The sequence below is a fragment of the Cupressus sempervirens genome, chromosome 3, assembly GCF_028749045.1.
Source record: "Cupressus sempervirens isolate cs-2001-9-10 chromosome 3, ASM2874904v1, whole genome shotgun sequence".
Lineage (NCBI taxonomy): Eukaryota > Viridiplantae > Streptophyta > Pinopsida > Cupressales > Cupressaceae > Cupressus > Cupressus sempervirens.
The window spans coordinates 719,239,768-719,311,856 of NC_143120.1; positions in this window are offsets into that span (position 1 = coordinate 719,239,768).

Genomic DNA, 72,089 nt, shown 5'->3' on the forward strand with positions numbered 1-72,089 from the left:
CTTTCTTAAATAGGCACTTCTAACCCAAGACATTACAAACACAACCAATGTGGGATAAAAGGTAAATACAACTACCTTTAAATAAATATTAAATTCCAACCCCAAATACAACTAAGCACCCAACAAATATTAAATACATGATTGAAGGAACTTTCCACAAACTTCTAAAATGCCACCTACACACCTCGATTAATGGAATGACAACTATTTTTATTATTTTTCTTTTTACGCCACCTATGCACCTTGAAAATAGAAATTCCTCTTTTCTCCATTTTTCCTATTTTTCTATTTTTAAATTATTTTTCCTTCTATTTTCGTCACTTTCTCTCTCCTCCACAAATTTTTTATTTTTAAATAATTTAATTTTCCCATGCAAGATGCTCCTGCATTAGACTCCCTTGGTAGATAGAAAAGTGTGTCCCACACTTTGATGCCAAAAGAAAGATATACATCCATCTTTATCTTCACTAAAGGCTTCCACATTTTTTTTTCCTGATGCATGATGCTCTTGCATTCGACTCCCATGGTAGGAAAAATTTTGTGAATATGGATTCACAAAATGAAGTAGCCACTGTTGACGGATTTTTTTCCTCTTCCTCCAACACATAGCTGGAACAAGTGCCCGATGCTGATATATTTCCTTCTTTCTTCTTTTCCAACACCTGGTTGGAACAAGTGTTTGTTGCTGAAAATTTTCCTTTGCAATGAACTCTATCCAAGTATAAATCTCATCCTCATCAAATCTTGTTGAATTAATCACACCTATAATAAATCCAGCAACACCATACCAATATTCCTTTGCATACCATACATCACGAACAAGATCCTCATGCAAACCATCATTAATATCTTTTAAACTCATATCAAAGACAACATCCCATGATTCATAAGAATTTACCTGTTTGACATCTTCATCTTCACTTGCCTCTTTTATGTTGTCAACAATGCACGTAACTACTCCACTTGCTTGATCTCCAACTAAGGTACTATACTCTTCCTCCATTGTTTTAGTCTTCCAATCACCTTCATCTACTTTTGGCATACAAATCTGGTTATCTTCATACTCTTCCTCTTCTCTTTCATCTTCTTCAACTTCTGGTTTGCGAATAATTTTTTCTTCATCCGCTTGCTCTTCCACTGGATCATCTTCCTTTTCCACATCCAAGGAATTATCAACATCTCTTTTTTGGTGACATGCTCTTCATTTCTGCAACTCAGTTTCTAATTCATTCACTTGCTTCTACAAATCAACTAGCAATGATTGTTGATTTCTTGCTCTAAATTTCTCAAGTCGAGGAATACTCAGAATCCATCGAATCACAAAAGTCATCTTCTTCTTTCTCTTCTCCATAACCAAGTCCTCAGAAGACAAATCTCATCCAAAACAAGAACCTCGTGCAAACTACCTCATGGTCAGCGCTCTGTCTACACAATCAAGAACTTCTTCACAAACTTCATCCAACTCAAGGTCCTGGTGCAAACTGCCTCACTTTCAGCAATTTGCTTGTACACTCAAGAACAACCTGCATCAGTTATAGTAACAAATAATTGCAATCAAGTTATGTGGATGAAGAAAATATTGAAGTATATCAAGATTGAGTTTGAAGAACCTATTATCATATACTATGATAACACAAGTATAGTGAGTATGTCTAAGAATATTGTATTAAATTCTAAGACTAAGCATATATCTATTAAGTATCATGTGTTGAGAGAGAAAGTAGCAGAAAAAGAGATCAAACTAGAGTATATAAGTACTAAAGATCAAATTGTAAACATCTTTACAAAGCCCTTACCTAAAGATACATTTGAATACCTAAGAGGTATGTTTGGGGTTATTTCCATGCCTACATTAGAGTAGAAGATGTAGCAAGTGCATCAGTCTAGTGGTGTATAGAGAAATATTGTTAGATTGGATTGAATGTTGATGCTTATTGTATGGGGGAGTATCTATGATGAGATGAGTCTTTGAGGATTCTTGGTATTTGGTCTTGAATAGTGTCTTTTGACACTTGAGCTATTTGAAGACTTGAAACAGTAATTTGAGATAGTGAGGCCTTTGACATTGATGTCAATGCAGGAGAATATGCATGAAAAACATCTCCTAAGCATGAATGGGAGAGATATACACATGAATGGGGGAGAGATACCTTAGTAGGGTGTAATATCCCTGATTAGGTCATTAGATTATAAATCTTGATTCCACATGCATTGTCTATATTTTCTTTTGCACGTCTCTATCATTCACTAATTTGATTCTTGATTCATCCTTTAAGTTCTTCTAAACCAAATTCTTAGATATTAGTCAATTCTATAATATCAAACCCAATTCCTTTATTTTCCATTACCTAATTCATATCCTTTTCCATCTATCCACCTTTTCCAAAATTTGAAAGATGCCTTCTCAACATTATTTTATTCTATATATATATACTCTACATTTTAAAAGTCACATCTTTTCATAAATAAATACTATATTATATTAATAATTTGATTATATCAATTAAATATTAAATTACTAACATAATAAATTATATTATTAATATAAATTATATTCTTAATAATATATTATTATTTATACTAATAATATTGCATAATATATTACTTTATATACTAATATTTAATTCTCATATTTCTTATAAATTATGCAATAAATTTTTTAACATTGTTAATAGTTTATTATTATATTATATTTATTTATTATTTATATTATTTTATTATTAACTTTATATTTTTATAATTATTTTATTCATCATGAAATTATAATATGTTTATATATAATCATTTACTCTAATAATTTAATATATTTATTTATTTAAAATAACTCACCTATATAATTGGGGACATGACAGTCCACCCTTCCTCAAATTGCTTGTCCTTAAGCAATGACCATTTACACTAAACCTTTCTTGTGAATTCCATGTACAAGTTATATACTAGGATGAAAGAATACATAAGGTATGTATGTAGTTAATATCGTAATGCATGAAGTAAATATATGAGCACTTGCAGACATGAAGTATACATGAAGAAGACACATTAATGCATGAAGACACAAAGCATACATAATGAAGACACACAATACACATGTTATGTAATTACTTGATTGTGAACCTACAACCACAAAGTCATTAATACACATTCATATGTCTATACCAAGGAATACAAGTTAGTGCATATAAGTATAATTTTAGAGAAGCTACTAGTTTTAATTAGAAAAAATAGCTCCATTGTAATGTTCTTACTTGTAAGGGCTTATAATATTTTTTTTTTTCCAAGGAATCAATTATTGCATTATTTAATCAAAATAATTCTTCATATATGTCTATACTCATATCCTATCAATTATATTGTATGTATATGATAGGTCAACTAGAGATTGGACAAGTAAATCACATTAAAGGCTTAACAAGACCTCGGTCCTCACCTTTCAAATGGATACCTTCCATCCCTCACCATGTCTAGATGCTATACCATACCACAGTCCTCAAAACATCATGGTGAGGTCCTATAGCTTGATAAACCTAAACCCAAGAGTTGGTATATATACCCCTCTTGCCTTAGGACTTAGCCCTACCCTCTTACCCATCTAGTCTCTTACTATTTAATATAATCTTGGAATCATCTTAGAATCATTAATTCTTAATGATTGCCTTACCAGAATACTCGAATATTGTACTAGGGTCCCATATCTCGATAAACCTAAACTCAAAAGTGGAATACATCCCTCTCTTGCCTTAGGGATCAGCCCTACCCTCTTGCCTACCTAGTCCTTTCCTCATTAACATGCATTTCTAATTTATCTTGAATCATTTTAAATAAAATATTTGATAATTAATGATTAAAGAAATAATTTCATTCTCTTTGCCTATCAATAACATTTATATTTCCCTTTTGTATTATTTTTCCCACTAATTAATTAATTCTATGGAATGATACATTTTCTTACCTTGACCCATAGGCGGTGACTTTATTCTCCTTATTAAGTTGAGAATGATTGTCTTTCATTATTTACCCTTTGTCCTTGCTTTAATAATGCCTATGTTGTACTACATAAGATTGAAGATATATGTCCTTTGCCATATGATTCTTCCTTTTTCATTCAATACTCCATTTGCTAGTGTGTCCCATATTTCCATTATTTGATACCTTATTTCTAGTGTCTTTCCATATATTCTCATAACTGTGTATCATGAGTAATATCCTTTAGTACACTCCATGTTACTATTCTCCTTCTTTGGCATTAGATAGAAATATGAGTGCAACCAATCCATGCATTGTTTCTGAATTTGTTGGGTCTAGATCTAAAGAACTGTAACAAATGTATACTAACTTCATGCTAGTATTATTTTATTTTTACAAGGTAGCCTCTCCCATCTCCATAGACCCCATTGTGGTAATGTTTATAACACCAAAGACTTAAACTCCTTCTGTTGAACATAGATGATTATGTGATAATCATTTTGGGAATCAATATCACTGTTGATATATTTATTTTAGAACCTTTTGGTATAATATCCTCTTATTGGTTGCAATTAAATATTTTTTGTTGACTTTCTTTTAATTTCCCTTATTTCAATGTGGACTTCATTTGTGTCACCTCACCCATGATTCAACAATGTATTTTCTCCTCTTTTATCTGATTGCACACTTTCTTGGTAATAATAAAAGTTAGGACTAAAAGTGGTTTGATGGACTATGTATTTCATTGCTCCAATATGGTAATTTGCAATGATGGAATTTTCTTCTTTAATTTTCTTTTCAAACCTTTTTATTATTCCTTCCATTTGCTTTGTCATCCAAATGTATAATTTGCTGCTCCCAAGGTAAGGAAAAAGTATGTTGGCTAGAACTGTGCGAGAAGAGAGCACACAAACTGTAAAGGCCCTATCCTAAGTCAAACTTTCATTGATAAAAGTTTATGGCTCAACATCTCTGAACTACTTAGCAGATTCTCCATCCTACAATGGTCTTTCCCTTTATCATTATCCAAGAAAAACTTGATCAATTATGAAAATGATCAAGTCATTGAGTTTCAATTTATAATATTGATTGATGACATGATGCAATACGTCTCAAGAAATTGCTTCAGTAAAAATTATAAAGTCCCTTTTTGATTTGAAATTGCCATGTTCTTAATAAGATTCTTTAAAGACTCTTGTGTTGTGTAATATTTTTTATTTATGTACCTCTGCCTTGACTAGGGAGTTGTATATGATAGTAACCTTTGATATCCTTAAATGAAAGAAAAATACTATTTCTTTTCTTAATTTATGTTCTACTCACGGTTATTGCAATCTTCTTTTGTTGATTTGATATAAGCATAATGACTATGTGCACCATATATTATATCATTTTTCCCACTATCATACTCGGCATCTTCAGAATGATGCCCCCCTCTTCAATATTCAACAATTTCCATTTATGATATTTGATCCTTTTCCAATAGTTATATAGTTTTCCTTTGCATCCATGTGATTCTCCTAAAATATGTACCATGTAAAATATACTTCTTCCTATGAATACTCTCTAGTTTGTATCAATCACATAATAACCATACTATGATCTAGTCTACACTCAATAATAACTCCTCAACAAATCAATCAGACTTGTAGATTTGTATGTTAGCAATAACTATGTTGTCTAACTATGAAATATCGATTAAATTGTCTATCAAATCCATGTTAATACAATACTTGTGCCTGATACAATCTTTATAAGGAATGAATCTTCATATCTAAGGGAGTCTTAGGAAATTATTTCATCCTTGTATGATATCTTTTTGTACACATGGACTAGTCAAATATTGTTGATTCTTTTGTATAGACCTAGCACTAACCTATTCCATAGAATCAATGATTACTCTCCTACCAATTGCGATGGAATTCCTTCACCACACTTTTTGGTTTCCATTATGCCAAGTGGCTTCATGAATGGTTATCTCTTCTTTCTTGTAACCAATATTAATTCCAAATATAATAGACACTATTCCAACTAGGGTAAAAAATTTATATTTTTGTCCTCTCCAGAAGTCTCCATCTATTGTCGTCCATTAGGCCAGTCTTGAGAGATAGACAAAAGGATTAGTTTTGACATGCCCCATGTTTTTCCCAATTCAATAAGTTTTTCCTTCTGCCTTCCTTCAATGTGGATTCACAATTTATTGTGATCCTTTGTGTTCTCGTGGTATAATTGAATGTGGCATGATATGAGATTAACAAAATGTGTAAATAATTACTAAATGCAAACTCTCACAAGCTAGAATTTGTCTATCTAATAGGACTTTAGTAGAGGAATATATATTTCTTCTTGTATGTTAATTGTCTATCTATATGGAAGCCCCATAATTATGCCATGTTGCTGTGAATGGTGTCCACAATGCTACTTTCTATGTCCTCTGATGACTGGGTCAAGTTTAGTTTATTAGATGCTGCATATTATTGACCTCAATAATTTGGAATTGCAATGGAATTTTCTTAACAACAATGACACTACTATTTCTTCCTCTAGGGTTCCATGGTTCACAATAAGGTCAAACTTCACATATGTCATAACTTGAAAATGCCACGAAAAATATCATTATGGAGTTTGACTTCATAAATTTTGATACTTTAATGTCTTTTGTTTTATAGGATGGCAAGATCATGCTCTGATACTAGTGTAATGTCCCCGATTAGGTCATTAGATTATAAATCCCAATTCTACATGTATTGTCTATATTTTCTTCTGCACTTCTCCATCAGTCATTGATTTGATTCTCGATTCATCCTTTAAATTCTTCTAAACCCAATTCTTAGATATTACTCAACTATATAATGTCAAACCTAATTACTTTATTTTCCATTACCTAATTCATATCCTTTTCCATCTATCCATATTTTCCAAAATCTGAATGATGCCCTCTCAATGTTATTTTATTCTATATATATACTCTACATTTTAAAAGTCATATCTTTTCATAAATAAATACTATATTATATTAATAATTTGATTATATTAATTATATATATTAAATTACTAACATAATAAATTATATTTCTTATTAATATATTATTATTTGTACTAATAATATTGCATAATATATTACTTTATATACTAATATTTAATTCTCATATTTATTATATATTATGCAATAATTTTTTTAACATTGTTAATAGTTTATTATTATATTGTATTTATTTATTATTTATATTATTTATTATTAACTTTATATTTTTATAATTATTTTATTCATCATGGAATTATAATATATTTATATATAGTCATTTCCTCTAATATTTTAATATATATTTATTTAAAATAATTCAACTATATAATTGGGGACATGACATAGGGAGATTTAGAAAGATTCATGTAAGGAAAGCATGAATATCTCTAGGAGATATGCACCTGATGTATTGTGAGTTGTTTAGTGTGAACAACTATTGTAGATCCTAAAGAAGAAGAAGAAGAAGAAGAATAGAGAGAGGTGTTCCAAAGGTTTTCAGATTTAATTGATGAAGAGGATCTAATAATATGAAAGCAGTAGAAACATAGTATTATTTGGTATTCTTGGAACTTAGATGTTTTTCATCTATGTTGTTGTTGGCCAAAAGTACCCTCCTGCCAAGGATTGAATTCAAAATATTGAAACCCACTCGACAACCACAATATTCAATTTCATATTATATTTCAAGTCATGGAGCCATGATAGAATTGTATGGTCCTGATCTTATGATAGCTCATGTATCGAAAGATCATCAGGTGAATCAAGCAGTGATAAGATGGTATGGGGCTCCTATTGGTCAAGTTGTCATGACACCACAGATAGTCGAGGGAATACAAGCCAAAGAAAGATCTTGCTTGATGTTATGATAGTAAATGATCATGAGATCATAGGTGCCACAAGGATGTCTTCCAAGGACATGAAGTAGAGGATTGGCATAGCATCAAGTTGTCATGATATCAGAGACCTCATACGATATTAGGGTTGACTTCCCAGGTTGCTGATGCTATGAAGGGGAAGGTTGGTCATATGATAGTAAAGTTGTAAAGTTGCAAGCACAATCAAGGATGCCTCCCAAGGTCATCAAAAAAATAGTTAAACCATGATCATAAGATCGCAAGGGTTATTACCATGACTATTGATATCACAATGGACTACAATCGTAAGATCATAAAGGTCAAATCAACTATGTCTGTAACATCGCAAGAGGAGGATAATGGTACCACAACCTCACACCAGAGGGTTGTCATGTCATCATTCTATCATGAGATCATAGATCTTGTTGCTATTGAAAAAGAATGAAGGATGGGCTTGATGCTATGAGGTATAGGCAATCGTAAGATTGTAGAAGATAGGGTTATGAACAAAAGGTGACATGAAGGGTTTTGACCATAGTTAACACTCATAAGATTGTGAGTTCCAATGTTGACCAAATAAATATAAAGAGTTTCACCTACCAAGATGAAAAAGGAGGAGTTCCTGACCAATCAAGTACCTGGAAAGGTACAGGGTGTCAGTTGAAGACAATTGACCTATGCTTTTCTATCTGATTTAGAAAATTGATGATAGAGGAAGAAGCACTTTGATGATAGATTTCATCTTTTTGATCTCCTACAACCACTTTCATCATTCCCCAGGCCTAATAAATGAAAAAGAACACTCCATCACTATCTACTAATCCATCTACTCAGTTAGACAATTAATGGTCATCATTTCTGTCCTCTCAAAGCTTATTTGGTGGATAAGTGATCTTCTTGTGTTTGGATTTGCATTGTGATAAGATATTTTCCAATTTTTGTAGTAATTATTCTCTATAAATTTGAATGTAGTTGTTGAGTTTATCTTAGGGTGGAAGGTATCTAAGTTATTCTTACATTATAAAAGCATATTTTGTAATCTTTCTTAGGGTGGGATCTTCTCTATTTCTCTAGTATTGCCCTAGCATACTACTATAAATTCCCTCTTTGCCTCTGAGTTATATGACATCCTATCTTATCTCCTTTAGCCACCGATGTACTATGCAAGCTTTGTCTACCTCTCTTTGATGTACTATGGATGTCTATAACCTACATTTCTATATCTCTTTTGACCTACAAATGATAAGAAGTGAAGATCTTCTTCCTCATGTCACTCATTTGGTTGTCCAATCTATATGTGGCTAATAGATTAAAGCAAGTTTGAATCCATATATCTTTGGATTGTCATGATAATTTTACTATGCATATATGGGAAGAGATTGGTCTAAACACCCTATTTTGGTGCATTACCTCCTTAGAATAGATTAGGTAGTTTGTTTCTATGCATTCCTCCTCCCTTTTTCTCTCCAAGTGTAGTCTAGGTGCATCCTGATAGAAAGGAAGTCATCCTTCTCTTGAGACTTAACCTCATAGTTCAAGTCCCACAACTTGGAGGTTGTTTCCATGTTTTACAAGGTTGTCCTTAGGTAAAAACTTTGGATAAGGGTGCAAGCTTTTGTGACAATAATTTACATCAATGCCATAGGGGGATAATGTTAGCATGAATGTTGATGATACTACTTTGGGGGAGTATCCTAAGCATTGGAGAATAATTTTTTTGATGAATAAACCGTTTCCATTAATTATACTTTAAAGATAATTATTCACAAAAAGGGTCTAGGGGATACAAGATCACCCCACGAGTTCAAATGACACAAGGTTAGATTAACAACTATTCAAAAAAAAACATATAAAAATAGTAAGCAGAAAGCCCTCAGGTTGCAAGAGTAGTGTCAGCCAAAGTAGGGTCTTTATCATTAGAACCAAGGTATTTTTAGTGGCTATTATTTGTAAATTGACTAATTTTAGAAAAAAAATTGATAGTAATTTGGCTAATAATTTAAGATTTGATGCAACCTAAATTGCCACAATTTTATTAAATTTAGTTCTAAATATTTAAGATCACTCAATAATTTATTTTATTAAAAATTTAAACTAAAAGATTTGCCACAATTTTCGATACATGATTAAATTTGATACACCTAAATATTATATATTATCAAAGAAATTAAAATTAATTCACTAATAATTATCATCATTATAAGTTACTCTAGGGATATATTACCAATATTTAGTGCTCAGTATTGATTTAAAATATAATGTAATTATCATCATAATTTCCATGAGATAAAACATGTTCAATTTTGATTTTTAATATTCTATGACAATTAGTGAACTTCCTATTATTATTATTGAGATTCTCCAATATTTTCTACTCAAAAATTATGATTCCAAAATAATCGCCAATGTAAATAATATTTAAAATTAAAATATTTAGAGATTCACCGATAAAAATAATTTATTTTGTTTAAATAATGAAACATTCACCAATATTTTATATCTTTTTTTGGAGGGGGGCTTCTTAAATTTTACCCTAATTAGAACTCTAGAAATCCTTGGGGTTAGTGGTTGGCTTAGGGGGAGCTGAACCATTATCTATAGTAGCATCAACATCATTATCTACCTCTGGCTAGGGCGGTGAAATGGCTAATTCCAATTGAGGGAAAGCCCACTTGGGGTCATATTCAATAGTCTTCCAAACCACATCAGGGGCAATAGAAGGAGCCACCAAATACTAGCATGAGTGCAACCTCTATGGAGGCAAGGTTGAGCGAAAATGACCACCAAAACCACCACTGGGAGAGTGGTGATGAGGCTATGACTAGGGAGTGTGTGAGTAGTGTGTAGATCTAATTCAGCCTCCTCAAAAACCATGAGAAGGATTGGTCATTAGATAAAGCATCCGAAGGCACGTGAGTAACCGTACAAGGTGTATTTCATCAATGGGTTAATAACTCTCACTAGTGAGCCACCTCCAATGTGACTTTGTTAGTTTGTACTTGAATCTCCATCATGACATTATTATAGATATGTGTTTTAGAGTACATAGCAATTTGTATATCAAGAAGGTTATGAGAAAATAGAATAGCATTTTAGTCCTTCCAAATAGTAAAAAATATCCATTCCGAAAGCATACCAAATTTGGGCATATCTAAAAGGAAGTCTAGTTGGATCTCCTAGCAGAACCATATGCCAAGTGAAATCCTCTAGATGAAATGGCTTAAAAAAGTCATGAATTTAGAGCCAATAGTTTTGGGCTCACCTGCATAAAAAAAAGATGTGCATGAAACATTTGGTTTGCCCACAAAAAGGACATCTAGGATCCAAGACTCCCAAATGCTGGAGCTAAGGGCCTAAGGAAAAACCTAGAAGAGGAGGCACCAGGAAAAGTGAGTAATTTTTTGCTCTATGTATGCTATATAGTAGTGAATCTAAGACTCCAAGTCTTTTAAGAAAATGCAAATGCTAATGTTAATTGAGAGTATCAAACATTAGAAGATGGGGAACCGGCCACTGATACCCTAACTTGGGCTTGTAACTAGTCATAGGAGTGATGGGATACCATTTATAATCTTTCCACCATGGGTAAGATGAGTAAATACCAAGATTGTGTAACAAATTGGAAGGCACTGCAGAAAATAGAAGATCAATTATTTGTCGATCTACACAGATAAGCTTGAATTGCACCTATAGGTCCTCTGATGAGTGAAGGTTTATAATAACCCTAGAGAATAATTCATTGGGGATTTTGATACCCATTTGAAATAAGTGCAGAGCACTGGCTCAAATCCTTGCTAAAGGAACACCTTGAGAAAAACCAAGGGAGACCACCAAAGGTTTTGATGGTTCATTGAGAGCCCATCTCTGAACTCATTATCGACCTAGCAAAGCCATGCTTTAAGAGCTTTTTAGGCTTTCCAAATGCTCTTAACAACAAAAGTGCCCTGAATTTGAATAGGTTTAGGAGTCACAAGAAGGGTCTAAAAGTCAATTCCCTTTTAGGCAAGCCAGTTAATCAAAAAGCTTGAAGAAATATAGTGTTGTAACAAAATTTTCTAGGCCTCATCTCCAGTGAGGGCCCTAATGACACACTTAGCACAAAGGGAAATCCCTTGTTTGTGAGTGCAGAGTAGCCCAAGCCCACCAGAGTCTTTGGGAAAGAAACAATAAACCCAAACCACTCTATGAAAGCTATGATGCACAACATTAGAGGTCTAGAGGAAGTCTCAGAGGAGAACCTCAAGCTTGAGGTATGAAGCTTTGGAAGGGGCCCAATAGGAAGAGTAGTAAACATGCATAGCAGCAAGCACTAGAGAATAGATTTGAAACTTTCCAACAAGGGAAAGGGGCTTAGTGATATAGTATTCCAGTTTCTTCTCAATCTATGCGAGGAAAACATTCCAAAACTCCATGGGGGAAGCTTGAAAAGAAAAGAGAATGCCAAAAATTTAAAAACTTCACCATGATGGACCCATTTCCACCCATACCATTGTAACCACTGAGGTCTTGGCAAGAAAGATTGCCTATAACAAAGGGTTTTGTGCCGTTGAATAGTAGACTCAGATGCAAGGCAAATAATATCCAAGCATTAAAAGGTATTGACAATATTGTCTTCATCTTCCACCAAAGTAATGAAGGAATTATCTGCAAAATGACCATTAACAAGTTGCACAAATGACTCAGGAAGAGAAATTCTATGCACTAGACCCTGAGAGGTGGCATTTGCAAGAAGATAGCCAAATCCTTTAGCCACCAGCACATAAATTGAAGGTGCTAGAGGAAAACCTTGATGAATAGATTTGAAGAGCCCAAAAGCTTTATATTGCCTCCTATTGATGGTGATGCAAGAAGAGGCATCACCAAAAAGCATTTGTACAAACTACAAAACTAGACCAAACCTCAGAACTTGAAGCATAGTCAGCATGAAAGGCCACTCAATTCTATCATAAGAATTCACAAAATCAATCTTGAGAAATAAATCCTACTACTTGGATTGTTAGGCCCATACCATACCTTCTTAAACAACAATAATGTAATAAAAAATATATTGGGACTTGATGAAACTGATTTGTTTATGTTGAATAATCAAAGAGAGTAAATGATGAATTTTAAGAGAGAGGGCTTTCACAATGATCTTGTAGGAGCCATTCAATATACTGATGGGCCTCCAGTTGTAGATTTCATCAATGTCTCTCGCTTTAGGTATGCATTTAATATTACCCTTTTTGATAATGCTGCCTAGGGAATTAGAATTGTAAGCTTCATGATACACCTGAAGCAAATTAGGGCCAATATCATCCTAGAGGATTTTGTAGAATTCATATCAAAAACCATCACATCCAGGGGCCTTTTCATTAGCCATGGAAATGATAGGCTCCTTTAGGTTGGAAAGTGTTATCTTTCTCTCGCAAAAGGCATACTACTTAGGAGAAAGCCTATTGGGAGTGATAACAAGGCAAGCTTGTAAAGCTTTGTCACAAGTAGTAGAGGGCCCCTAACTCATAAAAACCTATTCATAGTGGTGATCAAATCCCTAGAGGATGTTTGAAAGGTTAGTAAGAACCTATTGGTCTTCTCTAATGTGTTTGATACCAACTACAAAGTGATGAGCCCTCAGAACATTAAAAAACTCTTTGGAATCTTGATCATTGACCTCTAACCAATGGAGTTAGGCCTTGATTTAAGCTCCTCTAGTAGCATAACTTTCTACAACCTGCTTCTAGTGAAAAATATTAGCAAGCCATACCTAGAGATCTATATCAAACCAATTCATGGCAAGAGCTTCTGACACTGTATCTAGATTTTTAGTTGCCACTTCATAAGATTTTCTGTGGTACTTAGCCCAATTTCTATTATAAATGTGAAGAAATATCATAGTATAGAGGATGACATAATTCCTCCATTGAATCCACCCAATCTAAGTGTGGGGTTGAGGCTCAAGATTCCAAACATGAAGAATGTGGGCAATAGTTGATGGATGAGATAGTAGAGAAGTATTGAGATAAAACTAGGTGTTACAAGGGCAAGACTAAGCTATTTTCCAAGTGATAGAAAAGATAATGGGGGAGTGATTTGAAAATATCACATCTAGCAAAGATGTAATAGGTAGGGCATTCTTATGAGAAAAGGAAAAAAGGATTGCATAGAAATCATAGCCCTGTCAAGTCTCTTTAAAATTCTGTCGGACCTAGCTTGAAAATTGGATCAACCATGCCAAACCCCATCAGGGTAGTAGTGACTAACATTTGGATCAAAATGACCTAGCTTGTTCTACATGTAGAACTAGGAATCTCTTTTTCCATTTTCCAATCGAAAAAGAAAAAGTCCTTCCTTATCAGTGACCGTCTCAACCATGTTGAAGTCCCCAAATAAAACCTAGGTCATAGGTGGAAAATGAGTGAATGCTAAACAACATCATTTGGGGCATAAATGTTAACAATACCAAAAGAATTATTTTGAAAAGACAACAAAATCCAAACCACCCTGTGCAAAGGGTTAGACCCATTTGAAATAATAGAAGAAAATAAACAATGGGAGAGAAGAGTAACAACTCCACCTTGGTCAGCTTCATGCTAGGAAGAAAATATGATGATGTCCAACCAAATAACCCTACAAGATGAGGTGAGAAGAAACCCAACAATTTTAACTTCTTGATGACAAAGCACATCAAGATTACAAAGCTAACACTTGGTGTCATGAATAAAATATTTCCTAGGGAGGTCTGTCAGCCCCCACACATTCCATTAGATGCAATTCATGGTAGATTAGCTTGCATGTCATCCTTGTCTCCAAGAGAGGAGAAGTTGTTGTGCAAAAATGTGGGAGCATGAAATGAGGAGTCATCAAGGGAGATGGCCCTCTAAATCTTCTCCCCATTGTCAAGATACTCATTGTAGTCATCTAGGCTATGAGATCGACATAGGGTTTAATGTGTAATCATTGACACCACTTGTTGTTCGTGAATCCATAAAGGATGAGGATCAAGAGTGTAGACACCCAATTTCCCATGCACTCTAGAGTTTGAAATAGGAGGCAGAGGAAGAAAAGGGACTAAAGGCTCTAGTTGAACTAGGCTTGAGCTAGGTCTACTATTATCCACTTGCAAAGAGCTCACCTTAGCTGCATCCAAAAACTTTCCTTTCTTTACCACCATAGTCCATTCATATTTTTTAGTGGTCATAGTTGGCTTAGATTCTAAAATGGGTGGATGATTACAATCCAACAAAGGAAAATCCCCAATCTTGTGATTGGTGGAATGGAAATAATAATAGGTATTCAAATGGTTTAGGTAAAGAACCTTCTGAGTGAAGGTGGTACTACCCATCTAGATATCCACAGAGTTTTTGAGGTCCCTAGATAGGTCAACCTCAACATAAGCCCTACATTGGGATCAAGCATTGAAAAACCTTTCTAGTTTAAGGAAAACAACCTTGCTGATGATTTGTACAATGGATGACAAAAAATACCAGCATGGGATAGGTAGACTAGGGAACTCCACCCAAACAAGTACCTTAATCATGCTATCATTAGAAAGAGTAAAATCATGCGACCAATGTTGAAAAACCAAGAGGGAGGACCTAATAGTCTATGGACCTTGAACAAACACATGTTCAACTTGGCCTAGGGTGTTAAAGAAAAAAATGAAAAAGCCTTTGGTAAGGGTTTGAATGCCTCAGGGTGAACACCCTAAGGTGTCCAAACCTTGAAAAACCAATCTCATAGCATACTTTTAGAAGGAGTACGACCCATAAAATGCCCAATGAGGTTTTTCTATTCTAATCAAGTGCATGCACTATCAAACTCCTTGAAATTCAAAACAATATCAGGAGAGGAATTACCTCATGGAACATCTTGGGGACAAACTTGCATGGTCATTTTTTTGGTGGTGCCATTCTCTCCAACAATAAAAACTCTAGCACTAGTATCAACCATTGAGCCAAAGAAGGTCAAGGCTATTATATCACTAGTACATTAGAGGTCAAATTTCAATCTAAATTTTCAACCAACTCCTCAAGAGAGTTGTTGAATACCTTTTTAAAGTGTTTATGCCTAAGTTGGTCAAAATTTTGACCAACTCTAATTATACATAATAAAAAATTTAACTTTGTGAACATTCATTTAGGTATTTCATGACATTTGTTTATTGCTCATCATCTTCTCATTACAAAGAGTTTTGATAAGAGTTTTAACTAGTCTAGAAATGATGAATGCAATGTCTTTATAATGAATATAGATATGATTAGTCTATATCGATAACTTTTGTACAAATAATATTTGACCAGTTTATAGGTGCCAAGGTGCTAGATGATGCAGACTATGAATTGTTCAACTATTTTACCATCTTTTCTACTATCATATTGTTCTAGTTTCTTGTTATGGAGTCAATTTTTTCTTGCAATTAGCTAAATTGGGAAACATATTATTTTATGTATTTCTTGGTATGGAGTTTTCTCTCTTTATTTTTTGTTGATAAAAGATTTTGGTATTATATAAATATGTTTCTCCTATTGAGATCTAATTGAAAAGATAATTTTTGAGAGAGATTATTGAAAGAGGGAGATTGTTGAAGAAGATTATGTGTTTCAATCATTATTTTGTCACTAATGGAAAACCTACTATTTACTGGTAAGACAACTGCTTATAAGATTCAAGTACAATCACTTAGTTGATTGATGAAGAGGATTTGATCAAAAGATGTAACAATAGAACCTAGAGGAAAGGTTAAGTTATGATTATGTAATGAAGTACAAGGATCAGTTAAGACAATGATAACATGATGTATTGATAATCTACTTAAGGTTACAAAGGATGGTTACACTTAGATAATTTAGAAGAACAAGCTACACAAACTTTGTCTACCAAGTTTGACCGAGTGGATAGTAGGTGCCAAGAAAAGTCAGTACAAGCCAAGTAAAAAATTAGTTGGAGCTGAGTAAAAGTTCATTCTATTGTATGTCAAATAGTACAGTTGATGCCAAGTAAATTTTAGTTGATGCCAAGCACCAATAAACTTTAGTTCATGCTGAGTAATTTCACTGTGGATACTGAGCAATGTAGTATGTGCTGAGCATTAGAAGGTTGATAATGCTGAGCTATTGCATAATTTAAAAGATCAAAGATTTGATGAATCTAAGACAACAAGTTTTTTTCTTAGATTTTGTGAACCAGGTGGAAGATAAGGTTGATGAGTTAGTGGCACACAATTTGAGGTAAACCATTTTTAGGTGAATTCAAAGTGGATTCTAGGAGAAGTTTCTAGAAGAGATATGAGATATGGGGTAGATACATTGTATCCTACCTAATCCATCTTAACCCTAAATTAGATAATGGAGAATGAGTAGAAAAATATCTTAATTTCCTATTTATAGGAATGGCTAGTCATGAAACAAAGTGGTCATTAGCGAGAACCTAAGGGAGATAGGGAGTCAAGGGTTTTGCTTCATCAAGTGACCTAAGAGAAGAGTTTGCAATGGCATGTTAAGAAAGAAGGATTAAGGAGATGAATGCTTGAAGGGTGAACGAGCTATTAGAGCTGCAGAGTATGAAGGCTAGGAAAAATTAAGGACTAAATAGAGGTCTATAATCTACAAGTGAAGTTATACATTGTATCAGACCAAAGCCTTACTGTTACTCTTTAACAATTATATCAGTTTAGGGTAAATCCTTTTGATTGAGGTTGAGCTAATAGTCATTTGTAAATCCTCTAACTAGGTTTCATTCCAAGTGAATGGTCTAAAGTCCTCTATCAAGGCTCACTCCTTACAAGGTGATTGAAATCCTTTAATTAGGTCACATTTAATAGTGTGTATTATAACCTTTAATAGGGTTGGCCTTTCATAGGGCATCACTTTAGAGGAGTGAAAAGAATAGCCTATTACTGGTGTTTTTTCCAAATTGGGTTTCCACATATATCCTTATGTTAAGTGTGTTGATGAATCTATTATGTTTCATGTTTTACATTTCTACAAGTTGATTTTAGAGGAAGCTACAAGTTTTAGTGATTATAGATGCATGCATGAGTATAAATGTTTTACGGGTTCACTAAGTTGTGAAAAGTTTTATTTATACATCTGGACCTTGGATAAGTGATTCATCCCTAGCCCTCTTAGTTATTCTAAAGTATTCCAACAATTTATATTAGAACTATCTGCTTAAGAGAACTAGTTTGAAAGTACTAGAAGCACAAAGATCAAGATGTCAAAAAGAGAAGTACCGAAGCTCAATAGAGATGACTTTTTTGCATGGAAAAGTTTGATGAAGCTATACAATGGAGGACTTGGAGATCATGCACAATCTACAATTTTTGTGGAGCATGTTGATCTTGCTGGTGCCTCAACTATTGAAGTTATGAGGAAGAAGAAAGAACACAACCAAACAATGTTGGAGATTGCCTCTACCCTAAGTTATGTTGAATTTGTTGATATCAATGGTCTTGATAGTGCAAAGAAAATGTGGGATTCCCTAGCTACCATCTATGGAGGAGACATCAATGTTCTTAGAGCCAAAGCTAAAAGCTTCAGAGATAAGTTTGATGAAATGAGAATCGAAGAAGGTGAGAATATTGCTCAATATGTTGAAAGGATAAAAGAAGTAGTTAATGTAATGCGAGCAATAAATGGAAAACTAGATGATGATACTATTCTAAGAAAAGTTTTGAGAATATTGTTACATATATATGCTATTAGAGTATCTACAATTCAAGAACTAAGATGTATTCTAGGGAATAAATTATCACTTGAAGGTCTGATGGGTAGACTCACTACTTTTAAGCTATTTAACTTTGATAATTACAAAGCTAAAAAGATTGAATATGCTTTCAAAGCTAAAGTGTCATTAAAGAAACCTGATGAGAAGAAGAAGAAGAAGAAGAAGTATGTTCCTAGTGATAGTGATACAAATGAGGAGGATGTTGAACAACTTGAAGCACTACTGGCAAGAAGATTCCATAAAGGTAAAGGCAAGTTCAAAGGAAAGTTACCCATAATTTGTTTCAATTGCAATGAGGTTGGTCATATTACTGCTAGATGTCTAGAGAAGAAGAACTACAAAGGGGGTGACAAGTACAAAAGTAGAAGAGATGAAGAAAAAAAGATTACAAAGACAAAGGCAAGAAGTGTTGCTATATTTCTAAAGAGGATAATTTTGATGAACATGATGATGAGGTGGTATATGTTGAAATGAAAGACAAACCTGATGAAGACTAGACAAATTCACTTGTGACTTATGTAAATAAGAATGATAGATGGATCATTGACAGTGGATGTTCACATCACATGAATAGAGACAAAACTAAGTTCATTACCATGAATTGTTATAATGGAAATAGTGTAATATTTGGTAATTGATGCACAATGTTTGATAAAAGGAAAAGGTTATATCAAACTCTCAAATAAAATTTTATGTGACAATGCTTACTATGTTGAAGAACTTAACTATAATTTATTGAGTGTGTCACAACTAAACAATTTGGGATGTAAGGTCAAGTTTGAAAACAAGATTTCTAAGACATATGACATAAATGAGAAACAAATTGGAAAGGGTGATAAAACTAGAAGTAATATATTCTATTTTGATATAGAGGATGCTACTTGTCTTGTAAAATGTGATGATGTATGGCTATGGCACAAGAGATTATGTCATGTTTGATAAATTAGTTAGTATCAGTAACATGAAGAAAATTAGAGGTTTTCCTAAGTTGAACAAGCTTGATAATGTAATGTACAAACAATGTTAGTTAGGCAAAATGACAAAGTCAAGTTTTAAAAGTAAACTTATACCTCTAAAGGAATACTAGATATTGTTCATACTACCTTGTGTGGACCAGTTGATGTGTAAAGCTACAAGGGAGATAAATACATAATGCTATTTGTTGATGACTATTTAGGATGATGACAGTTATGTATTTGAAACAAAAATCTGATGCTTTTCAAATTTTTAAGTGGTACGTAGCAAGAGTTGAAAAGGAAACATGTAAAAGTCTGAAGTTTTTGAGATTTGACAAAGGAGGAGAATTCACATCAAATCAATTTGAGATGTTCTATAATGATAGAGGAATCAAAAGATAGACATCTACCCCTAAAACCCCTCCACAAAATGGAATACCTAAAAGGAGGAATAAATCTATAATGGATGGTGCTAGAACACTCATGATGGAGAAGAATGTTCCTTTGAAATACTAGAGAGAAGCTATAACTAAAACTATCTATACCTTGAACCATGTGCAAATCAAGAAAGGTACACATTTAACACCTTTTGAACTATGGTATGGTTACTTACCCAATGTAAAATACTATAAGGTATTTGGAAGTAAGTGTTACATTCTTATAGATGTTAAGAATGGTAAACTTGATGCAAAAAGTGAAGAAGGTATATTCGTAGGATACTCCACAAGAAGTAAAGCTTATAAGTGTTTGAATACTAACACTAAAAAAACTCTGGAAAGTGCAAATGTAAACTTTGATGAATATATAGAAGTGTATGAGGCTGAACCTATGAAAGAACTAGAAGAATACAAATCAGTTGTAAACTTTTATGAAGGTATGCCTACTGAAGAAGATGTTGCGAATCAAGTTACAAATCAATAGCAAGTTATAGTGACTACAAAGTCACACCCTATGAGTGCCAAGTTGCATTAAGGAATTGAGCTACATTCAGATATCAAGTTACAGAATGAAGTGGATGCACATTTTGAGTCTTAGTTTAGTATACATGAAAGAGATGTTGAGATACTTGACAAAAATATACATAGTGATTCTGAAGCTTTAAGATAGAATGAAGAAACTAGAGCTAAACCATGATTATCTAAGTATGTCAAAAGACATCATCCTGCTACTCAATCATTGGAGATAAAGATGCTAGACCAATGACAAGAAACATATTGAGAAGTGAAACATGTTTGTTGAGCATAAATGAACCCAAATCAATAAAAGATGCATTGGAAGATTCTAATAGGTACAAAGCCATAGAGGAAGAGATTGAAAAAATAGAGAAGACAAAAACATGGAGTCTAGTTCCTAGACTAGAAGACAAAAATGCGATTGGTGCCAAGTGGTTATTTATAAATAAGCTAGATGAAAATGGTGAAGTCACAAGGAACAAAGCAAGTGGTGCAGGAGCACCTAGTCATAAAGATATTGAAGATAATACCAAGAAATATTTTAATTATTTAATGTAATTACATATATTTTTATGTGATATTTCATGTGATGGAATCAATTTTAATCCCTAAAGACAATAAATGTAAAGTTGTTAAGAAAGTGCAAAATTATAAGTTGTAATATTGCAAAAAGTGCAAACTATTGCAAAAAATGCATCATGATTAAAAGAATGTAATAGATTGGTTTAATAATTTTTTGGAAAGTTTTAAAACACCAATTAGCCTATAAAAATTATGTATGTTCAAACCAAATGAGAGGGGAAGGAAAAAACTCACATTTGAAACAAATTTGGAGTGATTCTAACTTGTTGTTTTGAATTTATTTAGTATTTGTGTTGGTTATAGGTATTTTAAAGACATTTATGGTATTAAAACCATGTAAAATATGTATATTTGGATGTTAGGATGAATTTAATTCCTTTTGGTTTTGGTTTGGAGTGATTATGTGAAGAAATGAATAAGTTATGAACATTTTGGTAAAAATTCTTGTTTGCAGATTTCAAATTCCTTGATAGAAGTCAAGTTCCAACACTTGGTACTAACACATATGGAAGATTTACAAGATCTAAATGGATTCATTGGAAATATATATGAATCTATTTTTATCTTAATTTAAAAAAAAAAAATTTGTTCATTGAGATTTTTTGAAGTTATACATTTGTTAGTGAAAACTAGTTTCTAAAAATCTTCAATGGAGTTGTAGGCATAGATTTGTATGCATGTAATGATTTATGCATTGTAAGATTCAATGAATTAAATTTATAGAAAATACATTTAGTAATACATATTATGAAATTGTTTAAGGATCAATCAGTTTTTTATTGTGAAAGATATGGGATGCCCTAGGAAGAGTTACAAGTTTTGTTACTAGTTTATGATAGTAACAATGGTTCTCGATACACAAACCATAACTTGTAACATATTTGTTGGATTGGAATGATATTTGTATATGTTTTAATGTTCATAGTTTTTACAAATTCCTCCAAATGGTTTTGAAATAAATTTTTAGAAATAAAAGTTATGAATAATATATTCTTGAGTAGAAATCAGACAATGTGAATGGTGAAGTATTTGTAAACTAGTGTTGGAAAGAGTTTTGTTTTGCCTCATGAGATGTCTAAGAATGGAATTTATACCATGTATTTTGATGGGATCAGAAATATCCCATTCATTGGTTTATTTTCTAGGATTTTTTGCATCAAGTGGTATAATAGCTAGAAGCCCTTGAGAGTGTGAGGATTCACACCAGGACATAACCCTATGTTGGGTTTACTTGAGATTCTTTTTATGACGTTTTCATTGCACATTGGTGTCAGTTTGCTCAACTGCATTGGGTGGATGATAATTTCTACCAAGATGGTCATGAGAAATGATCTAGGGCTAGTGATTGGTCTTGTGTGTTATCAACAGTCTTGGGGAGAGAGGCATGATGGAACTCTTAGGTGAGGGACAAATGAGGCATGGATGATTGGATTGTGCAATAACTAAAGCACCATTGAAGATGACGAACATAAACTACATGAATAGGAGTCATGATTTAATGAGATATAGAAAGTGTAGAAGGAATAAATACATTGATGAAGACAAAGAGGAAACAATTTTTTTTACAAATTCTCAGTAGAGCATTTCCATGGGACATAGAATTTTTTTCAAGCTTGGGAGTATGGCACAGGAGCACCTAGTCATAAAGCTATTGGAGATGATCCCATAAAAATTTTAAATTATCTAATGTAATTACATATGTTTTTATGTGATATTTCATGTAATAGAATCAATTCTAATGCATAAAGGCAATAAATGCAAAGTTGCCAAGAAAGTGCAAAATTATAAGTTGTAATATTGCAAAAAGCACAAACTTTTGCAAAAAAATGCATCATGATTAAAAGAGTGTTATGGGTTGATTTAAAAGTTGGTTGAGAAGTTTTAAAGCACTAATGAGCCTATAAAACCTTATGTATGGTCAAACAAAGTGAGAAGGGAAGGAAAAAATTCACATTTGAAACAAATTTGGAGTGATTCTAAGTTGTTATTTTGACTCCTTTTTCAGTTTTTATGTTGGTTCTAGGTCTTCTATGGACATGTACCATATGGAAACCATATAAAATCTATATATTTTGAGATTAGGATGAATACTATTTTTTTAATTTTAGTTTGGAGTATTTATGTGAAGAAATGAATAAGTTATGAGCATTTTGGTAAAAGTGTGTGTTTGCAAATTTTGGATTCCCTGACAGAAGTCAAGTTTCAACATTTGGTACTAACACATGTGAAAGATTTATTAACTCTAAATATATTCATTGGAAATACATATGAATATAGTTTTATTTACATTTGGTTTGAGTTTTTTCATTGAGATTTGTGGAAGTTATACATTTCTTAGTGAAAACTCATTTTAAAAAATCTTCAATAGAGTTGTAGGCATAGATTTGCATTCATCTAATGATTTATGCATTTTAAGATTCAATGAATTAAATTTTTAGAAAATGGATTTAGTAACCCTTATTATGAAATTGGTTAGGGATCAATTAGTTTTTTATTGTGAAAGATATGGGATGCCCTAGACAGGGTTACAAGTTTTGTTATTGGTTTATGACAGTAACAATGGGTCTCGGCACAAAGACCATAACTTGTAACATTTTTGCCAGGTTGGAATGAGATTTAGCTATGTTTTAATGTGCCTAGTTTTTCCAGAATTTTCCAAATGGTTTTGAAAGAAATGTTTACAAATAAAAGTTATGAATAATATATTCTTGAATAGAAATTAGACAATGTGAATGATGAAGTATTTGTAAACTAGTGTTGGAAAGAGTTTTGCTTTTCCTAATGAGATGTCTAATAATGGAATTTATTTCATATATTTTGATGGGATCAACATGTATCCCATTTATTCATTTCTTTGTAGACTTCTCTGCATCAATAAGATTAGTTTGCAAGGGATATGCACAAGAAGAAGGAATTGACTATGGAGATACATTTTCTCCTGTTGTTAGATTGCAAGGAGTAAGAACTTTACTTGCTTATTCTGCATACAAAGGTTTCAAACTTTATCAAATGGATGTTAAATATCTATTTTTGAATGACATATTAGAGGAAGAAGTTTACATAGAAAATCCAAAAAGGTTTTGTTGATGTTAACACTAAGAACATGGTATGTAACCAAAAAAAAGCTCTATATGGTTTGAAACAAGCACCAAGAGCATGGTATGAGAGACTTTATAACTATCTTGTGAGGATTGGATTTGAAAGGAATGATGATAAAAAAAATCTATATATGAAGATAGATAAAGGAAAAGGTATATTGTTATCTAAAATATTTGTTGATGATATCATATTTGGAGGTCAAGATGCTTTATATAAGAATTTTACAAATTAGATGAAGCAAGAATTTGAAATGTCTATGTTTGGAGAGATCAAATTTTTTGTGGATTTACAAGTATATCAGATGAAATATGGTATATACATCACTTAGTCAAAGTATGTCAAGGAAATATTGAAAGCTTTTGGATTAGAGGATTCCAAACTAGTAAGTAAACCTATGGTGATAGGACGTAAGTTGTCAAAGAATGATGATTCTGCTGAAGTGAATCAAACATTCTACAGGTATATGATTGGAAAATTGTAATATGTAGTACATAGCAAACCTAATATTGCATTATCTATAGGGATAGTTTCAAGATTCTCTACTAATCCTAGGGATAATCATTTAATGGCTATGAAGAGAATAATGAGATATCTAAAAGGAATAGAAGAGTTTGGTCTACACACAAGAAGAATAAAAAAATTTAATTGAGAGCTTATAATAATGCTGATTAGGCTGGAAACATTGATGACAAAAAGAGCACTAGTGGAGGAGCATTTTTCTTAGGAAAGAGATTAGTTACATGGACTAGTAAGAAATAAAATTGTACTTCACAATCTACTGATGAAGTTGAATATGTTGCTACTACTATAAATTGCACAAACATTGTATGGATCATGGATTAAAAAACTACTCAAAGGAATGAAAGAAGAAATCATAGAACCATTGATACTTTATTGTGATAATATAAGTGCTATCAATATATCAAAGAATCCAGTGATGCACACAAAGACTAAGCACATTGCAATCAAGTATCATTACTTGAGAGAGTTAGTTCAAGATAAAGAGGTAAAGATGGAATATGTTAACACAAAGGATAAAATTATTGATACTTTTACAAAAGCAATACCTAAGGATGCAAATGAGTATCTAAGAGGTAAAATATGGGTGATAACCCTATCAAAGGCTATCTAAATAACAAGAGTAGTGCCTTGCATAAAAAAATTGATGTTTATATGTTACACATTGATGCATAGGATCTTACTTTAGGAGCTGCCTAAAGTAATCATAGAGCTAAAACTTTAAATCAGTCACAAGCAAGATGTAATGCCCCACCAAGGGATCCAAAGAATTAACCTAGAATTTCACTAAGTTTGGTAGCATTTTTTTTTTTTTTAAAAACATGAAAGTAAATACCACATATAACTTATGCACCATAATGGAAGAAATAGAAATGTCCATCTGAAAGTAAACATAACATACCTAACATATTACATTCCTTAAGGATCCCTTAACATTGAATTACATCTAAAATAACTAACATATATGAATCCATCTAGTACAACATCCACATGAAATAATAATGTTAAGTTCAATGTTTATACATTACATTTCCAAATGCCCAATCATCCATTGTACATGTCACAGGGTATGAAAATCTTAAAAGAATATACATATGTAGAATAAGGTACATCATCCTTTTCAAGTCCATGATACATCAAAGTAAAGATATACACATGATACACATGATACATCATCATAGAAGACATATACATCCATCATAAAGATCAAACATAATAAACTAAGTGGACGGTTCCTTCCAACCGTTAATAGCATCATTAGACCATTGTGGATCCTAGCCATCCCTCTGTGTGTAACATTCCAAATCACCGAAGAGATCATCGATATTAACATAGTAGGAATGTCACTCCTAACATATACTATATCATATGCAGAAAGTAATCTAACATGCAAATATAAGCATAAGATAACATCATCTAACATATGCTAATCATCAATGAAAGGATACATATCCACCAACATGAAGGATGCATCAGTCATGATGTCTCAATGAATCTCAAATGATAAGAGTGGAAAATACACTATCACCTGACCGCGTGGTACCTAGGTAGTCCACTCCCACCGTGCTGAGGAGATAATCTCAACTCCCAAACAGGCTATTCAAAACACATAGCATAAATCTCCACAAGTGTAGGAATCCTAAAAGTATACTAACTCAAAGGTTCCAATCACAAAATTGATATCTAATCCCCAGAGGCACACAATGACATGTAGGAACCTACTATGCAAGTGGGAAAGTATCATCGCATTTATCACGTACAAGTTACTCTGGCAGTTAGCTAAACTCCACGGGTCCATACTAATCTCATGCGGCCACTAGTATCCTCTCACACTGACAAGGCATACTATGGAATGCAAGGTCGCAACCATGCGTTCTCACTACTCCCATCCTAGCCTGTACAAGCACTCAAGGCATGGGCGGGAACCAAAACTCTTATCTTTTTAGGTTCATTTAGTTAGTATTAGGTGTGAATGTTATCACTTATTAATCTAACTTACAATGAGTTACCCTGGCAGCCTCTTAGGGCCCCAACCCCCATTGTAAGCCACTTCCTAACACTACATGCAGATATCCTACCCTAAGCTCATGGAATCATAAATCTCAAAATCACAAAAGATAATCCATAATAAAATCATCAAATATGCATAAAAGCATCAAATCTCCATGAGCAAGCATCCATAGAAAATCATGATCACAACAGTTCTCTATTGGCAACTGAAGTTTCACTAATAATCAAAAGTATCCAATGGTTCTCAATAACCAAAATATATCTCAATCATACTGATCGAAGAGTCCAAAATGGTTGAGTCAAAATATGTCACAACATGACATCATCTAGAATAAATCCACATTTCAGTCCCATCATGGTGACTAGAAAATAACCAAGGATAACTGATCGAAGACCAAAAATGGTTAAGTCAAGTGTCTCATACATAAGAATCTCAACTATAACAATCAGTAATTACAACCAATACATAGAGCATTCCATCACATAACCATGGTTGGGTTTATAAAGATCGAGATTAAAACATCATCATGACATCACAATCACATAACCCCCAAGCCTCTGGTAGACGTCCTATAACTGGTCAACACTAGTCAACCCAAAACTCAAAACAATAGCATAAAGAATACACAATGCAAACACATGTTTTGGTTTTGCTAAATTTACAAACTTGAATTAAATATAGAGGTCTCAATTTATGTTTCCAAGTTTGGAGAATGAATGGAGGAACATTTTGAACATTTTTCCTAACACATATATTATTTTGGATGAATACAAATTTTCCTTAAAATCCATCTTTCAATTATAATCTTTGTTTGAAAATGTCCCCCACCAAACTATCAATATACTTTATTTAATAATTTAAAACAATTAAATTATGAACCTTTAATATAAATCATTTATCAAATAATAATAATTTAAATCTATTAATAACATATTTACATAATACATATATACATATATATATATATATATTTATATCTATATATATATATATACATACATATATAAATATATAAATAATTATTATTACGTTTTATTAAATCAAATTAATAATTTGGACTGATACCATATATCACATATGGAAATTTAATAATAATGAAAAGTCGAATCCATACGAAACGACTGTCATACCACACATATACAAAAGTGTGTACCCCCGGCGGTACGCAGGGCCCTGCGGTCGCAGGGCCTACGACGTCATCGGGTACTATGTACCCCTGCCATCGCAGTGCCTATGGCAACCGGTACACTGTGACTGTAGTGGGCATGGGGCCGCGGGTCTCATCCCCCCCCATTAATGCAAATCACTTTTTTTAAAATCGTATAAGCGATTTTCCATTCGAGTATGCGATTTCGATTTTAATAAAGTTTAACATTTTTCCAAAAACATTTTTGATTACTGGTATAATGTTCAGTTTTTAATTAAATAAATATATATTATATATACATATGTATGTATATATATATGAAGGTATATGTATATATATATGTGTGTATATATATATATATACATGCAGAGTTTAAAAGATCACAGCATATAAACATGTATATATACATACACACACACACACACACACACACATACGTGTGTGTGTGTGTGTGTGCATATTCAAAAATATAAACATGTATATACATAGTTTATTTAAAAATTCTAATTTTTTTTTTTATAGAATTTTCCTATAAACTTTTAATCTCAAATTTATCCAAATACTAATATAATGGATTTTGCTACAATTTAAACCCTAGCCTTGTGAACTTTTCAGATTTATGCATATAAGATTCTCAAATAATTGTAACTACCCAAATTGAGAATGCATACAATTAAAATAGGAAAAATTCTCAGAAGACATATGGAAGACACGAAGAAGACAGAGAATGCAAGATGCGGAAATAGCATAAGTAAAATCACAAGAATCTACTCGGATTCTGATGCTAATTCACTCTTCCTCAGAAAACTCGCAGAGCAAGCTCCCTTCTTATGAGTTCTCAAATCCTCCAATGCTCCAATTGCTCTCCAAATGCTGTCCCTAAGCTTCTAGGAATGCCTGAATATAAAGAGCTCTCAGGAAACATCTAGAATACTTCGAGAAACAGCTAGAAGGTGTCACCAACTAAGCATGTGTCTTTTCCAACCTTCTAGATGACTCATAGGGTTGTAGACACCATGTGCTTAATTGATGCACTAACCCTCGTGTTGTTGACATATGAGAAATGAAAAGGGTGCATTAACTCACATGCAAGCTTATAACTCCAATTTAATTTTATATAACTTTCATTTTAATTCTTATAACTTTTATTATTATTATTTATTTATTACTTTTATTATTATTTTATATTTATTATTAATTTTAATTTCTAATTTTCTTCTATTTAATTCTTTTTCCTCAATTAATTCTTATTTAATTAATTATAATCAAAATATCAAATAACATGATATTTTATATTAATTTTCTCAAGTAATTAATTAATTAATTAAATCTATTTATTAAGACTTTATTAATAGAAAATTCACCATAGACCTCCAAGATAAAATATGAAAACCCATCATAGAGCAATTCACACAAAATCAGTCTAAAGGGTTAAAAGTCACGAATTATATCATCCGACACATTCGATGGGTATATGTCTTTGGTATTGTTGTCAAAGAGTTAGATATTCTACTAATCAAGATAGTATGCATAATCAAAGAGCGATAGATTTACTAATCAAAGGGAAGATAGATCAAGCCAATATAAATGGTAAGGGAGAGATATCAAGAGATTGTTGCCAAAGAGAGAGAGAAAAGAATATAATCAAGAGGGAGAAATCCTAATCTACCTAGTCAGAGGGAGATATAGTAAGATGGAGTTATAAGAAAGAGTTTTGTAACCTAATCAAAAGATGGAAGTTGTTGATAGAGGGGGGTATTTTCATACAAGTTTTCATTTACTATTTTAACCTAGTTAGTTAGTTTGAATATAGATGTTTACCATTTGGTTGATTATTTTGGTTTTCCATTAATGTTAAAGAGGGAGATTGTTGAGATCTGATTGAAAAGATCATTGTTGAGAGAAATTATTGAAAGAGGGAGATTGTTGACAAAGACTATGTGTTTGAATTATTGTTTTATCACTAATGTCAAACCTACTATTTTTTGGTAAGACAACTACTTATAAGATTCAAATACTATCAGTTAGTTGGTTGATGAAGAGGATTTGATCAAAAGATGTAACAATAGCACTTAGAGGAAAGGTTGAGTTATGATTATGTAATGAAGTAAAAGGATCAATTATGACAATGATAACATGATGTATTGATAATCTACTTAAGGTTACAAAGTCTAGTTACACTTAGAAAATTTAGAAGAACAAGTTACAAAAAGTTTGTCTATCAAGCTTGACTAAGTGGATAGCAGGTGTCGAGCAAAGTGAGTACAAGCTGAGCAAAAAATTAGTTGGAGTCAAGTAAAAGTTAATTCTAGTGTATTTTGAGTAGAAAATTTTGGCGCTCAAAATTGCATTCCAATTTTGAGCATCCTTTTGAAATTTTAAGAAGATCAAGCCCCATAATGCTTGTGTAATCAACTGTAACTTTAAAGCCCTTAAGGTGTTCAGTATTTCTAACACTTTTCATTTAGTTTGCCTAAACATTCCTTGATAATAATTTGTCATTCTGAGTTTTCTGACAAATTCTTATTTTGAACCAATCCTAAATCTACTTTCTACGCCAACTAATATGCAAAATCCAGTCAAGAACCTATTACTTTGTGCAAATTTGCTATGTCTTTTGAAATCCTTTAGCCCTTTCTCTTTTTCTTGCTCAGGGTATACCTTTTAAACCTTAGGAAAATGTGAAATAATGTTTTGATTAAATCTATTTTAAGTTTAAGGTAATCATTATTTACGTGGATTTAAATCTAAAAAAGTTGCATTTCAAACTTACCATGCAAGTCTCTGCAATCGTTGATCTTGTTCAGATTGATGGACCATGCATTCCCACATTTTTGAGATGCAAGGCTATTACAAAATGTAGGAAAGCACAAAGAGGACACGTAGCACAGCCTAATTTTGTGGGTCCAAGATATTTCAAAAGGTTGACTCACCATTGATCTTGGATAGATTAACAGATGCTGCTTTCCCACAAGATGAAGATGAGCATGGTTTAAACAAAGCAGATGAGCACATAAGTGACATCTCTCCCTAGTGAAGATATAGAGAGGTTTTTGTATGAGTGAAGAGGACAAGTTATGAACATCGTCGATCTATGAGAGATCGACGGATGAGGCATACTTGCATTTTCAAGATGTGAGGCAGATAAATATTATGGGAATGCCGCTTTGCGACATGTGGCAATGGTGACACCATGGGCCCGCCTTTTGTAGAAAGGTAATTACGGTGTGTCCTCCCTGGAAAATTGTCAGATGACATGGAACAAAGAGAAAGCATTTCATTTATCTATTCAGATTGAATGAATGCATAGTCATCACAAGTTTCTGATCACTGTTGATTAAAGCAAGATCAACGGTGCTCGCATTCCCGCATTATCAAAATGTGCGATCTTTAAATAATGCAGGCAAGTGGGAACGGTGGGACCAAGTGTGGAGGTAACAATGTCATGGGTGCTGAATTTTTGAATGCCGCGGTCAATTTTGTCAGATCATGTGCAATAAAAGGTTGTGGACACATATCGCGATTGACCAAATCATGCCATTTTCATATGCCATGTGTTTTGTGATAAAGGAACAGTGCAATGGTTATTGAGCAGTTTTTCATCAACCGTTGATCTTCTTTAGATCGACAGAGGGTTCTGGACCACTTTATCAATATGTAGGGAGATTAAGAAAAGCGGGAATGCATCATGAAGACATGTGTCCCCGGTGATGTCAAGTCTTGCCTTATGAGTGTAAACTTTTTTTTTTGACCATTGATCTTAGTCAAATCAACGACCGGTGCATTCTTACTTTTTTGAAGGTACTCGCAAAATAAGAAATGCGAGAATGCGCAAGCCTGACATGTGGGGTGGATTCAGATCATTGATTCAATTGAGATCTACGACTCTTGCATGTTTGCATTTCCTTAAAAGCAAGAAGTGCCAACTAAAAGGGAAATTGCACACATCACTAATTATGATTGGGTTAGTTTAGACAAGCTTGTCTAGTAGATTTCGAAGTCATCATGTTCATAGTTTCAACTTGGAAGATCTTCAAGATCGACAACGCATATTTTACTATTGAAGGTGGTATCATTTTGCACATTAATGAGACTTAAAAACCTTCACGTGTGAAACTGAAGAATAGAGTGTAACAGGTAAGATTTTCCCAAGATCAACTTGTGCAAGTAGAAACTCTTGAGTCACCTCTGAATGGAAAAAATTACTGCTAGGATTGATATGGATTTGGCACGAGTGTCAAGTAGTTGGCTCAAGGATAAAGGGAAAAGTTACAGAGATAAAAGGAAAATGATTCAGGTAAGTTTGTATATCGTAGTCTCTGCATTTTTTTAATCTAGGTGATTTATTCAAAAGATGTCTCTAAAGATTTCATTAAGTCTGAGGGTATGGATAGCAGAAGGATTGCTCATTAAGAGTAGTTGGTTCTGGGGCACTGATATTTTGAAAAATGATCTATTTGTTTTCAAAGGATGGTTCACAAAAGGAAAGTGGTTAGCTTCATATGCCTGTATATGGTTCTTTGATAGAGGAAAGCTAGTAATCAGGTGTCATAGTCAAGTCATCAAGGTGGTAAGAAGAACAAGGAATAGACTTGGTAAGCTAACAACCTTTCCAATAGTAACATCATCTTTTAAAAAAATTTTCAAAGCATCTTAGTTTCATGCTAGGGTAGCAAAAATTTTTGAGACCCTGCGCATAGTTTTGGAAGAAGGTGAGGAAGATTTTATACCCTTGGGTATAGTCTTTTTCATTTTTTGTGCGTTTTCCCCCTTGTTGTGTCAATGGATGGCAAATTTTGGTAGGAAATTGGTTAAGGAAGTAGGCATGGCAGGGGATTAGAGGATCCCTATTTTGTTATTTTTAATAGCCACATTATTTTTCAGCTTCTGTACTGCATGCTAAGTAATGATTCTATTATTTCTAAAGCCTGGCATGATCAGTAAAGAGTGGGAAGTAAAGATGAGTCTCATTCAATAGTCATCTTGACAAAACCCACGGGCCTAGGTTGCTGCATATTTTTCAGAGTCAATTTTGTCATTGATGGGGCGGTCTTAGCAATTGCGTACACAACAAATCAATGGTAAAATCGAATCAGCAAAAGATTATAACATAAAGGAGCCTACATGAGAATATTTAATTTACGTGGTGTTCTATTAATCATTCCTCTCCTTTTTTCTGTTATAAAATTTTGATATCTTTTGTAAGGGACACTTGTTAGTTCTCTACACCTGAAGCTTGTTGCATCTCATAGTATTTAAGTGAGATCCCAGGGCTAGAGAAGGGGGGTTGTTAGTTGGTTTTCAATTTCTAGTTCTTGGAGCTCTACTTAAGCTGTGAAAGCCACACACCCAACATATCTTGTATGAATAGCATATGGATTTCATAGATAGTTCTGATATAGTAGTGTGATCTTGTATCTTATTTTATGCATTCCTAATGTACTTATTTCAAGGAGATAAATACAATGTGCAAAAGGTTTTGAATTTCAATATAATTTTGTCTCCTTTCTTGTTGAATTTGTAATTTTATATGTTCAAGAAAAAAGGCCTTGAACCTATTTGCAATTGCTCAGTTGTATGTTTGAAGTTTGCTTGCCTTTGACTCAAGGAGTCATATAATTGCTTGTGGTTTCAGACAAGGTTGCAGATTCACTAAGAAGGATATGTGAAAGTATGAGGTCGTATTGGATATTGTTGTCTAATTCATAAGGTGAACAGACCGAACATGAATGTTTCTACATATTCCATATGTTGATTGATGTTCAAGGATGCATAATTCTGAAGTATAGGATTGCCCTAATGGATAAGGTACTGGTCATTTGTAGGATCATTAAGTTTTTGCTGCATATTAGACATGCTGTCTTTTCTCAATATGAATCAATCATTTTTCCCTTCATGTTAAAGCAGACATAAAAGTTTAAACCCTCACTTAGTTTATGACTAATATAGGTTTGCACCTAGCTATTGTAGAATCTGTGTTACTTCATAAGCCACTAGGAGATATTAGGGGTTTCATCTACTATCACAATAGATTCAATGTATGCTTTGATAATTAATACCATATAAAGAATCTGTAGGTCCACCCGCCTAGGTTTTGTAGAGCTTGAAGAAGAAGAAGGGTCATGCCTTATAGTTGGCTTGGTGTCTGAATGGGCATGTTGAAAATGGGAGTTAGCTACCCCTAGATGTGTTTTATTCTCATCAGGGTAATTGAAAACAGGTAATGTTTTCAAACACCAACAGAACAATTGATGCCAAGTAAATTTTAGTTGATGTTGAGCATCAGCAAACTTTAGTTCATGCTGAGTAATATCATAGTGGATGCCAAGCAATGTAGTATGTAGCGAGAATTAGAAGGTTGATAATGTCAAGCTACTAAATTATTTAAAAGATTGAAGATTTGATGAATCTGAGATAACAAGTTTGTTTTCTTAGATTTTGTGAACCAAGTGGAAGATAAGGTTGATGAGCTTGTGGCACAGAATTTGAGGTAAACTATTTTTAGGAAAATTCAAAGTGGACTCTAGGAGAATTTTCTAGAAGAGATATGAGATATGGGGTAGATACATTGTATCCCACCTAATCCATCTGAACCCTAAATTGGATGATGGAGAATGAGTGGCAAAATATTGTAATTTCCTATTTATAAGAGTGGTTTGTCTTGAAGCAAAGTGGTCATGTGTGAGAACCTAAGGGAGATAGGGAGTCAAGGGTTTTGCTTCATCAAGAGTTTGCAATGGCATGTTAAGGAAGAAGGCTTAAAGAGATGAATGCTTGTAGGGTGAACAAGCTATTAGAGCTAAAAAGTATGAAGGTGAAGTAGAATTAAGGAGAGAATAGAGATCTGTAATCTACAAGTGAAGTTGTAAGTTATATTAGATCAAAGACTTACTATTACTCTCTAACAATTGTATAAGTTTAGGGTAAATCCTTTGGGTTAATTTTGACTAAAAAGTCATTAGAAAATACTTTAACTGAGTGGCATTCCAAGTGAATGGCCTAAAGTCCTCTAAAAAAGCTCACTCCTAATAGGGTGATTGAAATCCTTTAATGAGGTCACATTTAACAGTGTGTACTATAACCTTTAATAGGATTGGTCTTTCACAAGGCATCACTTTAGAAGAGTGAAAAGGGTAGCATGTTACTGGTGATTTTTCCCAAATTGGGTTTCCATGTAAATCATTGAGTCAAGTTTGTTGATGAATTTGTAATGTTTCATTATTTACATTTCTACAAGTCGATTTGATAGTAACCTACAAGTTTTAGTGATTATAGATGCATGCATGAGTATAAATCTTTTATGGGTTCACTAAGTTGTGAAAAGTTTTATTTATACATCTGGACCTTGGATAACTAATTCACCCCTCAGTTATTCTAAAGTATTCCAACATATTCATGGCTAATTTTCTCCTTCTCTAGGGTTTCTATGAGGTGTTGTATTTGTTGAAGAGCTAAGATTTTGTTGAGCTATGAAGAGTCATATATATCAGTCATGACTTCAAAACCCCTTTTTCAGACATGATAGAAGTACTTGGGCTAATTCTAGAATTGAATAAAGATTTTGTATAGCTTCTATAGATCAATAAAGAATTGAATTTGGAATTATTTCCATCATGTAGGTGAGAGGTATGGCTTTTATATTTGTGTATGTATCTGGATGACTATGACTATAGAAACTACGATCTATATTAAAAAATCCAACCACAATACTAGTTTTTGTGTAGGTACAAAGAACATACAAGATATAGATATACCTATATCGATAATGTGATTGTTGATGTTGGAAGGTATGTGATTCTTTTCCATTATTAAAATATTGATTGCTATCTTGAATATGATTTTAGTAAATGTTATTTTACTTCCTAGTGTCTATATCATTGAATATGGTTACAATTATTAAATAATTCCTCCTATTTTAATGTGAATTAATACAAAATCACTCTTAAATAATTATTTTATAATATAAGGACTTGTGTCTATCATATATGATGTGAAATGTAGATTCAATTCCTTATATTTTGGCACATGTGGTTGGGTTGTTGAGTCCTTTGCATCAGTTGGCTAAATAAAAATATTAAAAAACATATGGAATATAGACTATCTGCAATAAGTTGTCAAGAATGAATTTTTAAGCTAAGGAAATAGTGAACAATAGAGTGCATGACATATTGTAAATGGTTCAATGCCTATTTAGTCACTAAACTCATAGTCACTCAAATCTTTATTATGGGAAATACTTTGAATTCTAGTTATGACTCTTTGACTCCTTAAAATGCAATAGATGAACATATTTTTCTATTGATACCTTTGTGGTATATTATGTCATGAGTGTTGATGTCATTTTATAAATTTCTCATTACTCATTGATAGAGAATGCTATGGTCACATGGTGTTAAGTTAAAACAAAAATTATAATGTTGGTTATAGATTAAAACATGGCTTCCCTCCTATGAAATTTGAACATCTTCATGTATAGAAAATAATACATCAAAAATCACTTTATACAATTTATAAAAACTTGCACTTCTATTTTTGTTTGTAATTAAGTAATTGATTATACACCAATGTAAAGGATTTGAAAAATTAAGTACATAACTCTTGTTTTCGTATTATTATCATTTGAACCTCTTCTCTCAAGCTTGTGGTATACAATGAATACTAAATGGATTTGCATGATTATGTTTAAGATTTTCATGTACTTGCACATTATTACTACCTAGAATTCTTGCTAAATCCTGAACTCTATTCTTTAAATTTATTGGTGCTCAATGATAATTCTCTTGTATACAAATTGCTACTTGTTTTTATTACAACTTCTACATCAACATGGGTTGACAATGTATAGAATACTCTGCCTAGTTAATAGGAATTAAAAGTAATCTCACTCTTATTAGAATAGACAAGGAAGAACACCATGCTTAATAATATAGACTACAATACATGTAATGACTATATATATACATCTTTAAAAATTACATACTCTTAAAGGTTATCACTTTTTTATTAAAGGTTGGGCCCTTGATGTTGTGTAGTCCACATAGGTTGTTCATAATTAGTTGTACAACCTTATTCAACATGTTTCCATTATAAGGTGCAATAAGAGTTGTTATTCATGTCATTTAACTATGACAAAAAGTGGTCGTTAATCTCACATCTTTACAAAGATGCTCCATTACTTTTGTTGCACCAAGGAAACATCAAGGTCTACAAATCCCAATTCAAAAACCTCTTGTCAAACTAGTCCACTCTTGGTAAATATGAATCTATTTCTTCCATTTTCAAAGGGAATCTAGTTCTTCCATATTAGGAAAACTAAAGCTAAAGTTGTTTTAGGACAGAAAATTCTAACATTACATTCTAGATTTTGGATTTTCTATAGGGTATCTATAATGCAAATAGGTAATATGTTTCTTGATCTAAATATTTGCATGCTGATATCTTATAATTTGGTTTTATAGCATGGGTAAGTATAGATTTTCAACAATACTTTATAATTTTCTCTATTCTAGGTTATACAAGATTAAAAAAGACCCTAATTTTAATTTCTACTCTCATTGCTTATGATTTCTTTCTATTTCCGTAGAATCCCTCTTTGGTCTTTAGGGCCTATTTTTCTTGGTTTATGTTGCATTGGATCTCTATTGGTTGGTGTTGCATTGTATCTCTGCTAGGAAAGTACAAATTTTTGATAATCTTTATCCTTTACTCTATTTTATTATTTAGGTTATGCAAGATAATAGACCCTTTTGTTACTTTTGAATCATATTTTCCAAGCTATCCTATGCATTTTCTTTTAAGCATTGCATTATTTTCCCCTTTCTTCTTTGCACTATAAGATCAATTTTTTAAATGGATTGGCTACAACATATTTAAAATAGCCTATTCATAATATTCATCTTCTTCATGCATGAAGTTATTCAATTTATATTCTTGTTTTTCTCTACATATCTATTCTTCTAGGAATTCATAGGTTGTATCTTCCAACACTATCACCCATACACAGTGCAAACAAATAATGTGGAAATAACTTATGTAGAAGTCACTTGAGTATATGTTAGAAATTATGGGAATTATATCAAAATAGATAGTATCTTTTTCTCTTCTAAGATTATAAATTTTAAAAATAATATGTTTGGAGATTGCCACATAGCACAAAATTCCCTAAACTGGTGGAGAAACTTTCAATACCCTAAGACCAACATGAAGCTTATATCTATATATGAGAAGCTTTCATTGGCTCCCATTGAATAGATATATATCTATTTTACTTTAGTTACTTCTACTTTCTATTTCTATAGTACTATTCTTATGGTTAAAGAAAGGGTGCAAGCCCCTTTTATGGAGCCTACTATGAAAAATCCAATTAGTTGAACCTAACCTTCTAAATTTCTCTCTATAAATAAAATTTTAGCTTTTAGTTTTGAAAGAGTATAGTCATCCCTGCCAAATGGTAATGATTTACTCCTGTGATATCAATTCAAATTTCTATACAATTCTTCAAACTTAATACATGTATCAAAATCCAATGCACACTTGAACTATTATGATTTATTTATTTATATCAATTTTCATACTTAAATTTGTAGTACATTGCAATAAGAAGGAATGAAGATATAATAATATTGTGGGAAGTTATGAAGAAGATAGCATCAAAAGTTTTAAATTCTATAGAAAAGCCCTTACATTTTGATCAAGAACTTCTTGAAAATAGTTTGTATGTATTTGTCACAAGGGGCTTTTCAGGAAGATTACTTGAAGTAATTACTAATATAGAGTATGAGAATATTTTATTGGAAAAATTTAAGTATGAATAGGTTTATTTAAATTTTAAAGTATTATAGAAACCTTGCTATGAATAAGAAACTCACAAAGTACAAATTAAAGTGCAATTTTAAAAAAGAGAACAAAAAATAGCTTATAAAGATCAATAGGGTTGGATTAAATATCTTCTTATATTGGTTGTGGAGTGTGAAGAGAATTGCTTACATGCTGAAATTCCATATGAATTACACATCACCAATAGATCTCTTTTTTAGATTAAGAAAGGTTCTCAGATACTATTACCTTTTGAATAAATGTGCTCATATAGGGGGTCATTGAAAAGAGTAAATGCATCCAACCCTTTGCGCAATCACTTTTTCATTTAAACACTTTCAAGGGTGATGCTGAATCCATAATATTATGTTGTTTCAATTCCAATCAATTGTTAGATTTTAAGTTTTCTAGATTACATAGTATAGTATACTCTATGTGGATTTTTTCCCTACATTCTAGCACCAAAATTTCCTTGTAATTTGGGCATTTTACAAGTTGAAGTTTGGGTAGCGTGGAGTTTCAATTCTCAACATCGCTATCACATTCTATAGTTACATTTGGAATGAACTTAATTTCCTCCTAGGCATATCTTTTGTAGCTCATTAGAGGTGTTGGGGTAATATCTTTGGAGCAACATATACTTCTAATCAAGTTGTGTATGGTGCTAGGCATTAAGTATGTAGTTCATGTGCAAACTAGACATCTTCAGATGTAAAGAGTGGTTTCTATCAACCAAAAAGTCCTAAATCTAGATTGAGAAAGGTTCAAACATAAGTGATCTAGTGTAAGAAACTAAATTATTTGGTTCCCTATATTTAGTACTATAATTTCTTGAGCATTTAGTAGTTGAATCATATAATATGGTTTGAATCTTATAATGATTGTCAGATTGTAATTTATTGCATATAATTACAATTAATTAATTCATCCTATCTTGGTAACTAACTCTATTTTGGTAAAAAGTATTTTCTTACGTTGCATCCCTATATCTGATTATGGCATTACAAGAAGTAGGGAAGCTGCAATTTTTAAGCATCCAAGATACACACTTTCTTAGTTTTTCAATGTGAGGTAGTTGGTGGTATAGGAGCACCTAGGTAGGCTAGTATGAATCCTAGGGATTCCTTGTTTTTTGGCTTGTAGTGATTATTAACAACATTAATAGTCTAATACGAGGTCCTATTTGGTCCTTAGGTGTGTTTAGGAGAGTTGGTAGGGCCCAATATGGCCAAGTTGCTAGAAAGTACAAAATGTTGTCAACTAGGTGACTTAGGTTCAAGAAAGGGTAAAATGGTATACTAGGGTTCCCATGGCATTGGATATGTTATTTGATGTCCTTTAATGCATATTATATTCCAATTTATCTCTAGAAAAAGTTTGGAGGTCTAACTCTAATTTGGGAAAAAGTTGCCAAAATGTTGTCATGTTGTCATGATAAAATTTTCTTACTAAGAGCAACTTTTTTGCAAGATTTTGCAAATTTGTTTTTGCAATGCTCTAAAAATTTGGAATAGTTATGAAATCAATGGGGGAATCTTTAAAAGCATGAGGAAAACCTTTTCAATGGGTTGGAAAAATTGGAGAAAGTACTGTATAGACTGTGCACAACAATTTGGTTGCCAGTCTTGACATTTTTGAAGGCATTTGAATAGATTTGGATTGGAAAATTTGAATTTGGTTTTGGAAAAGATCTATAATCTCATTTTAATTTGTGTGTAGTGTTATTTTTCTTATTTCAATTAGGTCTTAGTAGTTTTGAAATTATTTTTTCTTTTGCTAGATTGTTGGTCTAATCAAGGCAACATTTAAAATATGGGATCTTAGGGCCACTTCCTACCATTGGATTCCTCTAGTTTTTTGGGATTTGGAAATAAGGTCCATGTAAACTATGTACCAAGAAGGAGGGCCCTTGGAAGTACCATCAAGAATTTATAAAGTCATGCCCTAGGCAAGAAGACGCAACTTGGCTAGGGATCACAGTTCAAAAAAAAGAAATGGAGAGGATTGAGAGTGCAAATACCTCAATCCAAGCATGTATCAGGTAAGAAGGAGGTATAACCTAAATAAATCCAAATTATATGTTTTGGCAAGCTATATAAGGTGGTTTTTCAAGACAACAACCACTAAACCCTTGAAACACCTCATTTTAAGCCTAAAATAGTGCTTTGGCTGTACAGTTAGGTTGGGAATTGGAAAATCATAAAATATCTATCTACTTTGAAAAGGGTATTTGTAATGCCAATTTCATGTGGGATTGTTAAGGATAGTCATTTGGAGGGCTAATCCTTGTAGCCCATTTTGCAACATTTTGGTGTTTGAACATTTGTGGAAGGAATGTACACATGATCACAACATTGTTTAGGGTCTTAGATATTATGAGGGATCTATTGACATCCTAGGTGATTGGTTGGTACCCTTTGAGGTCATAAATGGATTTGAGGGTTAGTTGTGTAATGGAGCAAGCTAGTAAGCAATATGATGTTACTTTGTTGGTGTGCCCCCAACTAAAGGAATAGGACCTCTTGAGAAAGGTCGTAGGAAGCATAGGGTGAGAAGAAGCCCAAATTAGTTCATGAATGACCTAAGGAAGCCCAAGGAGCACTTGGGGTTTGAGAACAAGGTTTGGGTGTCACATCAATTGGGCTCTTTACAAGTTGTCCTTAAGTGATGTTGGATTTCCTTATTAATGTGAGTTCCCTAAAGTAACAATCAAGATGTTTTTGGTCAGATCTTGTGATGAGTTCATCTATGAACTCATAATAGGTTATTATGTGTCAATAATCTTGAGTGAAAAGGAAAATTTTACACTAATCATTTTAAAGGAAAGTAATTATGTCTTTGTTTTCATAACTTTCAAATGCTAGTACATTTCTATTAATAGTGAATCCTCATCATTACAAATAAATCATAGTAAACTATGGTACCAAATTGCATATAGTACTATAAAAACCATCTCCTAAGTAAAAATTATATAGATTTTCTCACATAGCTATCATGTTAAGAACATCTTCTAAAACCAAAAACTTTCAACCAAGAAGATACATATAGATGGAGCCCTAATTTTCATTAAAATACTAATGATCCATATATTATCCTCTAATTGTTGAAGACTATGTATTTGAAGAAGGACTTCTCAACATATCCATTAATGAGGTTCCATGAGGATTGCATAAAGTAGAGTAGGGTGGTCACATACAAATTTATTGGACCATCTGCACTAATCAAGAGGCTAATCCAACTAAATATCAAATTCTGAAGTTTTTTAGTGTTCATGCTTGCAAATCATATTTTGATTTAAAAAAATCATGAATTTTTTTGACCTATATATTCCCCTTCTTTAGTGCCCAGTTTAATAGCTTCCTTAAAGTGGGCTTTTGAAAAATCTTTCTCATTGATAAAATCTCATATGCAACAATTATTTCTAATTTGGGCATGAAGGATTTAGAATCTACTGATTGCATTGGGATTGGCACATTTACATTTTTTGATACTACTAGAACTACTGGTTATAAAAATATTTCTAAAGAATCCTTGCTAAAGTAAAATCAAAGAATGAAGAAGGAGGATTCTCTAAAGAAGGTTGGACAACTTATTTTTCTTATCATTAGAGTATTTTGGGTTCATTCTTAAAACATTATAATTTGAAAGGGGTCATATGTGAATATACCCATGTCTCTCATATCAACTACAAAGGAAGTTGTGACAAGCATTTTAAAAGGTTTATGAAGGATAGATTAGATGACTAGATTTTCCACTACCATGGATGTGATCCACTTCCAATTACACATACTTATTATTTTATCCATCAATAGGGAAAGCTTGCAATATATGTTCAACAACTTTGTTCTGATCTAATTTTACCCAGTGTAAAGAAAGAGAAAATATAGATGTGGCATCATTGTCTGAGGTGTGAACGAAAAGATGGAATTCCACAAGGAAACTAGAGAGTAGTGATTTGTGATACAGATTCAATTCTTTCCTTTGGAAAATATTTAGAGATAACTTTCTTAAAATCATTTTGATACACATATCACAAGTTGTGGACATTGCTTGCATAATTATAGATGGTGACAGCTTCTTCACATTCTTCTTCAATCTTACATATGAGAATGTCATATCTGCTAGTTGTTTTCTTTAGTTGAAGTATCTCTTGGAAGTTTTGTTTCTAAACTACACATGAAAAATGTGAGAAAGCATAAGCATCAAATTTCTAATAAGATTATAAAAATCTTATGTACAACACATCCTTTTTGGCTTATGGATGATATGTATACATGAGAGTCAATTTGTACAATAATTGGGAAGTCAGAGCACAAGTGTTCTAGAGATTCATGCAACACTAATCAACACATGCAACACTAACCAAGCCTCTATCATGTTTTATTCAAGAATGTTGATTCATTGTTCTACTTGCAACAATAGTTAACATGTTGATTCATGGTCAAATATATGGTACGAAACATGGTATGTTGTGGACCATTAAAATGGTAATCTAAAACACTAAAAGACACCTTTACAAACTCCTTGATTTCACACAATCAAACATACAAATAATATGCTCACTAAAATTTGGAATTGTGTAGTATTTACTATTAATATACACAGTAATAAGCTCTTAGTAATAAATTAATGATATCATGCACATATGCATAAGCTCTAAGATTCATTTCACCATGTAAGAAACTTAAGAACCACTATAATCACAAAATATGAATTGCATCTACTTTCACCTTTTAAGAAAATGTAAAACTATTGTTTAAATGAAGATTCACATTTTCAATATTGAAGCCTCATTTAAGCAACTCCATTTGTTCCTTTTTGGTGTTCCATTTTCTCAACCACTATTTGTTTTGTTTCATCCAAGTTTTCTTCCTACAATCAAGACCCTCTTTCATCATAATTTTAAGAAAGTGTTGGTTATCCATGTTTTCAACCTTATTTAAATAGCTTATTAGTTAAGCTATCACTGATGCCTCCAACAGATAAGTGCTTACTTCCACTAATAGGATTTTATATGGTTTTGATGGTTTAACTTTGAGATTGCTTGTGGTTAGGTTTTTCTAAATACTCTCTAACTATATACAGCCACATTATGATATGTTGCCTCCCCAAAGATCAAAACCATAAAGAGCAATTGACATGACCAAAAATCTTACAAGGGTTTCTTCATTTTTTAGTCACAATATTTTGTATTTTTTCACCTATTTTGGAATAGATAAGATGTTTTCCACCCTCTTGTACAATTATCCCAATGAGCTTATAATGGAAGCAAATCTACTAACATTTGTATTCATTTTCTCATTCAAGCAGGTTGCTTTCAAGGAGGGTAATTTGATTAATTTTTATCTATAAAGAGAAAATCATGACCTACATCCCTACCTCTTAAAAGAAGTGTTCTAAAGCCCTTAAATGATCTCTCTTAATCCATGAGTTTTTTTAATACTAATATTAGATTGTTAGCATTTAAAAGTAGCTTTGTCACATATTGTATTAGTTGGACCCTTTCTCCATTCATTTTGTTTAACCAGGTTCCTAATTTATCAATGTACAACCCAAAAAATGAAAGGGATAAAGGACATCCCTACTTGATGCCAATATCACTACCTAAATATTTGGGAATTCCTTCACTAGTACTGATTTTGGCCCTAGCTCTCACATATAGTCTATACACTACCATCCTATACATGTTTAGGATACTAATTCTTCCATTTTATTCCATAGCTTGTCTCTAGGCACGTGAACTCCACAAAACAACAATATACGTCTTCCCCTTGATTGTCCCTAAATCAAATCATAAATAAATTTAATTTTTTTATGGATTAAAATGCCTTTATATTTTTTCTTTTTGTAACATTGAAAGTAAAGAAATTTCTTATTTAAAAATATAATACATGAATACAATATTGGGGTACAATGGTGATGAGCAGGAAGTTATAGGAAGCTACCGTGCTAGTAATTTTGAAGAAGAAATTAGGGCCATCTTATTTTTGTGCTTCCTTCTTGATAATTAGAAAGGAGTGGTGATTAAAATTAGTAGCTCTAAAATCTAATAATAAAGGCATGTATGTTTTAGTCTAATTTTGTTACAACAACATTTTTGAATGAAGGCATGAGAAGGAAATAACAAGGTATCTCAGCCCAAGAGATTGTGATAATTCAAAAATTGATAAAATGTGTAGTTGTGAAACAAAAAAAAATACTGGCACTTCCAAAAACCAAGTATAGATGTACATAAGGAAAGACAAACAACTACTAGAATGAATCAATCATATTGAGCTATTGAAATAAATAGTCACAACTCTAATATGTGCATACTCTACATTGAATACAAACTTGCCCCATTAAATGACCCCAACTCATGAGAAACAAGGATTAATGGAAAGGTGCAATGAAAGCTGTTGATATATAATAGGGGTGAATTTGAATGAGGTGACCAAATTTTTCTTTCAAAACCATATGTGTAGATATAAAATTAAGTATAACATGTCCAATATGTTTGCAAATATATACATTAGTTACACTATTTTTCTTTTAAAAGCATATGTGCAGCTATAAACATTAAGTACAACATGTCCAATATTTTTGTAGATAGATTTTCCTATGAAGAAAGACCACACTTGAGAATATTAACCCAGAACAAAATAATATGACAATGGCTACATTATGGTTTCAGTTCTGAAGAAAAGATGATAAATGCAATTGTCCTTGCAAAAAGTGTAAGGGCTTAAAGAATTGAAGAATTCTAATCACAATAGTCTAGAGTCATTGTAGGCAACATGGTCACATTGAACGGGGCCATGATTTTGGTCAATTTTTGAATGTGGATTTCCTGCTGGATGAACATGGAGGTGTGAATATCCAAGATGAGGATAACACTCCCATAGAAGAAGATGATAATGTCCTAGAGGACATGATCGAAGAAGCTAGCATTGGTGCAAGTGATGAAGATACTCATGATGATGGTGCTAGTGCATTTGATAATGATGATGAAGATGGTCTTGATATACCTATACTTGAGAAAGCACACAAGCCCCTATACGAAGGCTCCCAAACAACTCTTCTATCTACTATAGTGTTGTTGGTGAACTTGAAGTTTATGAATGGTTTATCCAATATAGCAATGTCACATATGCTAAGGTGTGCTATTTTTGTCATCTTCAATGTTAGCATACCATTACTATTCATTATATTAACAAGTTAGATTTTTTTTTTTAGGATGATGGTGAGGTTTTGTTACCACCGTTAAACATTCTACCTCATTCATACCAAGAATTATCTACCATTATGAATCAAATTGGAATGAAGTATTAGACAATATATGCATGTCTCAATGATCACATTCTATATCTTAAACAAGATAAATTTAGAATAGAATGCCTTGATTTTCATATTAGTATATATCAGTAAGATCAAATAACAAAAAAGATACCTCACAAGGTTCTTTGGTACATTTTTATTATTCCACATCTTCAATGTTGTTCATTCAATTACTAGGTAAGTACCAAGTTAAAGATATGAACGTGTATATTGAGCCCCTAATTGTTGAGTTGTTGAAGTTATGGAATGGTGTCACTATGTATGACATCTCTAGATCAATAGGACAATTAAAATTTCAATTCCATGTGATGCTTGTATAGACAATACATGATGCCCTTGGGCTAACTCATTTTTGTGGTATGTTATATTGTTAAGGTCACATAGTTTTGGTCTATTATAGTGCTTGCACATTATTGTTGTATACTTAAGTTGCGCATGATAATTGTACATGATCCAATTGTACATGATCTTTCAGGTCTTCAAAACAAGGGAAAATTTGCATGTCTAGTTTGTGGTCCAAAGATGAAATCTCTTAATTCAAGAAGTTTAGGAAAGTAGGTGTTTGATGAGTTTAGGCACTTTCTTCACAATAATCATAAGTATTGAATTATTGAAAACCATCTTTTTAGTGGGAAAGAAAAGATGACATCAAGGCCACAAAAAATGACACCTCATTTATGGAAGTTGGAATACGATTGACTAAATCGTTGAGGTAATGTCTAGTTTGTGGTTTGAAGTTTATATTTTGATATTGTTTTATATTTATAAATAATGTAATTGATGCTCATGAAGGTCATCAAGGCATCAATGACCAACTTACTAGAGGAATAAAAAGTTATCCTACTCAATTTAGTAGGTTGCAATACTACAAGGATCTCCCAATCATGCATTTTTTTGATGCTATGAATATTAGAAAGAATGTAATGAAGAAACTATGTAAAATATTAGATGAAAGGCATAATAGAGAAAACATTGCCAAAATTTGTATTGACATTCATGAATCCAATCATACACTGAAAGATTTCATCGAATCAAATAGCAATGGAGACTGCATAAATATGAGTGCCTTTCCTTGGTTATTAACAGAGCAACAAAGTGATGCATTAAAATAATTCATTAAAAAAAAAACAAAAATTTTCATAGGATTTTTTGTAAATATAAACACTCTTGTACTAAAAAAAGGTGATTTAGGGCTAAGGTTGAAAACACATGATTGTCATAGCTTCATCAAGATAAGTCATGTTCTCTATTTACAATACATTTGTAAAACTGAATGTACTATCTATTTCATTATTTAACAATATATTAAAATGATCATTTTTTAGTGATTGTAGTATGTCCTACCTCTATCCCTCCCACACTAGTTTGACAATAGTATTAAACAAGTTATATATGATCTTGGAAAATACATGAGGTTAGAAGTGTTTTTTCTTAGATTTGTTGCACATATATTATATTTATGACTTATTTTAATTTTTATATAATCTATCATATAATTTTATCTAAAATCTCATTTATATGTTCTTGCATTTTGAATCTCTTTTAGGTGGTTATCATCTAAAGAAATTGATAAAAAGATATAAAATATTGGAAGAGAAAAATTTCACATCTTATGTGTGTAATGAAAAAGTGTCTACCTTCAACCTTTTTCAATTCTCAAGAACACTATCTCATACATCAAGTTGAGGAGATTGAATTGTGTGGACCTATACAAACTAAGTCAATGTGGATGGTTGAGAGGAACTTGAAATTTATGAAGGTCTTCGTCCAATTAAAGGTACATCCTAAGGGTTCTATGGTATATTGGACCATGGTGTACATTAGTGAATATCTTCCAAAATTTGTAGCAAATATCCATGCAGATTGTATTTGAGATCCCAATTCTATTAACAAATTCAAAGGGTAGTACTTGACAGGGAAAGGTAGATTGAGGAGAGTGAGAGGTAATTATAAGTTGGTTTTTGTAGTTAATTAATTCTTATCTATCATCAATATAAGTTGTTTCTAACTGGTTTATTTGTTTTCTTTATAGCTGGTCACAAGTGGGATGAACTACATTTGTATATTGTAAAAAATCTTGATTAAATGATGTTATAGATTCAACTTTCTCAAAAAAAAGTCACTCATTAATATAGGATGGTGTTGCATCATTAGCTAAAGAAGCTCATCGTAATGGAGATCTTTATGTTATGCCAATGGTGCTTGATCTAGCATATGGCTTAAGAGATAGATATGCAAAAGATTACTAATCACGAGGCATAAGTTTAATATCAACTGACATATCAATGCAAATAATATTAACATGTTTGAAAAATTATAGATCAAACATGACAAAGCTATGTACTACCATGGCCACAAATTTTGCATAAAAAAGCTAGATGAAATGCAGAAAACTTGTGATTCTGAGATAAGTGTAGTCTTCATGGTCACCAATATTTCATCTAGAAATGACATTCATCCTCAAAAATATGAAAATTAATACTATGAAAATTTGGATGATATACTTGAGTGTGACTTAAATTCATTAAAATTAGTTATATTTATTGTCAAGTGGTACAAGATATAGGTGAATCAAAATGATCTTGATAGGATTGTTATTGAACATGATAGTGGATTTATAATAATTAATAAAAGGTCATTTGAGACAATTTAAGATGAGCCCTATGTTATTTCAAGAAAATGCAATAAAGTATTTTACTTTGGTATTCCGAACCAACTATGTTGGTCATTTGTTGTTAGACATGATCCAAGAGGAAGGCCAGTAAAGTATAATGTAATGGAAGAAGAAGATACTGAAGAATCAGAAGATGAAGTAAATGATGATTACAAATGACTATTACACAATGAAGAAGAAGAAGAAGAAGATGATGATGATGATTCTATTCATGTTGACGATAATGGTGGTGGTGGTGATGATGATGATGATGATGACAATGACAATCATGATCATGATCATGTTGATGAAGATAGTGATGATTATAGTGATAATGGGCATGATGATGATGGTAATGAAGATGGTGGTGGTGATGATGATGAACAAAGTGACAAGTATGATGATGATGATGATGATATGGATGAAGATGATGATCAATGACATGATCAATGAAATGTTTGTCAAGGTATGATCAATGTCAAGTATGATGGGGTCATAATTTTTATTTATAGAAATTTGTTTGATTTTGATGAATGCATCATGTAATTTTTGTCTTCTATGTAATTTATAGTTTATAGAGCATTGTAAGTGGACAAATTTTCATTCATTACAATATGGATGAATTTGATAAGCAAGGTGACCAAATTTTTCCTTCAAAACCATATATGTAGATATAAATAATAAGTACAACATGTCCAATAATTTTTTAGATATAAACATTTATTAGACATTTTTTTTTGATAACTTAAGATGAATGATTTACATATGTAGGCTATTCAACACCTTTGACCAGGATCTTGCATAGTCACATGGATCGAAAGGTATATATCAATAGACCCTATGGACACAATTTTTTATTTGTATATCTTCTCTTTACCATCAACATGAAATTTTTTCCTAGTGTGTCTCTCATTTTATGTATTGCACATATCACCAATTAGGCATTTGTCTAATCTGTCTTCCTCGAGTGAGGAAAATGTAAGAATAGAAGATAAAAGTGAGACATCTAGTAGGTCTAAAATAGGGAGATCAACTAGAGGTCAAAAGATTAGAAGAAAATTCAACAAATGAATGCAATTTTTTCTTGTTGAGGGGAGGGGGGGGGGGGGGGGGGTGGGTCATGTTCTTATGATAATAAGAGAAAAGGTGATAGAAAGGCTTCCTTAAGGTATACACATGTTCTAAAAGAATGGGTACCCAAGGAACTATCTCTAATTAACACTGATTTTTTTGTTAATGAAAGGATATATTGCATAGTTCCACCTTCATTACATGGTTTGGGCCTATTTTCCATGGATGGCATAAATGAATGTTACAATAAAGTTGTTGAATTAATGGAGTATGTAAGACCTTGTTACAATTACAATAATTAGATGTAGATTGCACAATATAAAAAAGTATGCATTGTCACAAAATTATTTACAATGAAAAGAAAATGATCAAAGTAAAACATTCATTATGTATATTGATGGAAGGCAAAAAGAAAGAGGGAATATTGTAGGATTTATAAATAATTCTTGACTTGTGTCAACTAATAAGTTGGTGAATTATATATTCAAGGCACATGAGGGAAATCATTATTTTGTATGTGCGATAAATTTAATAAGCATAGGGGAAGAGCTTTTGATAGATTACAATTTGAATAGTGTAGATTCAAAAAAATTCTCTATCATGGGACTAGTAAGTATAAAATTTAAATGAATTGCCTCTAATTAATATTGAATCCAATATACAATCTACTTTATTATTAATATCTTTTTGGATAAGTCTATTACTTTCATTTTGTTGTTGATTGCTAAGAATTACTAATCTATTTCACAGGGAAACATGGATAGGCCACCACCCATAGGCAAGGATGCACCATATCACACAAATGTCATATTATTATGTTCTTTTCTTTATGGCTTTGGAGTTATTTTGATGGAATTTTACTAATATTAAATTTTAGTGGAATTTGAGTGAGGTGAACAAATTTTTCTTTCAAACCATTTATGCAGATATAAACATTAAGTACAACATGTCTAATATTTTTGTAGAAATATACATTAATTGTACCAAATTTTTCTTTCAAAACCATTTGTCTAGATATAAATATTAATTACAATTTTTAAAATATTTTTGTAGATATACACATTAATTACACCAACTTTTTCTTTCAAAATCATATGTGCAAATATAAACATTAAGTACAACATGTCCAATATTTTTTTAGATATACACATTAGTTACACCAAGTTTTTCCTTTGAAAACCATATGTGCTAATATAAACATTAAGTACAACATGTCAAATACTTTCATTTTGCTATTGATTGCTAAGAATTAATACTCATTTTCATAGGGCAGCATGGACTGACCACCACCCATAGGTGGGGATGCACCATCTCACACACCTTCTTCAGTGAATGTAAACCTTAATTATTATAATTATTCAAATTATATAGAAACAAATGTCATATTATTATGTTATTTTCTTTATGGTTTTAGAGTTATTTTGATAGAATTTTATTGATACTAATGTCACAAATGATAGGGAAAAGGTAAAATGATAGTAGATCAAATGCAATCTGAAATATGGGTGTCATATCTACATGACATCACCCTTACTATTGATCGTATGTTCATGTTCCAACAACTCAAACAAAGATACATTGATGAAATTGTCAATATTACCATTGAGGGTGACACAAGCGAGGAGAAAGATGCATTAAAAGAAGAATTAGCCTGTAGAGTCAAATAATTGAAGGTAAGCAATAAATAATCTCAAGAAAGAATAGAAGTTCAATAGATGGCTATATTTTATAGTATCTTATGGATCATGATCTAAAATATTATGTGTTCTTCTACAACAACATGTGACACTTGTGACACTATGTGGTGAACATGGTGAGGGTTGTAGCACACAACCTTCATGCAAGTAATACTTTCTCTTTACAAAATTACTAAAAATTATAGTATTATTACACCGTTGAGTTTATTTAAGGCAATTAATTAGTGTTTAAATATGACATATAATGTTGAAAGTGAAACTAGTGCAATATTGTTTATTTTCATCAATATTATAACACTTGACTTTTATTTTTGGATGCTTCTAGCTAGTATCACATCTGATCTTTATCCATCAAAGACATTTTTTCTAAAAAATATTATACTCTTTAGCTCACAATGAAGTGTGGATGCCTCCTTTGGTCATCACTCTAATATTGCCAAGTGCAATGTTGATAACAAGGAGCATGCAAAAATCTTTGTCTATTGTGATATTGCTATCACGATTTAACTGTGTGATTTTTGAGTCAAACTCATTGACCCATGTTTCATGAGTAGTGATTCAACATGAATCCATCTCTCATGAGAATAAATGGAGCACTTAGCACTCATTGGATCTAGGTGATGCTCATAGGGGTGAAGCACTACCTAGATCGAATGAGTGCTAAGTGCTCCATTTATTCTCATGAGAGATGGATTCATGTTGAATCACTACTCATGAAACATGGGTCAATGAGTTTGACTCAAAAATCACACAGTTAAATCTTGATAGCAATATCACAATTTGACTTGCTGTGGAAATTATCTCCTACTTATCAATCCTTGTCTATGTCAAGTACAATTGGTAAAAACTTGTTTTGCTATATTTTGTAATGTGATAATCATGCATTTTTTTTTGTTGGGTTGATTTTATACTCATGTACCTATTTTTTGTACCAATAGATAGACCTTTAGTTGATAGAGAAAAAGAGACTAGTATTATTGAAGCTAATCCATTTCCTAGAGCAGTCCATGTGACTAGTACTAGTTTATTTGTAGGGACAATTTATTTGTAGGGACATTGTTGTTAAAGAAGAAAAATATGTTTCTGTTAAAATTATGAAAGCTTCTAGGTGCTTTAAAATTGCTATTTTTTAAAGTGTAATTTTATTTTACTTATACATAACTTGTTTTGGACTAATAATCCTATGATGTTTTTGTAAGAAATCATGTTTTCTTTGATCATCTTTTTGATATGACATTGAGGGTACTTGGACCCACCATACATAAAAGCTACCTAGTTTCATATCATGGCTACAATATTTTTCTTTGCTTCCATTTATTGTACTATATTAAAGTTATTGATCTAAATTTTTTTTATTTTTTTTAAGGTGAAATGAATAGGGTCTTGAATTAAAAAATCAGCTCATTACATCTTTTGAGGACTTTTTTGGAAAAATACATTTTTGACACTACCCTACTTCTCAAAAGAATATCAGGAGATATCAAGACTATGAGGGACCAATATAGAACAGGTCTAACGGAGAACCCAAAGTATGATCATCCTCTTATGATTCCACTAATTGAGTAGAATGAAATAATAGAAGATGCAAAAGAGAAAAGACTATGAGATAATAAAGGAAATGAACCAAAATAGGAAAAAAGAAGCTATGTCATGATAGCATTTAGTAGAATGTAATCATGCACTAATTAGTGATCTTTGTAAATATATAATCTAACATGTTTCAAACTATTTATATACTACAAGACACATCAGTGGCTACAAAAGCAAGACTAGAAAAGGTTGGCCAACATAGACTTAACCCTAGTGGCTATATGAATCTTTAGTCTTGACTTGTACTTGTAGCAACAATGAAATTTCATATATATATATATATATATATATATATATATATATATACATATATATACATATATATATATATATATACATATATATACATATATATATACATATATATACATATATATATACATATATATACATATATATATACATATATATACATATATATATACATATATATACATATATATATACATATATATACATATATATACATATATACATATATATACATATATACATATATATATATATATATATGTTGCAAACAATTTTGTTTAATCAAATCATACATGCAAACAATATTAAGAAAAAAATATAGGGCACACAATTCAATGTAGAGCTCACATATGAAGTTAAAAAAATTGCCTTGAAGGAAGGCTATAAAGTCATGGATGCATGCTTACGTCAAGAACCTAAAATCCATATTCAAGAATCTGGTGCACCAAATGAGACACAAGTAAATTAGTTAGATGAAAAGTAAATCAAATTGAATAGTTGAGAAAAAAAATTTGGTGTTAGTTTTGAACATAAATTGATTGCAAAACAATGCCCATAACATTTCACTACAACCTTCATATCCTATCACAAAACCTGCATATGATGAAGGCCATGATGTGCATTATAATGGTGGAGGTATTAATTTTCTATTGGAAATCAATTATGCAATTATAAATACAATTTAACATCTTCAATCAAATTTTAATGTGAATTTTTTTTGAATATTTTAGAGCATGTTGAACATCGTGGTGAAGGAGTGGAGCATTTTCCAAGTGTTTAGCATGTTGACTTGGTGGAAGATTAAAATGTTAATGTACATGATGTGGCATTTTCAGGTAAAAAAATGCATGCTATGTTGTAGTACTTAATTAAATACTTGTAACAACTAAAAAAGGAAAAAAAGTATGCCAATTTAATCCATTTACTTGTTCTTGCAACATAGCCCCCTTTAGTGCAACAACCTCTTGCTCCTCAAAATAGGAGGAGGCATCATACTTTTGTTAATCTTAGATTGGTTTTGAAAAGTAGTGTCTATACACTTAAGTCATTTACTTAGTTCATTTTGAACAAGTAACATATGCCAAGCAAAACATATAAGTTAGAGAATGCTGAGAAAATAGTGAGGGTCGAGTCACTCATATGCTAAGTCACTCAAGTGCCGAGCAGACATGTGCTGAGCGATTCAAAAGCTGAGCAAGTAGTGCATGCTGAGTTATTTAGATCACAAGTGAAAATATTGAAGTCACAGTATGTCTTGAGCACAGGGACTTTAGATGCCAGGTAACACAATTTTTTCATAGTTGTTTGTATTGGCAAAAACTACTATGTAAACCATTTTTGTAAGAATTTTCCTTAGGAAAAATCACCCAAGACCAAGAAGCACAATTAATACACAAAATAGACCAATAGAGTATGATTAGAATACCAATATGATATTCAATTCATTTTATAGTATACTAGGAGAGCCTAAATATAAAGGCATCTAAGATGCATCTAGAATGTCTAGGAGTTAGTCATATGATAAGCCTCACAACTAAGCACATGTCCATCAGGAATGGGTTATCCTTCATTAAGCACATGAGTTAGTGTGATGATGTGAGGATAAGCCTACAAAGGTGTGTCATGTAAAATTATGTTGTAGACACTATGTGCTTAATTAAGAGTGTGAAAAATTGTGTTGTCAACATGACAACTTAGTTGATTATGCATACTCCAGTATTGTAGACACCATGTGCTAAAATAGAGTTGCTTACTGACAACTCTTATGAGTACACAAACTCCTAGGTGTCTAACCTAATAGATAATAAAATAATGCATTTATCATAAGTAAACTTAAGTAAAGTGTAAATAATAATTATTTACACTAACACCCCCCCTTAAGTGCAACTTAGGGGAATACACTTAAGCTCACAAAAGCTATGATGAAATGCATAATAGGTCCCAACTACTAGGCCATGTTAGGTACCCAAGTACAAATGCAATACTAAAATGAAATGAAATATCTCTACAAATAGAGAAAGAGGGAAAACCTCATGGGAGAAACCCTCATCCAAAAAGAGAGATAAGTACAATAAAGAAAAATGTATGTATGGATGGAGTAATAAAGACACCCCCCCCATTATGACATACATCATACATATATGTAATAGAGGATCCCTTGATGAAATCCCCCCCTTAGTGAAGGATCTCTAGATGATGAGTGCTTGAAGATAGATGAACACCTAATGCCAACAAACAATATTTCTCCCTTGGGGAAGAAGACACACTAGATATAGGTAAAAATATGCTTCCCACTATGGATAGGAAGATGGAAGAGGATTCTAGATGTAGTATGCAGTGGGTGCTACCTCTAAAGTTTTCTCATATGTCAACATGTCGTTGATGAATGTAGATGCCATGAACATATCTGGTGAATGCCCACAAGAAGGTGGAAAACAAGGTAACATGTCCATGCATGAAGTTGAATCAAACTCCAAAGATGATGAAGCATCTAGATAATAAGATGTAGGAAGAGAAGCAATGTCCCCCCCACCCCCCCTCCAATGATGTAGGCATGCTTATGAAAGAAGCTCCTTGATGACTGAAAAAGTTGCACCATGAAAGTTGAATGATGGTCCTCCCTATAGGAAGAAATGGTGCCATAGTTGTAGTAGAGAATGCTCCCCAACTAGTAGGAAGAACCCTCAAAAAATATGATGTCTAAGGAAACTAGAATACAATCTCCATAGACTGATATGTCTTCTCATAAGTGAAAGAGTCCTTCTCCAACTTTTTTAAAGAAGCCACAATCAAGTGAGTCTCAGAAGAAAGTTCAAGTGCTTAAGGGTTAGAGTTTTCCCTTGCAATGAGTGAAGAAGTCTCCTCAACAAAGAGAAGATTGATGTCATCAATGATGTTTCCCACATCCGTAATGTGAGACTCCACAAATAGCCCTACAATGAATGGAAGGAAGTCATCCCATAAAGATGAAGTAGGAAGACATGGAATATCCTACTATACTGAATCAAGAGCATCTGTGGCTAGAACTAGATCAGTAAAATCAATAGGAGTATCCGAATATGTGAACTCATCTAGAGTTGAAGGTACCATAACTGAAGTGACTAAAGATAGAATGTCTTCTATAAAGGGAGGAATATTTGGATCTCCATATGCTTCCCAAAGACCTATCCAAATATCATAAGTATCATTGAACTTGTCAATGACCTTCAAGCAAGAATGAGTGACACATAAATAAATGACATCTAGAATTATTTTAACAAGTGGCTGGGTAAGGGAAGAGTCCAATTCATTGGAACATACATAAGGAAATACTTCTTTATGCTCTCTTCTTAGATGATCAATTATCAAGGCACTCCATTTTTTATAGTTCCTCTTTGTCAACTCTAGTTTAAAACCACCCCAACATGTGAAACAAATCTCCATGAGATCAATGTATGCACCCACCTAAATGTAAAAATAATCAATCAACCCCACCAATGTATGATTTTGCACTTTATAGGTAGTGCAATTACAATGGGGCACTTTGTCAGAATGGATTTAGTGGACTTCTAATTTTTAAATTTATAACCTCCTTTTATAGTTCAAATCTAGAAAACTACAATATAGCTCAGAAATACAATAATTTTGAAGCAATACAATGCAAAGAAGGGACCTATTTCTAAATGTGATATTTCTATCCAAACAAGCATATAATCTAATTGTGGATTTGGAAAGTAGACAAAAAATTATTCACTTTAAAAAAAAATGGAACCTATTTTGGAGTCTAGATGAACTTGTATGGAGCAATTAAAGTTGCAAAATCTAGGATTGGATAGGTATAGTCACAAAAAATTACAATTTTTTACAAATCTATGACCAAAACTAAAAAATAATAGCACCACTAAAAAGTTTAGGAAGTTCTAGCCAAAAAAAAAATTGCACTTGATTTAGAGCCTGAAGGACTAAGATATGGCCTCCCAAAGTTAGACTGTCAAATCAAAACTAAATTTGAAGAGGGGTCTGATTAGAAAACTGCGAGGTTAAATTTGATGTCCAAAAAGTTGTCGCAGTAGTGCAATTTTGGCATGTGGATGATGGTCATATGAAAAATTTAATGCCATTAAATGATGACATCACCTAAAAAGGGCACCATGGGTGACATGACAGTAATGTCACTGATGAAATCAGTAGTATAGATGGTACAAAAATGCTTGCATGGCTACTGACATGTTGGGTGAGGTGGCCTGCTGAGCTATCCAGTTGTATGGCTGATGTGTCCACTTACATGTGTAGGGACACGTGGCTCGACTGACTTAGATTAGTCTAACATGGTGGGTGGATTGTTGACTATGCTAGGGGAATACATGAGCACCACATGGAGGTGTTTGTGGGTGACACATGACACTATTTATGTTGCCAGTAGGTTAGAGTTGGTAGACACCAGAGGAAAAGTTCCTATCATCAACGATAAGGGAAATAGTTGCTGGAGGAGGTTAAAATGACCATCGAAGAAGTGTGGGAAATATCCCACATGCTTGGTGTAGTGGGGGTTCAAGTGTTTAAAAACACTTGGTTGCCAATGTTGAAGTGGCTTAAGAGCCACTGACTATTGAGTGGTTCTTGCTATAATTTACAAAGTTGCTAGAAATATTGTGTAGTTCACTAATAGGTGTCACTTTCTAGAAATGGAATATTTATTGTTGGTTAATAGTCTATTAGTTATGCAATGTGATGTTGATAGAATATGCATCTGTGGTAATAAGGAATATTCCTTCTGTAGGGGCTAAGATTTCACCTCTTGGTTCCTACAAAGACATTTCTCTACAAGCTTAATGGTCTAAAAAGAATTTTGAACAAAATGCTGTGAAAATATAGAGAAAATAAAATTAATAGATCCAAAAATAAATTAAGTAGATCTTAAAATGATCATACTGTACTTGCAAATCAGGCCTTCGGTTGTCAGTTTGCAAATTTTTTTTGCCTCAAATTTGACTATGACCCAACATAGGCAAATTTATAGTCAATTTTCATTGAATCAACACTATGGATGCAATGGTGATGTCATTTTTGGTTCTAGATGCTCCCAATAGCTGTGGATACTTTGGATTTGGATCAAGGTGTCCTCAGAGAGGTGAAGCAAGAATGGTCTCTAATGGCTATGAAATGATGCTCCAATGTCTTTGATACCATGTAAGACTTTGGTATAGCTCTAATACCATGTAAGAACTTTCCTCAGGGAAAAATCATCCAAGACCAAGAATAAAAATGACTAGCACAAAATAGACCAATAGAGTATGATTAGAATAACAATATGATATTTAATTCATTTTATAGTACACTAGGAGAGCCTACATATAAAAGCCTCTAGGCTGCATCTAAAATATCTAGGAGTTAGCCATATGATAAGCCTCACAACTAAGCACATGTCCATTAGGAATGGGTTATCCTCTATTAAGCACAAGAGTTAGTGAGATAATGAGAGGATAAGCCTACAAAGGTGTGTCACATAAAATTATGTTGTAGACACCATGTGGTTAATTGAGAGTGCAAAAAACTATGTTGTCGACATGACAACTCAGTTGATTATGCATATTTTAGTGTTGTAGACACCAAGTGCTAAAATAGAGTTGCTTACTCCTATGTTCTCTACATGAAAGCTCATATGAGTATACAAACTCCTAGGTGTCTAACCTAATAAATAATAAAATAGTGCATTTATCCTAAGGAAACTTAAGTAAAGTGTAAATAATAATTATTTACAATAATAATTTTTGGGCTGACTTAAGGATTAAATTATGATATTTTGTTGATAATGATGAATCTTAAGTGGGAATCCCTATGTATTACATGAATCCAATTAGGTAAAGAGAAATTTTAAGTGACAATATGGATTAAACACATCTATTGATTCATACCTAACCCTAAGTCACCTAGGTCTTCTTAAGGAGGACAAACCCTAAACTTTTGGAATGAGTGAAAAGGGAGTGAATGGATGATCAAGGAGATTTTTCATGTGCAAATAGGACATTCATGGTGACCAATGTATTATGATCTAAATTGCGTTGCATAATTAGTTAAAGGAGAATAGAGGAAGGAAACAGTAAACAATAGAGAGACATTTGATCAAGAAGTATCAAGTACACATTAGTATAGAAGTGATCTGACATCAAGCAATAGAGTACTAATCGAAGAATCATTGTTGAGACATTCTAATAGATAAATTAGGTAAATATCTTAATAGAGTAGTCCTAATAGGTTGTATTAAAATCCTCTAACAAGGTACTTACTCAATTGTGAGTTGAAGTCATTTAACTAGGAACACTTCTAATAGGGTGTTGAAATTATTTAATAGGGTGAAACCTAATAGTATTTGTAAGCTTTTAATAGGACATACCTTTACAGGGTAGATCATTTTTCATGATCAAACATTGTAACCTTCATTAAGTACACTTTATTATTGTAGTAGTGAAGATTTTTGGGTGTCATCCCCACCCCAGTTTACCTTCTCATTGGAGGGTTTCTGGGTAATCATATCTTATGTCATATATGTGTAAATGCTTACTTGTTTACATATTTTAGATGTATATGCTTTACATGGTATTTTAATTTACTTATTGAATATGTGAGATGCATGTGTGGTGAATATTTTTATGAGTTATATTTAAAGCACTAATTCACCCTCCCCCCTCAGAGTTTAGCTTTCCTACTAGAATTCCAACAATTGCTATCAGAGCCTTGTTCTCTAAAAGTGAAGCCTAATAGCTTTGAGGAAAGATCTTGGAAATGGAAGCCTACAAGGTTGGAAAAGTTATTGAGAACCAAGAGATTGAAATAAAACTCATTATACATTAGTTGAATGAAGCAAGAGAAGATCTAAAAAAATCATTGAGAAGAAGGAAGGAAATTTTTATTGAGGAGAATGACACACAATAACAAAAGATGGACACTACTAAGCTATTTACAAATGGAAACTCTAATGAATTTGATGTATCAGCTACAGATCTAATTGAAAAGAAGAAAACCCTAGCTAAAGAGATCATAAATCTTAAGATAGAGAAAGAATCACAAGACATATTAATATGTGAGGGGACCAAATAGAAAAATAAAGCTATAGAAGACAAAGTCATCATAGAAGATGACAAAAGAGTTTTGGCTAGTAGACTAGAAGAGAAATCATTAGAAGCAAACATGATATCTAACATACAACTAGAAACAATGGATCAAGTCATGATTGCTAATCATGAAATAAATAGTAAAGACATTGAGATAACAACACTAAAGTTGTAGAATGAACAGTTGATCAATTACATGAAAAGGGAAAAGGAGTTTTTTGAAAGTTTCAATAAACCTAGTGAAGCTATTAAGTACTTTGAATAATTGATGAGATTCCCTAGATCTGACAATGATACATCTAGACTAGGATACACAAGTACTAAAGAAGGAGAATCATCCAAAATTTCTAAAGAAAGAAGTAATAAAGTTAAGAACTCAAAACCTACTTGTCATAATTGTGGTAAGAAAGGACATACTGCTAATGTGTGTAGGAGCAATACTATAAATCAAAATTTTAAGTAGAAGAGCATGAGTCACAACCATAAGTGTAATAAACAAGGTCATCAAGCACATGAATATAGAACCAAGAACATGGACACTCAAAAATTTGAAGGATATTGTTATGACTATCAGAGGTATGGACATAGAGCTTTTGAGTGCAGATACAAACCCAAGTGGTCATCAAACAAGTAGACAAAGGTAATGTGTAATGGAAACTCTTATAATTGGGATTATAATACAAGGTATATTTTTCACTATTGTTAAGAGTATGGACATGTTCTTGAGAACTATATAAGAACACACTTCAGAAGTGATTACAAAAGGTGGTTTAGTCAAACCACATGTTTGAGTTGTTTGAAGATTGGTCACATAAGTAGATATTGTCCAACAAGGTCCAAGGCACCAAGTTTTGAGTTCAACAAAGGAAAAGGAAAGGTAGATATTGAAAATGTTATATATGAGATGAACAAGACATGGAAGAGAAAGGAGGACTATAGCACATCAAGTGCAGATGGGATCAATTCACCCAATGGGTCAAGTGATCACACCTCATCAAAGTAAGAAATCAAGAGGTATGTCAAATTGATATTTAAAAGATATACCATACATCAATTCCAAGGATTTAGTTTTGAAAATATTACATATGGATGAATAAAGATGCAAAGTGTTATTAGAAATCAAGGATAAATCTTTAAATTATATCAGTTTTTCATGTTACTCTAGAGCATAAAAAGTTTCATATGGTTTCCATGTAAAATGTTAGTGGATGTCAAGCTAAAGAAATTGGTTAGTTGAGGATGAGCTTGTAGTATTTTCCAAGCATATGGAAAGACATGTGGATGCCAAGTGAGCCAAAATCAATTGATGCTAAGCTTATAGTTGTGTAAGCAATTAGAATTAATTATAGTGTTTTAAGGGCTATTTTATTGATTTCTACTCATTTGACATCATTTGAATTTGAGAAAGAACATGAAGAGCTAAAATCAATCGCGGAAATTCAATTTGAGCATTTGTGGAAGATTTGAATGGTTGTTTGACACCATTTCATTAGGATTTACAAGGTATTTATAGTGTGCCAAGCTACACAGTTTCAAATTTTGCAAACCCTATATATATGTCATGGCATCTACTTCTTCTAAAGAAAGAGGTGTAGATGCAAAATAGGTTTTGAATGTTTAGTTAATTAGCAATGAGATTAGATAACCTCTTTTCAAGGTTATTCTAGACATAATGTATAAGTAGGATCTCTTTGGTGTGTTATCTGTGATACCACCACAAGTCCTAATGATTCAAGATGTCAAGAATTGTTACACTTGTAAGATTTGAAGCATAGGTGACATGGAAATAAGAGAAGAATATAGAAGACTATCTAAAAATAAAGCCTTGAACAAAGAATACAATATTGTCAAGAAGAAAGGGTTAACTTGTGCCCTAGATTTACCCAATGTCTTCAAAATTGAGTGAATTAATATTGTCTTAAGAAGAATTCATGATAGCTCAATATGGGTAGAGAATGGGCTAGTTAAAATCACAAATAAAATTGTTCATAAGGTAACAGAGTATCAAACCCTAGATCAACCAAAGACTATAAGAAGTGAGTCAAAGGAAGACATTGAAAAGAACACAAGGGCTGTATGGAATAAAAGGGGAATGACCATTGAAACTATCATAGATCCCTTGCTAGCTTTTGTAGTGAGGGTAATATCACACAAGTTTATTAGTCAAGTACATTAAATATTGTACCTTGCATTGTAGTGGATATGGGCTACAAAATTGTGAAGAAAGATCATACCTATGATCTTGCTGAGTTACAATTGCAGCAATTGATTGAAAATATGGGAGCAATAAGGAAAACCAAGAGTGCTCAATGTAAGTTTGGATCTATTCTATTATGTATTTTCTTCTCTGTGTAGAATACATTTCCTACATTTAGCAAGGTTTCATGGAAGATAAATAGATCAATTACAGTTCAGATAAGAGAATACATTGAACAATTAGGTGATAACTTTGAGTTAGCAATGACTAGTTATTTTGAAGATTTTAAGAAAACCATGAAGAAATACTAGTCTCTCTAGTGGAGAAACATTATGGTGATGTTTGCTTCCTAGTTGATACTAATAGCACATATGTTCAAGAAGCAATTCCTAGAGTAAGATGGCTAAGGCCATTAGAATATGAGATCAATGTTGATGAGGCCTCTATAGCAATTAAAACATTACTTATAGAAGAAATGGACAAAGAAGCCAAAGATTTTGGAAATTATGAATTGGCCAAATAAAAAATCACTATGGATTTGAAGGTTGCTTATGTGATTAGGAAGAAGAACAAGTTGGTGAAGAAACTAAAAGAAAAATTTGGTGAAGGAGCCAAGGAAGAAAAAGAAAAAGATGATAATGATGATGAAGAGTAAACATAGGCTCAAGCACCATTGACACTGACATAAGGTTAGGGAGAGGATCAGCAAGAGGAGGAAGGTTGCAAAACCAAGCTAGACTAAACCAACAACACCTACCACAAAGGCTAGTACAAGAGTTGTTGCACAAAAGGCTAAAGTGGTAGTTGAGTTTAAAATGAAAGTTGATGGGCCATAGAAGAAAAAAAAGAGAAAATATGTTCTCCAAGTTGAAATCGATGAGGAGAAGACTAAATCTGATAACAACAACCAATTCCAAGTGGTGAGTCATAGTCCCTCCTCAGACCTAGATAATTTATGTGAGAACATTAGAAATAATGTTAATTTTTTAGGTTTCTCTTACACTAAATTTGATAATCTTGTAAAGATTGAGAAGAACTAAGTAGAGGAGGCAATATATGCCATGATGGATACATATAAGAATGCTCCTCTAGAAATTTCTAACTCCATACCTAAGAGTTTATATGAAAGAGTTGAGAAAAATTGACATTATTGTTTGAACACAAAAAGACAAATAAGGGAGACATCCCTTGCTTAAGTTATACTAGAGCTTAGTAAGAATGAGATGTCTAAATCTATAAAGAAATATGTTGTGAGATTTGTACCTAAGTATAGGGCATTTAGCATATTATAGAACAACATAGAGGATGTCATAAAGAAGTATAAACAAATGTGGAAATTAACATATGGACTAACAACATCAAAAGAAGATGATCAAAAACCTATTGAGGTAGGAGAGGATGAAGAATAAAATAATGAAAAAGCCATAGTTGAGGGATGCACTAATATGAATATTGATGATTAGGCACTAGTTGAGGAAAAGAAGTAACCAAAATAGAGTGTATAAGATACATAACTGCCGAGTACTAGCCCTCTGTAGGTGACAAGTGCAAACACACAAACTATCATGGTAAAGGATGATTTTGATATTACTAATAAAAACATCAATCCCCTAATAGAGGAATATTTGAAAAGGATACTTATCCATGTTGATCCTAGATTGGTTTTGACAAGTGAGTGTCAACACACTTAAGACATTTACTTAGTTCACGTTGAACTAGTAATGCATGCTGAGTACAACATGTAAATATAAGACCATGCCAAGTTGCAATGAGTGCTAAGTCACTCATGTACTGAGGCACTCAAGTGCTAAGTAGATAGACCATGCCAAGTGATTCAAGTGCTGAGTGAATAGAAGATGCCAAGTAGTTTAGGTGCCAAGTCAGAATAGTGTATGTTGAGCATCAATAAATACATATGTTGAGTAACATAGATATGACATATCTATTTGTTATGGCACAAAAAACTATGTAAACCATTTTTTAGCTGACCTAAGGATAGTTTTTAATCTTTTCAAGATAAGGACAAATCTATATGTAGATTCCCTATGAAAATTACATGCAGCCAATAAGAAAATGGGAAGGTTTAAGTAGTAACATGGATGAATCTTAGCCATAGATTCATACCTAACCCTAAGCCACCTCAGTCTTTTTAAGGAGGAAAAAGCCCTAAATTTTTAAGAGAGTTAAATGTGTGAATGATCAAATTGGAGGAGCAAACAAGATAGTTTGCAGAGCATTCAAGGTCAATTAGTAGTAAGAGTGAATTGTAGAATTAGTTAAGTAAAGAATAGAGGATAGAGGATACAACATTGATACATCAAATTGTGAAGAATTAATCAAAGATTGGATAGAGGTGATCTATTATCAGGCAAGCAAGTGTCAACCATAAGATCTATGCTAAGACATTTTAACAAGTGATTTCAATTAAATCTCCTTGGTAGATTAGTCCTAATAGGCTTTACCAAATCCTTTAATAGGGTGGCATTCCAAGTGAATGACCTAAATTCCTTGAACAAGGCACACTTCTAATAGGGTGTTGAAATCCTCTAACAAGTTGGGCCTTAATAATCTTTGTAAGCCTTCAATAGGGCATTCCTTTGATAGGATAGATCATGATTCATGGTCAGACCATTGTAGCCTTAATTGGCTACACTTTATTGTTGCAATAGTGTAGATTTGTGGGTGTCATCCCTGCCCCTTAGTTTTACCTTCTCATTTGGAGGGTTTCTGGGTAATCATATATGGTGTTATGTATGTTTGATGACTTGCATGTTTTAGATGCATTTAATTTACATGTTATTTCAATTTATATATTGAATGTAGTTAATGAATGGTGAAATTTTTATGGGTCCAAGTTTAAACTCCTAATTTACCTCCCTTAGAAGTTTACTCCTTTCCCACTTGTAATTCCAAAAATCAGTATTAGAGCCAAGTTCTTAAAAGGAGAAGATTTGTAGCTTAGAGGAAAGATCTTGAAATGGAAGTCTAAAGTTGGGAAAGACTATTGAGAACTAGGAGATTGAAATACATCTTATAGTACATCAACTAATTGAAGCTAGAGATGCTTTGAAGAGTTCCTTGAAGAGAAGGAAAGAAATTACTATAGCAGAAAATTACACACAATACAAAGAGATCAAAACCACAAAGCTATTTTTAGATGGTAACTCTAGTGAATTTGATGCAACAGTTGTAGATCTAATGGAAAAGAATAGAGCACAAGCTAAAGAAATTAGAAATCTCAAGTTGGAGCAAGAATCACAAGCTATACTACTATGTGAGGTGACTAAACAAAAGAAGAAAGCTATGATTGAAGAAGACAATAGAATTTTGGCAAACAGACTAGAAGAGAAGTCAACAAAGCTAACCAGGATCTCAAACATGCAATTGGATACCTTGAACCAAATGATGAATGCTCATCATGAGTTGAATGTCAAGGACATTGAGATAACTACATTGAAGTTGCAGAATAGACAAATGTAGAATGACCTAAAAAGAGAAAAGGAATTTGTTGAAAGTTTCAACAAGCCAAATGAAGCCATCAAATACTTTGAGCAATTACTAATATCCCCTAGATCTAACAAAGATACATCAAGATTGGGCCACACAAGCATTGAATAAGGAGAATCATCCAAAGTTGTTGAAGAAAGGAATAAAAGAGGTAAGAACTCCAAACCTACTTGTCACTTTTGTGGTAAGAAAGGACATTATGCTAATGTGTGTAGGAGCAAGAATACAAATTAGAATGCTAAGCCTAAGAACATGGTTCATTTTCATAAGTGCAATACACAAGGTCATCAAGCACATGAATGTAGAACTAGGACCATGCATAAACAAAAATTTGAAGGATATTGCTACAACTATTAGAAATATGGAGATAGAGCCTTTGAATGTAGATCCAAGTCCATGTGTTCATCAAACAAGCCAACAAAGGTAAGAAGCTATGGCAAATCTTATAATTGGGATTACAATACAAAATATAGTTGCCACTATTGTTAGACATATTCTTGAGAATTTTATTAGGACTAACTTTAGTGGTAACTAAAAAAGGTGGTTGAATCAAACCACATGCTTTAGCTATTTGAAGACTGGTCATATTAGTAAGCATTGTCCAACTAGGTTAAAGGCACCAAGTTGTGAGTTTGATAAAGGCAAAGGAAAGGCAGATGTTGAACACAGCAAGAATGAGATAAATAAGACATGGATGAAGAAAGATGGTTACAATACATCAAATGAAGAAGGGATCAGTTTATCTAATGGGTCAGGTGGTCACACCTCATCAAACTAAGAAAATAAGAGGTATGCGGGGCTGATACTTAAAGTATTATATCATACATTAGTCCCAAAATAAGTTAAAAAAAAAAAAAACAAAAGTGGCAAGCCACTATAATATTTATTAATCTGATTCAACGAGGTCAACTGGGAAAGAATCAGTGAAGAAAACCCAGCATCATCTCTAAATTTTACATGTATGTATATATTAATAGAAAATAATTACAAAAGGTTATCACCCATATGAAGATAACCCACTCTAAGCTTCTGTATAATAGAGATACAATAAGTTTGGCAGCAAATAGACTTAAAGTTGCAACATAAGAGATACCCCCAATTTAAAAAAGATAATTTCCAAGATGAACCCTTAAAACATTGCTTTGCAATTCTGCCCAATCTGTAAGAACACGAACAGAGGAGCTAGAGACCAACAAAGAGAATTTTGTAGCCAAATCATGAAACTGAACTATGCATGGGCCAATCTAAATTAGAGTTAGGCACACTGATAGAATCCCAAAGATGATGTTCCATTGTTTGTGGAGTTACTGCCAATACATTCAGCTGAGTGGGGGTTGAAACATTAGGATATGATTGCAAGTAAATCATGGCCATTCCAACTAACAAGATTCTTTCCACCACCCGCTCACCCAATAACTGTGGATTAGAAGGCAAAGATTGTTTCAAATAATTGATATTGTAGTTATCTATGGTTTTCTTCATTGCCTCAAGCACAATATAATATTCATGCTTTTGCAGGATTTGAAAATGTGAAAATAGACCACCTACTAAAGCCATACCATGCCATAAATCATATTTCTGCATGACCATCTCCAATTTATAATCTAGTAATAAATGTGGCAAAATTACCTTACGAGCCAATCCTTGAAGTAACTCTAGAGATTGTAAAAGATCCATGGCACTGGAGAGGAAAATAGATATGACCTAGGAGGGATATAAAAACACAAGTGCCGAGGGACAGAGAAGCTCCTCACCAATGATGCACTGAATAGCTGAACTGACCGAGTGTGAGTTCATAGTGAACATTTGATTTAGCACCTCATTTGTTATATGCCTAGGAAGCAAAACTTCATCTAAGGCCAGCTGTAGCCAAATCTAATTTTTTTTTGGCATAACTAAACGATGTTGCATATGACATGTTGTGCAAACCAAATCAATATCCCACCCAGAATTCATTTTTCAACACAATATCAGCTTATAGACTGTATTTGCCTAATTTAACATTTGCAAATATTTTTCGAGATGATGCAAAGAGTCTTACTAAATAATCAAATTTTAGCTTGTCATTTAATCTCTCCAGTAATGTCCTAATCATGCCTGTAAATAGTACCACAAACATTACTCCTTAAATATTCAAATTTGTTCACATGAAGCAATTGACCAACATGACTTCAAAATTGAATATCATCAGATAATAAAAGATTTGGATCCTACAAAATGTACTTTGGGAGTCATATCAGTGTAAATACTCTGAATAAAAGCATGCAACATTACATTCATTTGCATACGACACCAACTTATAAATAGGGTAACTCAACATTTGATAAGCATAACTCAGCATCAGAGACAGTCAAAAACTTGACATCTAAATAAAGACTCAATTTCTTGACACTCAATAACTCAACACTAATTACTTTTATGCGAACTTAGCCCCTAAAAGGATCCTGTATACTCAACACTACTAAAGAACTCAACACCTAAAGCCTGAAAAACTCGACATAGCTAAAGAACTCAACACCAATTATCAGAATGCTAGCTTGACACTTGAAAGGATCTTGTACTCTCTACATTGCAGAATAACTCAGCACCTATAGCTTGAAGAGCTCAGCATCTGAAAAAATTGACTGAGCTCGGCTCACAATGGAAACTACTAATAAGGTTGGCTCCTGAAGGATGATGCATAGCTCGACACATGAAACAAAATTATAGCTTCCAAAAACTAGAAGATGGAGGTCTCCAACTATTCTTCCTCAATAAGATCTGAGTTGGTGATGGACTAATCTTCCACCCATTAGGAATAAATTAAAATTTCCATTCCTGGACAAGCTATCAATCCCAATGAGTCACAATCAGATTAAATTTAAAAGAACTTAGCACTAGTTATCATAATGCCAACTCAAGACCTAAAAGGATCCTATACTCTCGGCATTGTAGAATAACTTGGCACTGCTCAGCATCTAAAAAATTGACTAAGCTCAGCTCACAATGAAAACTACTAAGGAGCTCAGCTCCTAAAGGATAATACATAGCTCAACACATGAAACAAAATTACTCAACATCTTAAGATAAGTTGCTCATCTCAAACATTACTACTATCAGCTGCTGCCATGTCATCATGAATAAATTTTTTTAAGACCTTATGTTGCTCAATAAAAGGTAGAGAATGAAAAGTAGAAACATAAACCCCATCACATCCCAAATTTGATAAAAAATTTGCAACTTTATTCCCTTCACAATAAGTATGCGAGAGGCAAACTTCCAAACATTCATCAAGGAGTTTTCAGATTAATACTAAAAGGACTACATTAGCATGAATGAAGATGCAGGATGTTGAAAATTCAAGATTAAATTTTTAAGTTTTCATGTTGTTGCCGAGCATGAAAAGTTTTCAATGGATGCTAAGTGGAATGCTAGTTAGTTTTGAGCTACTAGATTAATTAGTTGATGTCAAGTCTATAGTGACTGCAGAGTAATGGTAATATCAATGGATGCTGAATGATTCTGAAATCAAGTTAATGCTGAGTTTACAACTATACAAGCACTAAGCATTAATTGCAAGGGTTTTTGAAGGGTATATGGTCATTTTTCACTCATTTTTGTTCATCATTTTGATTTCAAGAAAGACCAAATAGAGTAGAAGGAGATTCAAAAATTTGTTTGAAGCATTGGTAAAAGATCTCAGTGACAATTTCACTCTAGTTCTTCAGATCTTAAAGGTATTTATCGTATGTCAAGCTACGTAGTTTGCATTTACAAAAAACCCTAGTTTGTCACAATAGCATCTAGCTCAAGAAATGTAGAAGGGAAATAGGTCTTGAATGTCCAATTAGTTAGTAACAAGGTGAAACAACCGAATTTCAAAGCAATTCTAGATGTAGCTTACAAACAAGACCCTTCACATGCATTATCCATGATTCCCCCAAATGTCATTATGGTTCAAGATGTCAAAAAATGTTACAACTGTAAGATAGGAGGAATATGTGAAATGGAAATAAGGGAAGCCTATGATAAATTATGTGAAAATAGTGTCTTGAAAAAAGAATTTAAAATTGTTGAAAGGAAAAGGAAGGGTTTGACGCGTGCCCTAGAATTTCCTAGTATATTCAAGATAGAATGGATAAGAATAGTATTGAGCTGAATACACGATAGATCCTTATGGTTGGAAGGTGGACCAATAAAGATATCAAAGAGAATAATTCACAGGATGATTAGATACCCAACCCTAGATTAGCTAAAGACTCTATGAAGTGATTCCAAAGAAGCAATAGAAAATAATAAAGGAACAAATGGGAACAAATGAGGAATAATAATAGACACTATAATAGATTCAATGATAAACTTTTCCTTAAGGGTTATTTCTCACAAATTTATCAATCTAGCAGATTAAATAGTGTACCCTATATTGTAGTAGATGTTGGACATAAAATTGTGAAGAAAGATCATACTTATGATCTAGCTAAGCTTCAACTGCAATAATTGATGGAAAACCTTGGAGTAGTAAGGAAGAATAAGAGCACAGAGTGCAAATTTGGATCAATTCTAGTTTGCATATTTTTCTATGTATATAATACATTCGCATATTTTGGCACTTTAGGATGGAAGACAAATAGGTCAGTTTCTATTTAGATAAATGAGTACATTGAGTAGATGGGAGAAAATTTTGAAACTATCACGACAAGTTAATTTGAAGACTTTAAGAAGTCTATGAAGCAAAGGATGAGGATACCTCTTTCTTTAGTTGAACAATATTACAATGATATTTGTTTTCTTGTAGACATTGATTACAAATATGTACAGGCTACCACACCTAGGGTAAGATGGCTAAGACCCTTAGGTTATGAGATCAATGTCGATGAGGCCTTACTAGCCATCACTAGACTTCTGGCAAAGGAAGTGGACAAAACAACAAAAATATTTGGAAAATATGATGTAATGAAGTCAAAGGAAAAAATGGAATTGAAGAAAACCTCTACACTAAAGAAGAAGGACAAACTAGTGAAGAAACTTAAAGCTAAATTGGTGAAGATGCTAAAGAGGAAGAAGAGGAAGGAGATGCAAAGGATGAAGAGGAGAAACAAGAACAAACCCAAGAACCTCTTGCATTAACTCAAGGCATGGGTGAGGATAAAGAAGAAGAGGAAATAAAGGGTGCTAAGGAAGAAGAAGCTAAGGAAGCACCAGCACATGTTGAGCCAAAGAAGAGAAAGGCCAAGGCATATCCTATTTCTAAAGCAATGAAAGTTTCTAAACCAAGCCCAAGAAAGACAACAACACCTATCGCCAGAGCAAGCACACAAGCTACCACACAAAAGGCCAAGGAGAGAACCAAGAAAATAGAACAAGAAGGCCAAGAGAAAAAGAAGACAAGAAGGAAATATATTGCACAACCTGACTTAGATGAAGAGAGAACTAAATCAGATGATCTAAGCCAATTCAAAGTGGTAACTCATACACCACTTTTTGATCTTTAAACTTTGTGTGAAAATGTTAGAAATAATGCAAATCTATCTAGCCTTAAAAATGTAAATTTTTATGGTTTGGGAAAAGAGGAGAAAAAGTTAGTAAAAGAAGCCTAATATGCAATGATGTCTAAATTCAAGACTATATGATTAGAATTTTCTAACTCAGTACCCAAGAAATTATATGATTTAGTTGAGAAAAAATGGCATTATTGTTTAAATTTGGAAAAGTAAATAAGGGAAACTACTATGGCCCAAGTAATACCAGAGCTGACAAAAGGGCAAATTACTAAGGCAAACAAGAAATATGGAGGAAGGTTCACACCAAGGTATAGAGCCTTCAACATTCTTCAAAATGACATTGAAGAGGTTGTGAAGAATTCCACACAAATGTGGAAATTAATCTATGGATTAACTACTGTGAAGGAAGGAGAGAAGGACCCCTTTGAGGGTAAGAATGATGATAGAGATGACAAAGAAGAGGGTGACAAAAAAAAAAACAAGGAAGAAAGAAATACAATTGAGGAGGAGACTAAGAAGATGGATATTGACATGGAAACAACTGAACAATAGTAAGAGGAATAGAGTGTGCAAGACACACAAATGTCAAGTGCTAGTCCTCCT